Source organism: Cucumis melo, chromosome 2 (assembly GCF_025177605.1).
Source record: "Cucumis melo cultivar AY chromosome 2, USDA_Cmelo_AY_1.0, whole genome shotgun sequence".
NCBI classification, from domain to species: domain Eukaryota; kingdom Viridiplantae; phylum Streptophyta; class Magnoliopsida; order Cucurbitales; family Cucurbitaceae; genus Cucumis; species Cucumis melo.
The window spans coordinates 25,767,117-25,836,337 of record NC_066858.1 but is presented as its reverse complement, the minus strand read 5'-3'; the positions used below and the strand labels follow the sequence as shown (position 1 = coordinate 25,836,337).

The 69,221-nt window shown below is 32.6% G+C and overlaps 10 protein-coding genes and 2 non-coding genes across 22 annotated transcripts; 7 read left to right on the top strand and 5 right to left on the bottom strand.

Moving 5' to 3' along the window:
- The first annotated feature begins 1,282 nt into the window (after window positions 1-1,282).
- Window positions 1,283-3,510, top strand: LOC103502317 (acetolactate synthase 3, chloroplastic). The gene has a single exon (XM_008466204.3). It carries the CDS (start codon window positions 1,351-1,353, stop codon window positions 3,346-3,348), a length of 1,998 nt encoding a protein of 665 aa, XP_008464426.1. The 5' UTR covers window positions 1,283-1,350; the 3' UTR covers window positions 3,349-3,510.
- A 5,456-nt stretch (window positions 3,511-8,966) lies between these two features.
- On the bottom strand, window positions 8,967-9,701 carry LOC103502321 (protein indeterminate-domain 16). Its single transcript, XM_008466207.3, has one exon. It carries the CDS (start codon window positions 9,575-9,577, stop codon window positions 9,062-9,064), a length of 516 nt encoding a protein of 171 aa, XP_008464429.2. The 5' UTR covers window positions 9,578-9,701; the 3' UTR covers window positions 8,967-9,061.
- Window positions 9,702-11,664: 1,963 nt separating this feature from the next.
- On the bottom strand, window positions 11,665-11,745 carry TRNAL-AAG (transfer RNA leucine (anticodon AAG)). The gene has a single exon. It is a non-coding gene; the product is annotated as a tRNA-Leu (tRNA).
- Window positions 11,746-20,195: 8,450 nt separating this feature from the next.
- Window positions 20,196-21,826, top strand: LOC103502322 (F-box protein At1g67340-like). The gene is made up of 3 exons (XM_008466208.3): window positions 20,196-20,565; window positions 20,677-20,839; window positions 20,946-21,826. Exons 1-3 carry the CDS (start codon window positions 20,414-20,416, stop codon window positions 21,690-21,692), a joined length of 1,062 nt encoding a protein of 353 aa, XP_008464430.2. The 5' UTR covers window positions 20,196-20,413; the 3' UTR covers window positions 21,693-21,826.
- A 3,586-nt stretch (window positions 21,827-25,412) lies between these two features.
- LOC103502325 (nucleotide pyrophosphatase/phosphodiesterase-like) lies at window positions 25,413-32,961 on the top strand. Its single transcript, XM_008466217.3, has 12 exons — window positions 25,413-25,729; window positions 27,039-27,130; window positions 27,324-27,390; window positions 27,506-27,628; window positions 27,825-27,917; window positions 28,294-28,423; window positions 29,124-29,205; window positions 29,305-29,437; window positions 29,896-30,101; window positions 30,203-30,328; window positions 30,839-31,148; window positions 32,390-32,961. The coding sequence occupies exons 1-12, from the start codon at window positions 25,535-25,537 to the stop codon at window positions 32,693-32,695; spliced, it is 1,863 nt and encodes a 620-aa protein (XP_008464439.1). The 5' UTR covers window positions 25,413-25,534; the 3' UTR covers window positions 32,696-32,961.
- Window positions 32,250-39,722, bottom strand: LOC103502323 (uncharacterized). Of its 8 annotated transcripts, none has more exons than XR_007818892.1 (10): window positions 39,266-39,722; window positions 38,708-38,894; window positions 38,380-38,630; window positions 37,952-38,066; window positions 37,603-37,695; window positions 35,346-35,489; window positions 34,638-34,859; window positions 34,486-34,540; window positions 34,280-34,388; window positions 32,250-32,729 (listed from the first exon to the last, which is right to left on the bottom strand). XR_007818892.1 is itself a non-coding variant. In XM_051081160.1 (7 exons), exons 1-7 carry the CDS (start codon window positions 39,661-39,663, stop codon window positions 34,683-34,685), a joined length of 1,365 nt encoding a protein of 454 aa, XP_050937117.1. In that variant the 5' UTR covers window positions 39,664-39,721; the 3' UTR covers window positions 34,516-34,682. The 8 variants fall into 8 exon arrangements, 2 of the variants coding, with proteins under 2 accessions (XP_050937117.1, XP_016903207.1); XR_007818890.1 differs by having other exon boundaries at window positions 34,280-34,377; XR_007818891.1 differs by having other exon boundaries at window positions 34,486-34,534.
- A 429-nt stretch (window positions 39,723-40,151) lies between these two features.
- On the bottom strand, window positions 40,152-42,967 carry LOC103502326 (SNF1-related protein kinase regulatory subunit gamma-1). The gene is made up of 6 exons (XM_008466219.3): window positions 42,674-42,967; window positions 42,293-42,465; window positions 41,586-41,756; window positions 41,200-41,475; window positions 40,916-41,076; window positions 40,152-40,787 (listed from the first exon to the last, which is right to left on the bottom strand). The coding sequence occupies exons 1-6, from the start codon at window positions 42,837-42,839 to the stop codon at window positions 40,490-40,492; spliced, it is 1,245 nt and encodes a 414-aa protein (XP_008464441.1). The 5' UTR covers window positions 42,840-42,967; the 3' UTR covers window positions 40,152-40,489.
- Window positions 42,968-44,894: 1,927 nt separating this feature from the next.
- On the top strand, window positions 44,895-48,139 carry LOC103502327 (uncharacterized). The gene is made up of 6 exons (XM_008466220.3): window positions 44,895-45,162; window positions 45,849-45,894; window positions 46,385-46,499; window positions 46,748-46,809; window positions 47,618-47,721; window positions 47,875-48,139. The coding sequence occupies exons 1-6, from the start codon at window positions 45,061-45,063 to the stop codon at window positions 47,911-47,913; spliced, it is 468 nt and encodes a 155-aa protein (XP_008464442.1). The 5' UTR covers window positions 44,895-45,060; the 3' UTR covers window positions 47,914-48,139.
- Window positions 48,140-52,656: 4,517 nt separating this feature from the next.
- TRNAL-AAG (transfer RNA leucine (anticodon AAG)) lies at window positions 52,657-52,736 on the top strand. Its single transcript has one exon. It is a non-coding gene; the product is annotated as a tRNA-Leu (tRNA).
- A 445-nt stretch (window positions 52,737-53,181) lies between these two features.
- On the top strand, window positions 53,182-55,714 carry LOC103502328 (cytochrome P450 94B3). Its single transcript, XM_008466221.3, has 2 exons — window positions 53,182-53,796; window positions 54,486-55,714. Exons 1-2 carry the CDS (start codon window positions 53,215-53,217, stop codon window positions 55,443-55,445), a joined length of 1,542 nt encoding a protein of 513 aa, XP_008464443.1. The 5' UTR covers window positions 53,182-53,214; the 3' UTR covers window positions 55,446-55,714.
- Window positions 55,715-57,940: 2,226 nt separating this feature from the next.
- Window positions 57,941-63,949, top strand: LOC103502329 (M phase phosphoprotein 10). Of its 4 annotated transcripts, none has more exons than XM_051081159.1 (17): window positions 57,941-58,155; window positions 58,240-58,292; window positions 58,375-58,432; window positions 59,409-59,454; window positions 59,609-60,310; window positions 60,458-60,519; window positions 61,265-61,394; window positions 61,499-61,609; window positions 61,694-61,831; window positions 62,226-62,294; window positions 62,437-62,478; window positions 62,607-62,675; window positions 62,826-62,897; window positions 62,990-63,043; window positions 63,130-63,271; window positions 63,371-63,433; window positions 63,511-63,949. In XM_051081159.1, exons 5-17 carry the CDS (start codon window positions 59,615-59,617, stop codon window positions 63,516-63,518), a joined length of 1,656 nt encoding a protein of 551 aa, XP_050937116.1. In that variant the 5' UTR covers window positions 57,941-58,155; window positions 58,240-58,292; window positions 58,375-58,432; window positions 59,409-59,454; window positions 59,609-59,614; the 3' UTR covers window positions 63,519-63,949. The 4 variants fall into 4 exon arrangements, with proteins under 4 accessions (XP_050937116.1, XP_008464446.1, XP_008464445.1 ...); XM_008466224.3 differs by having other exon boundaries at window positions 58,375-58,435; XM_008466223.3 differs by lacking the exon at window positions 58,375-58,432.
- Window positions 63,950-65,081: 1,132 nt separating this feature from the next.
- Window positions 65,082-65,958, bottom strand: LOC103502330 (putative calcium-binding protein CML19). Its single transcript, XM_008466228.3, has one exon. It carries the CDS (start codon window positions 65,744-65,746, stop codon window positions 65,318-65,320), a length of 429 nt encoding a protein of 142 aa, XP_008464450.1. The 5' UTR covers window positions 65,747-65,958; the 3' UTR covers window positions 65,082-65,317.
- Window positions 65,959-69,221: the final 3,263 nt, after the last annotated feature.

Here is a 69,221-nt window from a genome sequence, read left to right as displayed (position 1 = left end):
TTGTTACTAAGTTTTGGGGTTGGTGTCTATTAGTATCTGAAATTTTGAAACATACATTTTTAGTCTATGAGATTTGAAGCAAAGTTTTAAATAGTCTTTTGAATGGATTAAACCGTTAGTTGTTGTACGGTAAGTGACTACTTTTCTAACTTGATATCGTGTATTGATTCTATATTAGGGATTGAATGTGAATGGACCAATGAATTCACGTTCTCTCAAACTCTTCTTCTCCGTTCATGGTGCAACACATGGGGAACTTGACATATTATATTGAATTTATACTCTTTTTGGTGATTTAGTAACTTTAAAATCTCCAACACACTTATTATCTAAATATTTGAAAATCACTTTGATACGAGATATAAATCTAACTGTTTATAAATAAATTGTATCTGGACTCTGGATATTTTTTTTTTCTAAAATCATTATTCCAATTATCACTTTCACATTTCCAATCATAAATAACAATTATAAAACCAATATAACATTTCAAGTCAATAAAGTAGTCGCTGTCACATATTTACTTTCGTTAGTCAACCAACGGTCAGAACTTTTCTTAAAACTTAGAGATTAATAATGTCTATTTTTAAATTTCACGTATCAATTAGATATTCACCTCAAATATCAACAATAAAAATGTATTTTACTCTAAATTTAATATATCTTATAGAGTAATTATAATATATATCAATTATAGGAATAATAATTAAATAGATAACAATATTTTAAAAAATTTAAAATATTTCAAATTTTATCTACAATAGATCAATATTTACAACATTATCTATCAATAATATAAATTATATTATTGATAGGATTTTTTACAACGTCGAAAATACTTAATTATAATAAATAATTATATTTGCGATTATTGAGGTGTATTATATGATCTAATAAAAAAACACAAAAGTTAAGAACTCCTTTGGTAACAATTGAGTTATTATTTTAACTTTTTGAAAATTAAGTGAATATTACTTACTTCCTAAAAAAATAAAATAAAATATTAAAATATAAAATAAGTAATTTTTTTGTTTTAAAATTTAGCTTAGAATAGAAATAAAAATGGAAAGAAAACAACAAACTGCCATTCTTAAATTATTTAATCAAGGGTAAAAAGAAAAGAGATTTGAAAGGAGACCTCAGGCGAAAACCATTTAATTATTATTTAAAATTAAATGGAAATGGTAACTTTTGTGGAATTGACTAATGGCGCTTCGAAGGGTAAGCAGCGGTAATTAATTGTGGTTAAATAATTTAACTATAAATCCTTTTATATCACTCAGAACCACTACTTTCCACACCATTTCCCTCCTGCTTTCTCATCTCCTTCTTCTTCTTCTTCCCTTCACCATGTCATCAATGGCGGCGGCTACTTCACCATGCGCCTCCAAATCCTTCTCCAAATCTTCCTCCTTCAACCTTACCAAACCCTTCTCAAGATTCGATCTTTCATTTTCCTCTCTTCCTCACAACCCCACCTTCCGCCGCCCTCTTCGCATCTGCTCAACCTCTCTCTCCAATCCTTCTCCTAAACCCTCTTCCACCGCCGCCTCCGCCGCTGCCGTCGAAACTTCCTCCATCGCCAGTTCTGATATTTTCGTCTCCCGATTCGCTGCTGATGAACCGAGAAAAGGCGCCGATATCCTCGTTGAAGCCCTCGAGCGCCAAGGCGTCACTAATGTCTTCGCTTACCCCGGCGGCGCGTCAATGGAGATCCATCAGGCCCTCACCCGCTCTTCAATTATCCGTAACGTTCTCCCCCGCCACGAGCAGGGTGGGGTATTTGCTGCCGAGGGTTACGCTCGCTCCTCTGGCCTCCCCGGCGTTTGCATTGCAACTTCCGGTCCCGGTGCTACTAATCTGGTCAGCGGCCTTGCAGATGCTCTTCTCGATAGCGTTCCATTGGTGGCCATTACAGGGCAAGTTCCTAGGAGAATGATTGGTACAGATGCTTTTCAGGAAACTCCAATTGTTGAGGTAACTCGCTCTATTACAAAGCACAATTATCTGGTTCTTGATGTAGATGACATTCCTAGGATTGTGAGCGAGGCATTTTTCCTCGCGATTTCTGGTCGACCTGGTCCTGTTCTTATTGATATTCCTAAGGACGTTCAGCAACAGCTCGCGGTTCCCAATTGGAATCAACCCATGAAATTACCCGGTTACTTGTCTAGGTTACCTAAACCTCCCATTGACTCCCATTTGGAGCAAATTTTGCGACTGATCTCTGAATCTAAGAAGCCTGTTCTTTATGTGGGTGGAGGGTGTTTGAATTCCTCGGAGGAGCTGCGGAGGTTTGTCAAGTTCACCGGGATTCCGGTGGCCAGTACTCTGATGGGTCTTGGGGCTTATCCTTGCGCCGATGATTTGTCTCTGCAAATGCTGGGCATGCATGGGACAGTTTATGCAAACTATGCTGTAGATAAATCTGACCTGTTGCTTGCATTTGGAGTGAGATTTGATGACCGTGTGACAGGGAAGCTTGAGGCTTTTGCGAGCCGTGCAAAAATCGTTCATATCGATATCGATTCAGCTGAGATTGGGAAAAACAAGCAGCCCCATGTTTCGGTCTGTGGCGATGTGAAGTTGGCCCTACAGGGAATGAATCGTTTACTTGAGAAAGCTCAGATGCTTCACTTTGATTTCTCTGCTTGGAGAGAGGAGCTGAATGAGCAGAAATCAAAGTATCCATTGACTTTCAAAACATTTGATGAGGCCATTCCTCCACAATATGCAATTCAACTCCTTGATGAGCTAACCAACGGCGAGGCGATCATAAGCACAGGGGTGGGGCAGCATCAGATGTGGGCAGCTCAGTTCTACAAGTACAAGAAGCCACGCCAGTGGTTAACCTCCGGTGGATTAGGTGCAATGGGTTTTGGACTGCCAGCGGCCATGGGGGCAGTAGTAGCAAATCCTGGTGCAGTGGTTGTGGACATCGACGGGGACGGGAGTTTCATCATGAATGTCCAAGAACTAGCAACAATCAGCGTCGAGAAACTTCCAGTGAAGATCCTGCTCCTGAACAACCAGCATCTGGGCATGGTTGTGCAGTGGGAGGATCGGTTCTACAAAGCCAACAGAGCTCACACTTACCTGGGAAATCCATCGAACGAATCTGAGATATTCCCCAACATGTTGAAGTTTGCAGAGGCGTGTGGGATCCCTGCTGCACGCGTGACAAAGAGGGCCGAGTTAAGAGCAGCAATGAAGAAGATGCTGGAGACAGAAGGACCATACTTGTTGGATGTGATTGTACCACATCAAGAACATGTGCTGCCTATGATTCCTAGTGGTGGTGCTTTCAAAGATGTGATCACAGAAGGAGATGGAAGATGCGTATACTAATATGAATAATATAATCCATTTTCACTTCACCATTTTAAGTTCTCCCTATGTACATTTTTTCCCTTCCATCTCCTTTAGTTTGTTTTGTTAGTTTCTGGCGCTTTATCATAAACAATGTTGTAAGAGTTCCGTCTCTACTTAAATTATGTTTTGTTGTCTCTACTTCCTGGTCATTTCATCTCTTTCAACACTCGGGCCATGCTTACAATTTCGAAATGGGAATGAGAAACTGAGAATCATTCCAAATTCAACGATTCTTGAAAGAATGGCTGATTTCTTTTAATTATTATATGTCTTGTTTCTTTAGGTAGATTCCCCGACCACCCTATTTAGTGGGTCTTCCCGCTTCTTTTCAGGTCTTTTACGAACTTGGGAGATCTTCATTTTGAACGCCAGGGAATCAATGACATCCAATTATGTATTACTTCCTCTGTTTGATGAGATTGATAAAAGTACTTCCATCAACAACTGAAAAACTAGTATTGGATTTTGATTCAAGTAATGAAATACATTTCAAAATAGTTGTCGAATGCAACAACGATAGAACACTGTTGTAAACAAGAAACCAAGTATTCTTACACACAGAGTGATTCTGTTTGAAGTTGCATTAAGAAACAGGGCATCCATCATAGGTTGAAGAACCTGAAACATATCAGAGAAAGATTACGGAGACTGCCTACAATTGATCATCGGTCGAGAAATCTACAGTTAGGATGTCATCTTCCTTGGGGTGAGATTCAGCAACAGAGAGGACAAGTCAGTCACAAGTGAGGTAAGAGTAGAATGAGAAAAGGAAAGTTGTTTGGAATTCCAATTATTCCAACCAAAAAGGGGAGGTAGATGATTAAGTGTTGGGATATTTTGGTATTTATGAGATTGGCCAAACAGGAAAGATGGAAAGAAAGGTTGGATCATGAAGTATCCCAATTTTGATATAAATTTTACCACAAATTGCATCTCATTTCCACATGCTAAAGTTTCCGACTTACGAAGGAGCTGAGTCCCACTATGCAATAACCATTATACCTGATTTTTTTCAACTTTTATAGCTTCAAATGAAAGCTACCTTTCCCTTCATTGGGCCTTGATATGACAAGACCATCAAATCTTTCATCACTTTCTCTCCCTAATTCTCTCTCTCTCTCTCTCTCTCTCTCTCTCTCTCTTACCTAGAAAGAGAATGGTAAAAGGTTGTCATATCTGGAAGTTTACCATCCTTGACCTCACCATCAAAAGCTCCACACACACCGCCATGGTCTATGAATAAACAAGGGGAGAAATGGTCAAAATTTAACTTTCAAATACTCAACTTTTTTTTTTTTTTTAGAAATTTAAATAGTTTTTCTCGGTTCTTCTCCGACATAAATAAATATTTAACTTCTTTTAGTTGTACGCATTCATATAGTATTTCTTATTCTCAATTTTTCTTGAGGTCGAAAATATAGAAAAAAAAAAGTTATTTTACTAAATTGATCTCCATAAGGTTGCTAGTTGGAAAAGGTGAAAATTGTTTTAGGTTACTAAAATTTTCCTAATCTTTGCACTACATCTTTCGAAAAGTTTGTAGGACTCGACTGAAAATTATTTAATTTGGTTTGACCTAAAATTATTTAATTTGGTTTGAAGTTACAAAATGAATGAAAAATGGTTCTCTATTTAGTCACACGTGAAAGTACTTATTTGACTCCAAGACGTCACACATGAAAGTACTCATTTGACTCCAAGACGTATGTGAGGGTCAAAGTTCTTGCCACCCATTCCTTCCTCTCAATTCTTCCTCTTATTGCAATTTTTTCCCTCCATCTTTTTGTTTCCTTCATTCATATTCTTCGATTCCTCTTGCTTCTTCTAACTCCTTGGTCTTGCTCTTGACTCTTTCTCTCCCTCCGTTGTCTTGCTTTGATTCACAACTCAACTTTCATTTTGAGAAAGGAAGAACAAGAAGAAACCAAAAAATGAAGAACACAGATTTAATTTTAGAAACATAGTTGTAGTTCTAAGAGGAACGAGAAATGGAAGAAGGAGGAGGAAGAAGGCGAGAATGGCGAGCATGCTTCAATTTTGGTCCCTTCAGTAATAATTTACATAAGCTAAGGGTTAAAAGAAAAAATTTGTTTCCAAAACTTCAAATTTCATTTGGAACTCCCATTTTAAGATGGTGTCATTGTCAAGGTTAATCTTGGTCAAGAAGAACCGAAAAAAAAAAACCCATTTCAAAGAAATCTTAAAAAAGAGTAAGAAAGAGGAAATTAAAACATTTTTTAAGATTAGTTTGACCATTTCCGAGAAAGAAAGCCCTCCACAAACATCCATCCCCTGACCACTTTAAAAACTTTGTATCAGCATTTCAGCTACCAATTTGTAAGACCCTTTAAAGAAAATTAAAAAAAAAATTATATACATACATACATATATATATATATATATATATATATATATATATATATATATATATATTTCTTTTCCCTGCCTTCTGACAGTTTGAATTATTTTGATGTTTAATTTTGGAAGCATCTCTTTAATCGAATCCATAATTGTTGTCCAACACAAACCCAGATTCATCACTGTTGATTGTACCCGTACGACCTTCTGCTTCTGATGGATGTTTCTTGAAAAAGCTGAAACTAAGGAAAAAAAAAAAAAGTTTATATCTCTTCTCATTTCAACAGTTAAATCGCCTGTGAATTTCATTTACATATCATACATCGATTCAGGATCGGGTTTAAAAACATTGTTACGTAGAAATAAGTCATTCCAAACATGTCTTTAATCATTGGAGAATCTGTTGGAATGCATAATACGGACAAGGTGAAAGGACAAAATGTTAAGGTTTAGTCATGATGGCATCAGCTGTGTAGATTGAAGGTTAGGACAAGGCATGTCCTACTTCCTTTTCTCTCCCACTCCTCTTTGAGAGACTTTACTCTCAAAATAATTGGCTGCTCCACTTCCCTTCTCTCTAGGTGCTACCATGGAGATCATGACTCTTAATGAAACCATATTTGATCTTTACATACACACACACACACACACACACACACACACATATATATATTCCTTTCATACATATGCGACAACACGCTCCCCCTAGCTATATATTCCAAACTCCACCTATTGCCCTTTGCATATTCAACTTCTTTGATGATCTTCTCACTATATTCCTAACTACACCTTTGTTTACTCACTCCCATGTACAATCAAACTAAAAACAAGCTTCATTGACCGTAATTAAATGGGCACTACACAAGAAGCAACTAGATTATAAACATGGTGACAAAAAGATGAGATAATTCCCTATGCTTCTCGCCAAAACGGCGATCTCATCAACTACATTTTTTTAGGAGACATCAAAGTTGGAGTATAATCTCATCAAACTAACTAGGTTAGTTTTGGGGAACATTGTTATGTACTCCCAAAGTCGGAGAAATATATATATATATTGAAAATATGTTTGGATTTTTAACCTTTGAAAATTTGTTTAAACACTCAAAAAGACAAATTAAACTGTCGTTAATTAGTTTCTGAAATGATAAAACTTTGACTTGATATGATGGTGTGTCTGACAAACTGAGTGCTTTTTTGAACATCAGAACCACCCCCAAATTACCATTTCTAGGTAAACCTTTTTTCTTGACACCCCATCACAATTCAAAACTAGACTTTTATTCAAGGAATAAAATAAAAAACTGAGAATCACTATTCATCATTCATGTTACCTTTCTGCACATGCCCATCAAAATTAAAAATGTCAAAATCTCATGAATATTGATGAGAAACCCTAAATTCCATTTGCCCCGACGGTAGGAGGTGGCAAGGGAAGAGAGGAAGAGGAAGAGGGAAGTAGTGGATTATCAAAGGGTAGGTTTTTGAAAAGAGAAATAGTTATATAATATGGTGTGGTTTTAGGGTTAGGGTTAGAAGGAATTGGAAATGAAAATGGTGGGAATTGGAGACAGTGATAGTGGGGATGTTTGGTGTTTGGTTAGGATGAGAGGTAAAGTTAAATAACTTGAAAACAAAATTTGTACAGCTATCTCTCTGTCTTCTTCTTCCCTATCCATTTCTCACTTTTTGTTCTGATTCATTTGCCTTTCTCTCCATCCACATCTCCCTTTCTTTCCTTACATATATTTTCTTTTCTCTTTTGACCTTTGACTCTTTCCTTCTTTTCCCCTATTCTCTCTCAATTTCAGTGCTCCTTCTCTCTCTTAATGAATATTCCCTCTCTCTCTCTCTCTGTATATATATATATATTTCTTGTTTTTAAGGATTATTCTTCTTTTTCGTCTCTAATTTTTATAAACCTTTTCTTAGTAACCAAATTGAGCTTACTTCATCATCCAAAAGTTCAATCTCTCACTCACAATTTCAGTCCTTTCCTATAAAGTTCAATGTTTTCAAACCCTAAAGTTAGGTTTAAGATGAAAAGTTGGAGAAAAAAAAAATAGTTATATATATATATATCATTTTATGTATGCAAGGGTCCATGATGATCAATTCAGGAGATGGGTGGATGGTATTTTTCACTAATGTTTATATATAGTTTTACATACAAGCAGTCACATAAAGCCATAGCATATAATGATCGATGAAGAAAATTAATGAGTCAAAATGGCATATAGTTTTTAACATTGCATGTATATTTTCATCCAAACAAGGTGTATGTGGTTGGAAAGTCTTGCTCATTCTTTACTCAAAATGGGATCCATACCAATCCCATTGATTGCCAATCAAAAATAATGTTATAATCTACTCAAACCTTTCAAATAATTAACAAATAATAATTATGTGAACATTACTCAATCTTCAATATCACATTTATGTACTCTAAACATTCTATATAGATGGTATTGATCTTTTGTTTGTTTTTCTTCATCTTTAAGATTGTGACTGATTAAACTAAAAAACCATCACAACATTCCTCTATTTGTGTAAATTTGAACCATAACACATACTATGTCAATTATTCAATCAAATAAATAAAGTTAACCAATCATATCAACCAATTTCTCATAAGAAAAATGTCATGCTAATTATAACTATTATGACTCAAAGATTGATGGCTTTTTTTATACATGCATAAACTAATAAATTAAATGTGTGTAACACAAAATAGAATGATTATACTCTTTAATTAAATGGAAAATTAAAATAACATAAAAAGAAGAGAGAGAGAAAAACAGTTCTTCAATTATTTGTAAACACATCAGTCAGAGTCGTGTGATTTGTGATAACAAAAACGAGATTTTCCAGAAAAGCAAAAAGAAAAAAGGGGGAAAAAGGCAATCTAATAAAATATATATACAAGATGATCTTCACACTATCACTGCTTGAAAAATAAAAATGTCATAAACAAATCATCCATATATAATATTCAATAATATATTAAAATATCATACAAACTTAATTCACTAAACAACCAAGAAATTAAATTACTAGGAGACCAAAACAAATTTCCAAAACAAAATTGAATTTGAACTCCAATTTTGAATTATTTAATGTGTAATTGTTGATGATCAAAGATGGTAATGATCCAACTAATTAAGAACCCCATATATTTTTTTGTTTCTTTAGTTTACTTAATTTAAATGATTAATTAAAAAGAAAAAAAGAAAACAGACCCAAGCAGAGATTTAATTAAAAGGAACTCTGGATAATTAAGGGAAATGGAAAGGGGTAATTAATGAGGTAAAATTATGATTAAAGATAATAATTAAGAAGGCCGAAACCTCTGCCTGCAAGACTGGCAAGTGATCTCCATGCACGTAGAATCCATTTGACGAGTTGCTCTTTCTTTCATTCTTTCAGCTTTTTCAACTTCTTCTCTTGCTCTTTCCCACATCTGCCTTGCCCTAGCAAATTCCGTTTGAGCCAGTTCTATTTCCCTCTTTGTCAGTTCTCTAACTCTCTCAGCATACGCCTTTTCTATCGCCGCCAGCCGAATTTGCTCCGCCGCTTGCCACTTCAGCGCCTCCACACAGCTCGCTGCCTCCGGCTTCATCACCTCCTCGTACTTGAACAAGCACTCCCCCCCTGCCGTTACTGGCCGGATTGGCCTTAGGCTTATTGATAGCTGTAGGTCCACCGATCCTCCTGATCCTGCTTCGAATGGATCGGAACGGAACCGTAACGAGGAGTCGGATGGACGGGATGACATGTGGGATGACGAAGATGCTATGGAGTGTGGTGTTGGAAGAAGCTGTAACTCTTTCTGATCTTCATCTTCCATTTCTGAAGATACAAATAAAAAGGGAGATTGGTTTTCCTTTTTTTTTTTTTTTTCTTTCTTTCTTTTTCTCTTCTCTTTTTTTTTTTTCTTTTTTCTTTTCTCTTTTTTCTTTGAGTACAATGGAAACAGACTCTGAATGAAATGGCAGAAACTTGCACCTATATATATAACAAATTGGCTCATGAAATTACCGTTTTACCCATCCCCTCTTTCTTTTCCATGATTATGGATGTGGGAGTTTACATTCTTATATACAACGACCATACAACATCACTCTCATATAATTATATTATATTTAATTTCTCTTAAACAAAAAAAAAGGTGAGGAAGTACATTAATTTTATATCTAATGCTTATAATTATTATGAGCCATGCATGTTTACGTTGTGTCAGTTTTATTGAATAATTTATTTTTAAAAACCCTAACCGACCTCTAATTACAATTTTTTTAAAAAAAACCAACTTTAGTTGGAATACATAATCTATACTCCAACCACTTTGTTATATTTTAGAATAGTTCAAAATGCAGACAAGAGTAGTGTATTTTTTTCATTATATTTGATTTCACCTAGGGAAGGAGTTAGAAGTGTTGGACCAAATTCATTGCAAAATATTAACAAAAGTCTCATAGAACAAAAACCTTCTATTAAAATATTAAAGTGACTATTTATAGTCTTGCAAGGAAATAAGATAATAAACTAATAAATTCTAATATTTATTAATCACTAATTAATTAATTTTAATTAATTAACGATTAAACAAAGTATTAACTAATATACTAATTATCTCATGATTATGTTACTTTTGAATTAGTTTAACATGAAGTAATCCGTAAATTATATGAAAGAGTGCATTGCATATCATTATATATATATATATATATATATATATATATAGGGATGTGTCTCAATGACTACACCAAACTCAAACCATGATTTGTATTACCTCTAAAGTTGACTCATGAATCTAAATCTTAAGATGATTATAAATTTGGGAGGAAAAATAGTGTATCAATAATTTTTTTTTGCTAAAAAAGGAAAACTAGGGTTTTGCATTCTAATGTTAATTATCAAAATTACAAAATGGCAATTGAGCAAAAAAAAAGAACATTTAAAAAAAATCATCAGTAGATCTTATTTCAATCATTTTAGAAACAAATTCAACATCAATCCATTATAACGAAAGATCAAAAGACACTAAAAGAAAAATTAGGTAGACGTCAAATAATTGATATCATAATTATTAATATGAAAGAAAGAAAGGAAAAAAAAAAACTGGGATTGATAGAAATTTTGTAATGTAGGGAGATTCCTGGAAATAAGGACAAGAATGAATGGCATGATGGTCACAGAGAAAAGAAAATGTCAGAGCAAAAATAAGGAGGAGTGGAATGAATTCCGTTATGAAAGAGGCGCCTCATCATGGGAGAAAAATAACGGATCACGTAATTGGATTATATTAATTAACCAACCCCCCCGCATAGTTCTTTTTTTTTTTTTTTTTTATTTTATTATTATTTATTATATTATTTTGTTTTGAGTATCTAATAATAAAATTTTAATCATTTGACTTTATTATTAATTTTAGTTAATGTAAGGGAGGGGGGAGGGGATAATAATTAGGGAGGCACGTGCGTTTTAATGAGTTAGGGAGAAATTAGATTAATTAAAGAAGGAAGGGGGGAGGAAAATTAGGAGAGGAGGGGGGTTGAATTAATATTAATAAGATTAAGAAAAAATAAGGGGGAGGGGGGGAGCTTTATTGGTAGGGCAAGAAGATGTCGGGGGGAGAGTACAAAAGAGAAGAAAAAGGGGCACTCACTCCACTTTTCTATCTCAAGAAAACCACGCAGCGGGAAGGTTGGCACGTGGGATGGGCGCCCCCAGTGAGGCTGACCACTGACCGTAATTGTGGGTTCACTGACCATGCCACTTGGGACGTTTATTCAGTGGGTCCCTCCCTTTTTTATTTTATTTTATTTTTTCTTCTTTGTGTTGGCTGGTGGCCTCACACGCTTGACACGTCAACCGTCGCACCACATGATCTGTGATCGCTGCCCTTAAAAATTACCTAAAATTCAAAAAAACTGTGGAGAGTGGGATTTGAACCCACGCCCTTTCGGACCAGAACCTTAATCTGGCGCCTTAGACCAACTCGGCCATCTCCACCTTATTGCTAAACCGATCAATGTCTAACTATTTTTCATAAGCCATAAACACACGTGGGATTAGACAAATGGATCAATTTCTTACCCTCTTCATTAGTTTGTGTTTAGAGTGACTAAAAACTCGTCGGAAATCGATTTTTGATCTAACAAATTCGAGACTACATTTATACATTTTAAATAAACTTCTGACTTCGAGTCCATTTTTAGTATTTTTTATATCACAAAAAATAAAGATAAATTATCATGATGATTTAAAAATGTTAATAAAAGAAACCGAATTAATTCAAATATTTGTCAAAGAAATCATAGTTTTACTGCAATTCAACTAAAAACCAAAGCAAAAATAAAAACAATTATCGTTTTATTATTATTATTATTTATTATTCAGTCAACTCTGATTTAATTCTCCTTATTTTACATTAAAAAAACGATGGTTTGGTTTGGTTTGATATTATAGGATGGTCCCAAAATAAAACCGATCGAGTTTGATGGAAGGAGTAATTTGGAGACATTTGTGGGGCCAGTAAAAGAAAAGAAGACAGGAGGACAAGGGGAGGAAGGGAAGTGAAAGCATAGGAAATTGTTGGTATGCCTTTGTCGCAAATGGCAAAGATGCTACTTGCTGAGGGCGGCCTTTAAGCTTCATATTTCAAACCCCTTTTATATGTATAGGAAATGAAGATCCATCCATCGTCAGATCCATTCAAAGTATAATAAGTATATGCAACTAAGTTGCGTTTTAGAAGTGGCTCAAAATTGAGGCAATGAGACAGACATATCACTGCCTAGGTATTGTCTCAACCCCCTTAACCATCGACATATTATTATTCAATTTCAAACCCCCCCATTTCCCCCATTTTTCTTTTTCTTTTTCTTTTTCTTTGTCAAATAATAATTAATATATATATATATATATATATATATATATATATATATATATATATATATATAGTTTTAATTTAATTTAATTCTTATATATTTCCCATATCCATTCATCCATATATGTATGGAAGCTACCTCCCCCTCTCTCTACTTTTCATTTTTAGGACAATCATTTATGTATCATGCCCTCCAACTAAGCTTTTTTCCCTTTCCTCTCCCCTTTCTCTCTTCTTCTTCCCCCCACTTTTCCTTCCAACTCCCCTTTTTTCATTCTACCCAAAAAGTTTTTCTTTTTTAAATGATTATATATATCTACTCCTTCTTTCTTCTTTTTAATGTCATCCACCATTCTTTACAACTTTGAATGATAATTGACAAAACTTTCCTCTTTAAGGTTGTTAGTTTGATCTATTATCTTGGAACATGAGTCGTAGTAAATTCATGTGCAACGAAATTGTATTTATGATTTATACATGAGAAACCATAGATTGCAAATTAGCTTCGGATGTAGATCAAGCAATGGATAGATAGACATGTTTTGACCTGTACTGTACCAAAAAAAAAAACTTCTTTAAATAGATTGACTTGCTATAACAACTAATTTTATGCTTAACGTATAGCTAATGATATGTTTGTTCTTTAATTAATTTAAGCATTTGATGTAGATGTATACAATAATGTTTTGTTGGTATTGTTAGATTACGTTTCTGTTTATATACATACGCTCTGATGTTCTCTGATCATTAACTTCTTTTGTAGTTTTTACGTTGATTACTGACTTTTGTTTTTTTGGCACATTTACTTTCTTTTATCAATATATCTCTTTATACACACTTTCTTTTGTTGCTTTTTTCTGTTTACGTACTTACTATTCTTCTTTTTTCTTTCTTTAAATATACATATATCTAAATAACTTTGTGAATTGTAAGCTATACTCATAGTCATATGAACAAATTTTTACTTTTAGGAAAATATATATTTTAAGTTTTATTATCTACTTTTTTTTTTACCGATACTTACAAAATTCCTGCTTTTCAAAACTAATAAGAAATAGTTTTTTAAAAAAGAGGAATTGTTATACGCGGCACAAAAATTGAAACTGTTTATAAAATATAGTAAAAAATTTAAATGAGCTATAGAGAATTCGATTACATACCTTGTAAATAGTTTCAATGTTTTGTTATTTTTGATAACTTCCCTTTTATTTATTTTTTATTTTTTTAGTTTTACTAAGAATTCAACTTATCGAAAATCACAACAATAAAATTGAGAAGTATGTTTATTAATTTTTAAAAATCAAATGGTTGAATTGTTGTGATTTTCTATGATTTGTTACATATATATACTATTGCATATATTTAATAATACATACACAGATTTTTTTCATGTTCTTAATATTTTGTTTAATTACAGCATGTTTCGATCATCTTATTCATATTTTTGTTTAGCAAAGTTTTCGTTCATTTATATACCACTGTTTAACCTATTTCTATTATGTGATTTATGAGATATATACATCTTATTCATATTTATGTCTTGTGATTTGTTACATATATTCAATAATACATAAATTGTAGTTGAATTTCATTATATATCACTGCATACACAAATGATGTTATTAGTATATACATATGTGTATACACAATAACACATATTTAGTGATACATATATATAATTCAATTTGTTTTTTTTTTTCATGTTTCGTATCGTTTTCTTTATTCTTTTTCAATCCGATTAGTATTTTTTTTAATTTCTTACATATATACTACTGCATAATACATTTATGTTATGTGATTTTGTTACAAATATACTACTACATATATTCAATAATACATAAATTGTAGTTGTCATCCTCCCACTGAATGTAAAACATTTCGTTAGTCGACCAAAGAATATTATAATATTACCATAATAGAATTAATCACTTACCATATTTACATAATATATCTAATAAATCACTTGTCATGTTTCACGTCTATAACCTCATGTACATTCTCTTTTTTATTTTTTTTTTTATTTCGCTTTTTTAATAAAAATAGATAATAAGACAAATTGAGCCAAACATTTATAAAATTCTATAGCCTATTTAGGACTTCTCTAACATTTGTTAGTGAAGAATGCTCATTATATACTAATTTAGGCTATAAGGTATTATAGTTGAAACAAGTTGTTGAGGCCCATATATTAGTTTGGGCCTTTGTCTCTTTTTTTTTTTCTTTTATTTAGATTTATGAAAAAAGTTGGAATGATTGTTGCGTGAGGATCAAAATCCGAAGTTTGATTCATTAAGAAATCTGCATTGTACGTTTTTATTGCTTAAAAAGATATTGGAATTTTTAAAAGTGTTTGTAGTGAAAGGCAAAGGCAAAAGGGCTGATGCATGCAAGTGAATGTAATCAGTGTTTTTGTAATCATATTTACATTTATTTATTTAACTCTCTCCCTCCATTGATTATGTGTCCTTTTTACTTTCATAATAATATCATCTCTCTTTATTCTTTATTATTAAACACTTCTTTTTTTGGGTTACGGAACCCAAACTTATTCTCCTTTACGTTGGAGGAGTACTTTGAGTTCCCACCTAATCTTCATTCATAATCATAACGTCAATCCAATCTTACTTTTCTTAATTAAATACAATATTGAATACCATCGATTATCATGACTTGGATCCATTAAACAAACCTTACGACATACCAAAATGAATTTAGCTCACCTTATCTAACTATAATGAAATGAATCAATGATAATTTTAGAAGTGAGCTCCATCCACGAACGAATTTATTAAGGAGCCAACGGAAGCATGTGTCGTCTCACATTATCAGTTTTTATTTTTTAATATTAATTTTGAAGTGTTAGATTATAATATATATTAAATAATGCTTTATTTTAAACAAAACATAGTTGTAGTATAGCGGTACTGCATCATTCTTACAAAATTTCTAGATCATATAAAATTTTTGGATTCGCACTACTTAAGATAGAAGGGTTTTTTTTATATATAGAATTATAAAGTCGGTAGTGTACCCACTATATAAAATTTCTGGATTTGCCATTGACTCCATGTGATTATGTTTGGTGTGTGTTTACCTATATTTTGTATTTGTACTGACACATGGGACTCACGTTCAAATACGTAAATAAAAACCACAATTCAATTGAGCGTAAGGTGATCAATCCGATTGCATCTGGAAATTACATCTCATCATTACTGTTATCATTTTCGTTTGGAGTTGTGTTATGGTTACCCTTTTAGAAAAGAAAAAAATCATTTTAACATTGTTGTCATTACAGTTATGATATGGTTTAACCCAATTCATAACGATAACCACCGTAAGTTTCAATTTATAACAGCGATCGCAAATTTGACAACAACATAGCTTTTGGAATAATATGCTTGATTTATTTAATTTATTTCCTTGAAAATACCTTTAATTAACCATTTGTACATTAAAAAAAAAAACTTAAATGAGCAATGGACTTTGAATTGATTTTATCGAGTTTGATGATGTAATCTTTTTTAAAAAATATATATGCTTTTGAGTTAAAAAAGGAATATTTTATTCACCAATGAAGGGAAGATAATAATGTATTGCACTGAAAGTAGAGATAGATTAGAGGTTGGTGATTAAGATAAGGATTGAGTGATTAGATTTTGTGATTAAGATAAAAGAGAAAATTGAGACAAAGAACTCCAAACTACAATCCCTTTTTTTTTTTTCTGTTTAATATATAGTCTCAAATTTCAACCCTATATTATTTTAAATAATCCCTATTACATGTTTAATATCGAATTAAATTATATGATAATTTTAACATTTTTGTTACACATTGAGAGAGAGAGAAAAAAAAAACCCTTTGAAGTTCATTAATGATTAAGCAAAGGCATGCATATTGCTTTCTTGTAATTAATTATTTGACTATAAGCTTATTATTGAGACTAAAAGATCTAATTGTCAATTTAAATATATATATATATATATATATATATATATATATATATATATATATATATATATATATATATATATATATATATATACAAACTTGGTAGCAACGAAAAATCTAATTCACTACTTTTGCAGTCTTTTATGAATTTTGTTTAATTAAAATTAAGAAAGAAAAACAAAAACCAATCAATTTATGACCATTTTTATTTTTATTTTTCTTAAAAAAGTTAAAATTTAGCCAAAATAATAATAACAAAGGAAGATTTAACTTTAAATTTCTACCACATAAATAATGTAATTTGAATTTCTTTCTCGTAATGTAAGAATGTTCGTACAACTAAAAAAATTATATATATTTCTTAGTTTAATAGCAGGTAAGATAGAATGTATGTCTCAACCAACTTAGTTGGTTCAGTTTAACTTTAATAATCATAGTATTAAATATGCATATATTTTTCCACCGATCGATAGGTTGGATTCATATTTCTATTATATCATAAAATCTCACAAAACACACTTGATTGTGTTTTCGGTCTTTTTTTTAATTTCTATTTATACAAAAAAAATATATATTTTGATTATACTTTTAGGGTTGTTTTAAAATTCAAATCAAATTTTGAAGGCTGAAAAAAGAAATTAAAACAAGATTTTGTTTTTTTTTTTTGGAATTTGCCTAAAGCTTCTATATGCTCTATTGCAAAAATATCTCTTTAAATTATTCTTAAAAAATCATCTTTTAATTTAAAAAAAAAACAAAAAAATTGACAAACTATTTATTCTTAACAAAATTATAAAATTTGTAAATATTTTACTAAATTTTATATTTTTAACAAATTCTCAATAAAATACATGTTTTAAGAAGACAATAACAATTTAACATACGATAAATTATGTTTAAATTATGTTTGTACAATAAATAAAACTATGTCAAACTTACGGTAAAAATCGAAATGAAATTGAAAAATAATAATAATAAAAACAAAGAGTAAGTATAATTTGAGAGATGAGTAGTAAATCATTTTAAAAAGGTTGAGATGTTTGGTAACTTTTCAAAATGTATTTTAAAAAATGAGATTGAAAAATAATCTATTTTAAAAAGATTTAAAATCAAAATTTAAGAAAATGATTATATAAGATTCCTAATAAAACGTAACCAAATATATAAGTATTTCGTAAATGTATTTTTTTTGTTTTTCCGAGAAAGGCAAAGAGGGAAAGGATGCAATGCCGCACACGTTTTCCACCAAACTAAAGGCTTCAATTCATTCATTCATCTCTTTTTGGTGAGAACGGATGGAAAGGATATTTCTTTTTGTGTTTAAATTAAAACAAGTGAAGAGGGAAGAGGATATGTGTTCCACCAACTCCACATCTTCAATTTTATCCTTTATCTAATCATATATATTCTATGTAGTTTCCATTTTAATAAATAAACTACTACTTGCTTTCTAATCATTTGATTTTTCGTGTTTTTTCTTCGATTTTTTTTTTATAAATCATGTATTTCTTAATATTTCTTTCTTTTAAATATATGTTCATACCTCAAACTTTGTCTTCTTTCTGTTGGCCTAGCTTGTCCTTTGTGATCTTCAATAGATTTAGTATAAGTTTAAGAGTTCAAGTCATATCAAACTTTATATTCTTATATCTATATAACTAAAATAATAACAAAGACAACAACCAACTTAATAGAACTATAATTTAATTGGGTCTAAACATAGGTTATAGCTTTCTGTTAACAAAAATTTTGGATATACCTTGCATTTTGAACACTAAACTCTTACTAAACAATTTATCTCTAAAAATATTTACCTTTTATCGAAGAAAAGCTATCAAAATTTAAAACTAACAATTTATTTTTAAAAACTTGATTCTTAGAAATATAATTAATACTTGAAGTATTTCTATGTATAAAAGAAATTAGCATAAAACTATGGTGGTAACTAAGAAGTCATGTGTTCCATCCACTGTGCCCACCTACCTAATAATTAATTTTTTACGGGTTTCATTGATATTCAAATGTTATAGGGTTAGACGGGTCGTCCAGTGAGATTAGTTGAGGTGTGTAAGCTGGCCCGGACACTAACAGATATAGAAAAAAACTATAATAGGAAAAATATAAGTTAGTAAAACAAACAAGTATAAATATATATTATTTTGAATAATAGATACACTTTAAATATGGCAAACACAAATATAGATTTATAGAGTGTGTTTGGATTAACTTTTAAAATGTTTAAATTAAAAAAAATATTATTTTAAAAAAATTTAAGATGTTTATTAAGTTTTCAAGATTTATTTTTAAAAAATGAAATTGAAAAATAATTTAAAGACACTCAAAACTAAATTTTGAGAAAAATTATCTCTGTATATAAGCTCTTAAAGAAAAATATAACAAAACATTTTAAACCCATCTTAAAGAAAATATTTAAGATAAAATATATGGTTTGACACATTTTTTCAAACAGTAAATAATAACTATATTTATTTTAGAATATAAATTAATAAACAAGTAAATAAATAAAAATGTAATATTAAAAAATAATGGTTTACTTAAAAAACGGGATTATGATGGTAATTACCATAATTAGGTAAGGTAGTTTTTCTAAATTTGTCACAAAATGGATTCGAATAAGTCGGTGTTAGGGTATTCCACTTCTCACCTCCACCAATTTTTCTATACTATACTTCATTTAAATATCACCTCATTCGTTTTTTTTTTTTTAATTATCGAAAGTTTTTTTCCACAAGATTATAACCTTTTTATTGACATTTCTTTTCTAAACATAAAATTTTCCAAAGTGATAGATTGTATATATCATAACATTTCTTTTCTAAACATAAAATTTTCCAAAGTGATAGATTGTATATATCATAATAAAATACAAACACAATCAATTTAATCTCTCTGATTCCAATTCAATTCGTATTATAAGAACTCTAATTTATAAGTATGTTTGTTGAGTGTTGATGATTTTTATTGGATTGAACTAGAGATAAAACTCAAAATATTAAAATTCTAAAGTGGATAACATTAATTGATTTTTCTTTCCACAAACTTAAATTAAAAAAAATTAAAATAAAACTTTTCTAAGAATATATGTATCATTTAACACCAAAAATTAAAAAACGCATATATATTATCAACAAGCAGCAATTGAAAAATGGTAAAGGTTAAATCTTATTTATTTATTTTCTTACCTAGATGAAATATAATAATAATAATAATTTGCTTATTTTATTTTAAATTTTTAAAATTGAAACTTGTAAACATTGTTTCCCCTAATAACACAATATTTGTAGTTGTAAAGTTAGATTAATGACTATATTTCAAAATAAAAAGAATATTGAAAAAAAGATTTAGAATTTAGATGATTTAAAAGATTTTTTTATAATTAAAATGGAATGGACTAAATTGTAAGTTTTTTTTGACTAAATTTAAAGAAAAAGATGTGTAACATTGAAAAAAGAGGAGCAAAAAATGTAAAGTAGGTTTGTAGGTTTCAAAATTGAGAATAGAAAGTGAAATGAATAAATATTTGTTTTGTGATAGAAAGTGGAGGCCCCACTCGCACGGCAATGAAGTGGTCGATCTTTGTGTGTATAAAAACCTCCCCAGTTGGAATTCGTCTTCACCGAACCCACAGATAATAAATAAATAAACAAATAACAAAAATATCAACAACAATAAAACAAAGAGAGAAAGAATTTCTAAAAAAGAGGAAACACAACGGTTACCATTTCCGATTTCCCACACCAAAGAGAGATACCAACACGCCGCCGTACCTCACTCAAAAATCTCTACTCTCAACGCATGTAATCCCCAAACTCTTCAACATGATTTCCGTCAAGAGGCCAAGAACACGCCGCAATTTCACCGCAGATTCCGATCTATTCGATGTCTTGCCGGACGATCTCCTTATACATCTCCTCTGTCGCCTTGCCGCCTCCGCCTCCTCCCCTTCTGACCTCCTCAACCTTCTCTTGACGTAATTACATATATCCTTCTTTTCGTTTTCTTTTTTACTCTGTTTTTTTTTTTTTTTTGTTGTTGTTGGTTTTGTAAATTTCTCTTCTTTTTTCGGATGATTTTTTTGCAGATGTAAGAGGTTGAATCGCTTGGTTCTTCATCCTTTGGTTTTGTCTAAAGCCGGACCGAAGGCGTTTGCAGTAAGAATGCAAAACTGGTGTGATTCATCTCACCGATTTCTGAAACGCTGCGTCGATGCCGGTAATTCGGAAGCGAGTTACACGCTTGGAATGGTTAGTTTTTTCTTTTTTCTTTTTTTGAAAAAAGATGAAGAAATTGTTACTCTGTATTGGAGTTTGAACGAGGATTGATGATATCTGTATTTTTTTTCCTTTGTAGATCCGATTTTATTGTTTGAGGAATCGAGGGAGTGGAGCGTCTTTAATGGCGAAAGCAGCGATTAAATCTCACGCCCCGGCGCTATACTCACTCGCCGTCATTCAATTCAACGGCAGCGGTGGCTCTAAAAGCGATAAGGATCTTCAGGCAGGCGTAGCGCTCTGTGCTCGAGCCGCTTTTCTAGGCCATGTGGACGCACTTCGCGAACTCGGCCACTGCCTTCAAGACGGTTACGGTGTGAGACAGAACTCCGACGAAGGCCGCCGCCTCCTCGTCCAAGCCAACGCCCGTGAGCTTGCTACGGTTCTACTCTCCTCCTCGAGTATATGGCAACAACAGCGCCACAACCAATCCGGCAACCTCCCTGATTTGACAGCGACTCGTTGTTCGTTGCTGAGTGATTTCGGTTGTAACGTTCCGGCACCAGAGCCACATCCGGTGAACCTGTTTTTGAGAGAGTGGTTCGAGTCGGAAGGTGAAGTGGCGGCGCGTGGGGGTCTGAGACTTTGTTCGCACAGTGGATGCGGTCGAGCGGAGACTCGGCCGCACGAGTTCCGACGGTGCTCAGTTTGTGGGACAGTAAATTACTGTTCAAGAGGATGCCAAGCGCAGGATTGGAAAGTCCGGCATAAAGAGGAGTGTACGACGGTTCAGCGGTGGCGGGATGAGGATGCTAACAATGCCGACGAGATGTTTGATATTGTAGAAGAGGTTGAGGACGCCAACAATATCGTGGGTATTGTATAAAATCCTAACGCCGCCGTAATTTTTGTCTATTTATGGATATGAATAGTTTTTCTGATCTTTTAATTTTAACGATTTCCCACTTTTTAACTTCGATTTACATTAATTTATTCAATTAACCTAATTACGACCTTAAATTCTTAATTTAATTTTCCAGCTAATCAATTATAATTCTTTTAAACTAATTAATACACATATTTGTTCTTTTCAGAAACCAAATTATAGATTTATTCTTATTACTTGAAATTCAAAACTTTTATATTCGTGGTATCCAAATTGAAAGAGGAAAAAAAAAAAAAAAAAAAAAGGAAAAAGGGACCCCATCTGATTGGAATATAGAGAATTTTAGGAATTTGAAATTGGAAGCATATGCGGTATTCATATGTGCAAGCTCCCCATTTTTCTCCCTTCATGGAAGCCACACTTTCTTCTTCCTCTTTCTTCTTTCTTCTTCCAATATTCTCTTTCACTTTTTCCACAATATTCCTAACTATATCATCACTTTTTATATGAATTTACAACCATCAAAATTTTCTTACAGTAACTACCCTATGCCACCTTTTTAATCAGTAAAATAATATTGTTTTTCTTTCAAAATAAAAAACAAATTCAATAACGTATATTTTTAAATACAGTCAAATAAACTAAAATATTTGCAAATTATATAGCTAAATTTTGGATTCTATTGATAAAATTTGGTAAACCGGTAAACTTTCTATTACTATTCATAGAATTTAAAATTTTACTATGTTTTGTCAAATTTATCATTTGACAAATAATTCGTTAGAAATTAAAATACATCCTAGCAAAACAATCCTTCAATATCTTAAATATAAACGAAAAGAAAACCAAGTAGGACTAATATTGCTATGGTATTTGTTACTTGTTATAATTTTTACTATTTTATATTTATCATCTTTTTATTATTTATTATATATCGTATTTATTATTTCATTCCCAGATTGAAATAATTTATACTTGAAACACGGTTATTATAATTCAAACCCAAATTCAACTTATTATAATCAAAATTAAGATATTTCACACTATAAACGTTATATATATAATAATTCACTTTCTAGATGTTTATGAGATGGAAACCCTATCAATAATCACAGTACGTTAAGATTGTTATTAATGTGAAGATTGGTGTAGAACATTCATGAACAATGACATAATAATATCTCATGGATATGTGAGTGTTTATTTCTTTATCTATTTCGTTTCACATCTTCGTTAAATCTTTTAATTTTATTTTCGTAGATAGATGTTTATTAATAAAATTTTAAAATTAATTTTAAGTATCAATAGAAAAAAAAATACTAAAACATAATTAGAATATAAATTTTTTAAATTAATTAAGAGCAAATACTAATGAAAAGGTGAGATTAAAAGTGAGACTCTAAAACTTTTGAATCAAATTGACGTAATATACCAACTTTGAAGTATAATTATAAAGTTTTGGATAGGTAATATATATTAAGTGTCGTTGTTGTTATTTTCTTCATATACATTGGTAGTCTCCGTATAATAATGGATTAGGTAGATTTTAAGAAAATAAATTAGGAAATATTTCAAAATGTTGAAAGCATGCAACCTGATGATCATAAACGTTGCCTAATTAATGCAATTTTCTCTTCTTCATGTATTTTTTTAAGCAACCTTTTCCAACCTCGAGGGTTCACTTCATGCAGTGGGGTGTCATATACATATATAGATCACGATGGAGAAAATTTGAAGGAACTAAAAGTTTCCAATAATTGATGTGAATTGTGATTAACGCTTTTATTTAATTGTGTTGAGTTTAAAAAGAAAAAAAAACAAAACAAAACAAAACGAAACATATCAATGGAAAATGGAATATTTGACAAATGAGACGAAATTGGAGAGGCTAACTTTGACGGTGGCATGCAGAAATTGCACATGGGGATACCCAAACCAAACCCACTTTCAAACAAAAACCTTCAAAAATAATTTTTTTTAGGTAATTATAATAGATAGCAACTTTTTAGAATAATTATTAAGTATGTAACGATATTTTAAAAAAATTGCAAATATAGCAAAATCTATCGGTGATAGAGTTCTATCGTTGATAGACTCTTATGGTTTATCAGTAATAAACCAACATTTGCTACATGGTCTATCAGTGATAGACTCCTATCATTGATAGATTTTGTTATATTTGTAACTTTTTTAAAATGTTGCTATATACTTAATTATTTTAAATATAATTGCTACATTTGCAACTATCTCTTTTTTTTTTTTTTTACTTTTTTAGTTCTTGATAATAATGCTTTGTCTGATTTGCATCGTTTTTATGTTAAAGGAAAATGTCTCAGAACTAAGTGGAATATTTGCTATATACAACTTTCTTTATTCAAAAAGATGCATTTTAGTGTAGGATTTCAACCTCCTATATAAAAAAAAAAGTTAGCTAGGCATCGATTCTAGTGGATGTTTGTTGTACTTAACAAATTTATATTTGTGTTTAACATGTCTGTGAATCCTTAGACGTGTCTAGAAAAGTCTTTGAAATTTTATGAACAAAGTGTTTAGAAGATAAGAACGAGTTTGCTCCATGTCGTAGTCCAAAGAATGTATTTATATAAACTAGCTAGGGGTTCCTTTGTTTATGTCTTGAATTAGGTTTGAAGGAGTTAAACAAAAGTAATCAATCCACTAAATTTTGAACCGAGAGCATGCATCATCGAAATCAATAATTAGGATAAGAGGATCCAAACCACATACTTCTACTTTAACGCGCGTCAGTTAGAGTTGAGCTTTTATCGATATAAATAAAGAACTAAAGAAGTCTTAATATTAAAACATTCGTCTCTTCTTTTTAGAACAAAAACATTCATATCTTAGTTATTATCTTGAAGTATAGAAAATGAATAATTGGTGAAACTATAGTATAGGTTTTTAAAAGTAGGGCAAATATTAATTTATACTCCTAAACTTTGGAAGCTCCGTCAATTTAAACCCTAAATTAATAATTGTATCAATTTAAAATGTAAACTATAGTTGTATCAATTTAAACCTTAAATTTTTATAAATGCATCAATTTAAATACTTCTTTTATTTATGTATCAATTTAAACATTCAGCTTTAATAAGTATATCCAAGTAAAACATAATTGAGACTAGATTGGTACATTTATATGAGTTTAAGGTCTAAATAGGTAGAGTCTAAATTGATCTAATTATAAGTTTGAAATTTAAATTGATACAATTATTAGTATAAGGTTTAAATTGACATAAACACCAAAATTTTAGAATATAAATTGATTTTTTTTCTATATATATATTCAGAATGAGTATAATCCTAGAATTTTTTTTAGAGATTCTTTGCTTCATAGTTCATTCAGAACATATTATCACATAACTACGTTCGACTCACAAAGTAAATGAAAATCTTCACTACAAAACATGGAGGAAACTTCCTCACTCCCTCACTCAATCAAAATGAACAAATAAAAATAAAATTTAATGATAATGTAGAAAAATTTGTAAGAATCAATCAACGACATATAAGTCATATTGTAAATATCCGTCTATCATATGAACTATATTTTATAGGATGAATTATTATTGATTTTAATTAACCATTAAAAAAATTGTCTAAGTATTGACGAAGATAGAATCAAACAAGAGAAAAGAAATATTATTTTGTTTTTATTTCGAGATATAGAAAGTAATTGGAGGGTATAAAAAGTAGGACGAATTTTACAAATCCAAACGGCATCACTCGCATCCTTCGATCCCGGCCTCCCGCCTTGTTAAATCCGATGCCTTCACTTTAATTCTATATTCTCTCAATCATCATCAACTACCAAAGTTCCTCCCATGGCCGACATCACTCCAATCCCAAACCTTTTGTTCATCACTCTCCTTCTCCTCTCTATCGTCTTCCCCGCTCATACTTACCAGGTTCGCCTCGATGAACACCAACCTCTCTCCAAAATTGATGTTTACAAGGCTACTCTTGCACTCCGAAGTACCGCTTCCATTAGAGCCTCGCCGCTTGTTCTTGGCCTCAATGTAAGTTTCGCTTCTCGGCAGCATTCTCATGGCGTTTTCTGTTCTTCATTATGCAATCGCTAACTCATGTATGATTTTGCTTAGTTACTTCGATACTTTGAATTTTCTTCTTACTTACCTCGTTGACGAATATTTACTTCATTCAGTTCGTTTACTTGTATGAATTTGGAAGATATGATTCTAGATTCTTAACCAGTGCTCCTCTACTATTTGATTTTTCATCTGCATCGATACGGAGTGATTACTGTGTACACAACTTGCTGAGTTGTGATTTTCGGAGATCTTGCAACATTCTGGATTAAAATGTTTGTTTATTTGTTGATTCTGTGTCTCATTCAATGTTTCCTGATTGATCGCTAACTCGTACGATTTTGCTTAGTTAGTTCGATAATTTTGAATTTTCTTCTTACTTACAGCGTTGACGAATATTTACTTAATTCAGTTCAACTTTACTTGAATGAATTTGGGAAATATGATTCTAGATTCTTAACTAGTACTCCTCTACTATTTGATTGATTACTGTGTAGACGACATGCTGGATTTTGATTTTCGGAGTTCTTGCAACTTTCTCGATTAAAATGCTTGTTTATTTGTTAATTCTGTATCTCATTTAATGTTTCCAGATCAATCGCTAACTCATGTATGATTTTGCTTAATTCGATAATTTTGAATATTCTTCTTACTTACAGCGTTGACGAATATTTACTTCATTCAGTTCAGTTTACTTGTATGAATTTGGAAAATATGATTCTAGATTCTTAACTAGTACTCCTCTACTATTTGATTTGTCATCCGCATTGATGCGGAGTACTCCTCTACTATTTGATTTTTCATCTGCACCGATGCGGAGTGATCACTGTCTACACGACTTGCTGGATTATGATTTTCAGAGATTTTGCAACTTTCTGGATTAAAATGTTTGCTTATTTGTTGATTCTTTATGAGATTCTTCTTAGTTTCTACTTTCCGTGCTGATTTCATATTATCTTGAAACGAATCTATTTATGTGTATGAGTTTAGATAATATCCTAGCACTTCTCTTCGCATCTGATTTTCCATCTGCATCATTACGAAATGGTTACCGCGCATCTGTATCCGGATTATGCTTTTCCGAGATTTTTTTGTTTATTCTGTTTCAATTTTATATTTCTATAGCGTGGACACGGAAATAGGAGTTGCTTAATTACTTGTTGATTCTTTATAAGTTGCTTCTAACTTCTTGCGTTGGCTTATATAAAACTTTCCTGCCGTCATTTTTTCTCTGAGTTATTGTTTATTTGTTGACTCTGTTCCAATTACATTTTATTAGGGCGAGGATACCGAGTGGGTGACTGTAAAGTTTATACATCCTGAACCCTCGGCAGATGATTGGATAGCAGTGTTTTCTCCTGCCAAGTTCAAGTGTGTGAAATCTCTTATTACATTATTTGGTATATAAAACTCTTGTAATGTGCATCGTTTTAAGTAAAAGTGAAAGTTTATAATATTCTTTTTTGGCCTATTTAGTTTTGATCCTGATAATGATCTCACTATGATGGTGAAAATTGTTACAAGTGCCAACAAAAACTGAAAGAACTCTGTTTATCTGTGGCAGCGCATCAGGCTGTCCTAGTTCAAATAAAAGGGTTCAAACTCCATCAATCTGCTCAAGCCCAATAAAGGTGCTCCAGATTTAACTTGTAATATTGACTTTGGCGTGAATGTCAGATATATGCTTTTTTAATGCTTGAAATGAAACGATGACACAAATTTATTCTCCAACAATCTGTGTTCCAGTTCAATTATGCAAACTACACAAATCGAAATTATGTGAAGACAGGAAAAGCTTCTTTGGCGTTCCAATTGATCAATCAGCGAGCAGATTTTTCATTTGCTTTGTTTTCAGGAGGTCTCTCCAATGTTCGTTCTCTCATCCACCTTCCCTTACTTCTCATTCCTTTCCCCACTTTAGTTATTCCAGTTTCCAACTCTGATAATGCAAAAAGAATTGTCTTTCATTAGTTTGACTTCATTTCTTGTCCAATGTAACTGTATGTATGCTACGATATTGATTTTATCTTCTAGTCTTAACTGTGTGGAGTGATTGAATATGCAGCCAAAACTTATTGCTGTTTCAAATCCCTTATCATTTAAGAATCCAAAAGCACCATTGTTTCCTCGCCTTGCACATGGCAAACTGTGGAATGAAGTAAGTCTATCAATATCCTCGTATTTCCTTTCATTTTATTTGGGGACACAAAATAGTCAATAATGGCCTGCAGTCTGAAAACTTTACGTCAAAATCTGATTTCCTTTCTATCAACATCACCGTGCTCAGGTAGCCTGCAGTATGAAAATTTCATGTCATAATCTGATTTCCTTTCCATCCAGATCACCGTGCTCCTATTTTTACTGTTGAAACTGTTGCAAAAACTTCAATCGGATTACTCATTGCTAACTGATGTTGAAAAAACGTCTTCAAAACTGACACTCCTACTTCATGCCAACATACGTGAGAAAGTTTCATATTCCACGGTTAGCAAGATTTAATTAGCGGCAGAACAATCGTCTTTTGATTTTTGCAGATGACAGTAACCTGGACAAGCGGGTATGATATAAGTGATGCTACTCCATTTGTCGAATGGGGTCTAGAAGGGGAGGCACAAACAAGATCACCAGCTGGCACACTGACATTTAGTAGGAACAGCATGTGTGGTATGATTAGTTCATGCAACTCATCAGCTAGACTCCATCTGAGCTTACAACTTAATATTATCTTGCAACAAAAAAAAAAAAAAAATACAAGCTGTCAGTCGAAACATCTAAGACATTTTTTTAAACCTTAATTAAAATACTGTTTCAAAAAGGTTTAACTACTAACCTTTTCGTGTGTTTGTGTGTCTGTTTGCATTTACTTTCACTTGCCATTTGGGTCTAGTTGATCTTTAATACCAAATAATTTATTGGAGAATTAGTTTTGGATCAGATAGATCACATTTCTATTGGCTATTCTAGGTATTTATGTCGCTGCCTTGCTGAAGTATTGCTGCCTCCATTTTGTAATTTACTTCAAACCAGAGGATATGCCTTATTAGTCAACTCATAAGTTTTTTATGTTTTCATCTTGATGTCCTTGAGCTAGCCATTAACCTGGAAATGAGTTGTCAATTCCATTCCATCCAAGTGGTTTCTTAGAACACTACCAATGTCTTTCTTTCATAGTTTCATCAGGACATGAATCTTAACAATTAATTTAGAAAGGTAGTTAAGACTTCTTTCAGAATGGATCGATGACTTTCTTCAATTCTAATCAGATAATTACTATGCAAATTGTATTGTTTTCACTCTTTTCTTCTTACTGAGCACTAGTTTCGAATTTTTACTTGTTGCATGATGGGATTTTCTTCAATAAAAGATGCACCTGCACGAACTGTTGGTTGGCGTGATCCTGGTTTCTTTCACACGAGTTTCCTACAGAACTTATGGCCAAACGCCGTGTATGTATCAAATATCAATGGTTGAAGCTATTGGTCTTAACCACTATTTTTAAATCTTGTTTTCATGTGCACTAAGGATTGCTGCGTTGGTTTCAACAGGTACACTTACAGAATGGGTCATCGCTTGCTTAGTGGATCATATATTTGGAGCAAGAGCTATTCATTCAAGTCATCACCGTATCCTGGTGAAGAATCATTACAGCGTGTCATTATATTTGGTGATATGGGGAAGGTACTTCCATAAAGTTTTTAATTTCATTGATTATAATCAAAATGACTCTTGAGATTTATAATTCATAAGGAAATATTGAAATTATAGAAAAAAGGGAACTTCTGAACGTCAGTATAGGCAACTCCTCGGGTCTATTTATGTTTCTTGTATTGACATCATAAATCTCTATCTTCTTGAGAGGATGTTCCTTGATGTCGACGACTAACATTTTGATTAATTCAAAGAAAATCGGTTGTCATATAAATGGATTTGAAAAGGAACAATCTAATCTCCTTCACTGCCATTTTAGTTACAGTAACAAATGATATAACAAAATTATCTTCCAAACTTGATAAGAAATTAGAATTCAAATACAGCCCTTTCCATATCCTATTTTTTGTGAGTTGCACATTTTCTATTTGTAACAAATAGTAGTCTCATGAAGATAAGATTTTTCGAACACTAACCATGACTTTCAGGGACAACGTGATGGCTCGAATGAATTTAGCAACTATCAGCCTGGAGCATTGAACACCACCGATCAGCTCGTCAAAGACTTGAACAATATTGACATTGTTTTCCATATCGGAGACCTGTCTTATGCAAATGGGTATCTCTCAGAGTGGGACCAATTTACTGCACAGGTGGAGCCCATTGCATCCAGGGTCCCCTACATGGTTGCAAGGTTTTCAATTAATATCAATAACTTGATTGTTTCTAAGCAAATAAATTCTCGGCCATTTACTTGTGTATAAATCTTGAGCCTCTCCAATTTCACTTCTGCAGTGGTAACCATGAGCGTGACTGGCCAAACACCGGATCCTTCTATTCAAACATGGATTCGGGTGGGGAGTGTGGAGTTCCGGCGGAGACCATGTTCTACTTTCCTGCTGAAAACAGAGCAAAGTTCTGGTAATTCAAGAATTCTTTCGATGAATCTATTGCAATGCTGAGTTTTATATGTTGCTTCACAAATTAACTAAGCAGTTGTTTTAAGTAACAATTCGGTTTTACGTAATTCATAAAAACTTATTTTTGTTTCTTGAATTTGGTTAACTCAACTCTTTCATCCAAGAAAATTGTAAACTAAACAAGGTCTAAAATATCATTTGTTGCCCGTCTTTCATAAAACCAATTGGGTAGTGCATGATCATTAATTATTCGATCGAGATTCTTAATTAATTTTGTTAGATTGTCTGTTCCAAAAGACAAACAGGATCTAACGATAATGCTACCCGACAATTTTCTTGGTACAAACGAAGGCTAAAATCAAAATAATAAATGAAATCTCTGTTGGAATAGACAATTCATTAAATTATCATGATCCTAAAAGAAATACTTCACTATATTTCAGAGAGAAATAAGCATGTGAGACAAATTGTGGAACTTTTGATAGTTGACGTAGTGTGGAATAATCATCAGGTATTCAACGGATTATGGATTGTTCCGGTTTTGTATAGCTGATACAGAACATGACTGGCGAGAGGGGTCAGAACAGTACAGATTCATAGAGCAATGCCTTGCATCAGCAGATAGACAAAAACAACCTTGGTTGATATTCGCTGCTCATCGTGTGCTCGGCTACTCTTCCAATGACTGGTATGCATCGCAGGGCTCATTTGAGGAGCCTATGGGAAGGGAAAGCCTTCAGAATCTCTGGCAGAAGTATCGGGTTGATATTGCCTTCTATGGCCATGTCCATAACTACGAAAGAACATGTCCAGTTTATCAGGTAAACCACTTTTCCTAATCTATTTTTACAAAGTGCTTTTCAATCCAATACAAACCTTTAGAACACACAGAAATTTTAGTTTAGGGTGTGTTCTTAAACACATTTTTAAGTATTTAGTTTCAAAAAATAAGTCATTTTATAAAAAAATCAAAAGTATTTGATGACTTAAAATAGCTAAAATAGTTTTTGTGGATTGCTTTAAACTTTTCTTTTTTTACAAACCCTTTGATTTTTTTTAAAAATGCATTTTTTTTTTATTTTAAGTCAATCCAAAAGAGCATCGATATGAACATATACACGCCAGTTTTTAATATCTTATCACATGAATGGTTTCTTTTTTTAGAATTTGAAAATATCATACATTTGAAATACAAGACCAAAAATTAAGTACGAGTTTCGTTGTAATTAATTTTGAACTTTTTTTTTTTTTTAATCAAAAAAGTTTAAGTAAAAATGAGTTTTTTAAAAAGCCAATTCAAAGGGATAGTGGTGTGTGTGTGTACATATATATGCAAGTTTTTATTTTCTAATATCTTATTATATGATGAATGGTTTATGTTTTAGAATTTAGAAATATTACACAATTTTCAAATACAAGTACAATAATTTGAGTACTGGTTTTAAAAGTATGATTCTGAAATTAATTCAGGAAACAAAGAGAAAAGTTTTCTTTTCCTTTGAAAGACAAAGTAAGAGGTTAGTAAAATAAATCGAATAATGTCTTTTCTTTCAAACTAAACAAAAATAAACATTGAAATCGAACACGACTTTGCCACCTACTTTTTATATATTTTTTAATTCTCTTTTTACAATAATTATTTAAATAGCATTATTAAAAAAGACATTCAAGTTGAATATAGTCCAAAAGTAAACATAACTTACCTCTAAAACCTGTGTGTTTGCTGTACATTTATAAGTTTTCTTTAGCTTTTAAATTAGGTATAGATACACTTTTTTTTTCCCATAAAATGAGATGAAAGAACTTCTAAAAACAATAAATAGAATTTATAGATTTCCTTAAAACTACTTTTATATATATATATATATATTAAAATACGCAGAATTTTGGATTCTAGAAGTAGAATATAAAAGACGAATTCATACCTTCCAAAAATATAAATCTATTTAGAGTTGTGTTAAGATTTTAGACAATTTATAGAATTTTGCCTCTCTATTTTAACCGCTTCAGATTTCATTTCTTTTATTCATTAACATTAAATTTTTTACGGCGGTGGTGATAGCATCAATGCGTGAACGCGGAAAAAACTCAGTATTCAGGCACAATGAACGGCACGATCCACGTAGTGGTTGGTGGAGCAGGGAGCCACCTATCCCCATTCACCGAAGAGATCCCAAAATGGAGCATTTATAGAGATTTCGATTATGGATTCGTAAAGATGACAGCATTCAACCGCTCCTCTTTGCTCTTCGAGTACAAGAGAAGCAGCGACGGTAAGGTTTATGATTCGTTTACCATTTCAAGGGACTACAGAGACGTCTTGGCCTGTGTTCCCGACAGTTGTCAACCCACAACTTTGGCTGCTTGAACTTCTCCCTATTTCTCCTCCTCTTTGCATATACCTGTTTTTGTCAGTTTAGGTTGTTTAGAAAATAGTTATGCTTTCTGCGTTGTCTCATAAGTAGTTAGTTTCTCGATCATTTTTAATCGTAATTTTGATGTCCAGCCTAAGTTCCTAATCTATTTTTCTCTACAAAAGAGCTCAGTATTGGAACAATAATGTATATTGCACATATACATACATAGGATTCTTCTAAGTAGTTATAAGTCTATCAAAACAGACATTGTGAGTGATTTAGCATGTTCCAGATTAAATTACCATGTTTGAAGTCTGTTAAACTAATTTAGAAAACTCATTTTTCTTTTCTAGATTTTGTTTTCAAATTTTAATTAAAAATCTTGGTAGTTGATTTGCTTTTTTATTTTTAAACAGGAAATTTTGCAAATGGAAATTGAAAAACAAGAAAAGAAGCTTTCAAAAAAAAAAATTACATTTTTAGTCTAAAAACGAAATGAAACATAATTGATTACCTAGGGCTTTTATTGTTAATAAACAAAAGGATTTAAGAACAACGAAAAAATTGAAATGTTTAACAAACAAAACAAATCCTTGAGGTTTAATTTTACATTTTTAAAAATACAATAACAAAATTCATACAAGTGATTTTCGTTTTTACAAAATCAATTTCAAATACACATTTGAAAATGAAATGTATACGTTTTTTGGCGCACTTAGAAATGTATACTACTGTATTATTAGCTTAAATTATAAATTAAATTCTCATGATTTACAAAAAAATCTCTCTAGTTTTATAAGTGACAAGAACTATGAATGAAACACGAACTATTTATGAATTTTTACCCAAAGACTAAATTCTAACCAAATTCTAACTTTTTTTTTAAATGGACCAAAATTGTAACTAAACTCAATTACTATTGTCTATTTAATTATCTACTCTCAAATTTGTTTTAAAATTATTGTTAAATTTTGAAAACTAAAACGGAAAGTAACCTTCTTATAGGAGCTGGTCTATTCATTATTTTCATATGCCTTGTCTTTTATTTATATTATGTACCCAATTCAGTTTTGTCGGTTATAAATGATTAAGATAATATTTTGGCCTTTTGTTTTCTGCCTTTCAAAACACACCTGTAATCTACGTTCAACGTTTCAAAATTATAATTAAATCTATAAAAATAAAAACAAAAAACAAAAAAACAAATTTGATGTTTTTGGAAAGCGGCTAAGATTTTAAAAAATGTGGACAAGATACTAAAAACTTAGCTTTCAAAACTGAGAATCGGAGAAAGTAAAACTGTTTTAAACCCGCTTGATATATTCTAAAAATATATTTTTGAATTACCCCATTAAACCCACCAAACACTTTCTTTTGAACACTGCAAATTAATAAACGAAAAATGTCATTTTTATAAATTAAAAAAATTGATCTTTTGGAACATTTTAAAAGTGAAATTTGAATGGTTTTTACCAAAATAGTTTAAATAAATTTAAAAAAAGGCTATTGATTAACATTTTTTACTCTCATTCCAAACATGCTCGAACAAGATGAGGGGATATGAGGAAAGACGAAAGGATACTTTGTTAGCATACCTATAGAATCTCCATAACCGATTGCCGTTACTTCCATTGATTGTTCCAGAGACATTTGGCTCGGTTGAGCCAACCTTCAGCTTGTCGATCCTGCTTAGCTGTGGATATACTTCAATCAAAATGTTTCCACGTGAAATTTTCACTTTCAGGGAGCAAATAGAACTCGAAAAATAAGAGGGATCCGTTAACACAATTGTCAAACTTACCAGTAAATTGTAAAACCAACTCAATAATCCTCGATGGAAAGGTCAGCACCTGAATCTTGTTTGTCCATTTGTTTTGAATAATTTGTCACAACTTACAATACAATAAATCCAATGAATTAGAGCTACAAATGTTCACCGTTAAGGATTATTACCTCTAAAAGGACTGAAGTTGTTTGCAGCAAAAGATTCACCAACGTTCAACTTGAACCACGTTGAATACCGAAATCTAACAGATTCAAACTTTCGAGTATCGAATTAAGATTAACAATACCACCCCCAGTAGTATTACTCAATTTGGTTGAACAGACAGCTGCCCTAGTTTCATGCAGGATCTCCTTGGCTATATAATGGACAACATACAGCATATTGGAACCCTGGTTGTATGGGAGTCGTAAAAAGTATTACGCGCCATGCCAATCTCTTACCAGAGAGCACAAGGATCCCCCAAAACCAATAAGATATACAGAAAGTTCAAAAATAAAATTAGTTTTGTCGCTCAGGAAAATTTCTAGCTCCCTCCCTATAGCTATCAACCACTATCCAACCATTTCAGTATCATGACCTCCTCCATCATTCGATGAATTGATGGATGCTAATAGATCATCTATTTTTAAAGGTGAGCGACGAGCTGCATATTGAAACATTACCTGCATATATAGTTTCCATAAATGGCTAGAAAGAAAACTAAACGAAAATTGAAGTACAGGTACTTTACCTAAAATTATGACCTGTTGGATATATCCATAAATTTTTAAATAAATAAATAAAACAGTTATAATTATCAATTCTAAACAACTTTCAATTAATTTGTTATGAATATGATTTGACTATACAAGTATGATATTAGCTAAATTTCTAACCTTGGAGTAACTATCTGCAAAGGCTCGAGCTCGATTGACCTTGCCATTGTATTGTAAATCAGCCCCCTGAATCTTCCCGTCCACAATTGTTAACCCTCCATCACCAATGGTGAATCGCAATAAATTGCCTGAAGACAAACCTAACTGAAATTCAAAATATTCAGTTATTTACTTGGTGATAAAAGAAGGAACCTCAAATGTTAAAATAAATAAAAACAGAAAATTTGCATATGTGAAACTCTAAATATTGACCTAAAAGAGGCTATTGGAGTCGAACTCAAATTTCCTCCTAGAACCCCTCCTATACTTGCGAAATCTTTCAGATATTTCCCAACAGATGCCCATGACAAGGCATACCAAATGAACAAGTAAACCATTAAAAGTTTTGTCAAAAAGGGAGGAAGCAAATATGCCACTACAAACATCCGTAAGAACATGAAAAAAAAGTACAAAAGAGAGTAGAGTGACCAAGGGATGCGATACAAATCCTTCGGTGATTGTTTCTTCTCTGGACAAAAGAAAGGTGCCATCAGCTAATGAATTTGATAGAAGACATTATCTCCCTTACTAGGGACAGTCGTCCACCATAATTAAAACGAAAGGGAACAAAACATCATTTTGACAGGAATTGTATTATGATAGAACTAGGAATGTTTTGAGGGTATTAGAAATATATTGGTAATTTTTAGAGAAGTTGTTCTGATCAGAGGGAGTAGGATGGAGGAAGGTAGTTAGTTATCAGTTGGATTAGGGTCCAAGTTACTATACCAAAGAAAATGGGAGATTAAAGTCCCTTAAATACTTGGGTTATCTTATCGTTCTTCTATCTTTTATATTTCAATATGTTTGGATTTCATCACACTCGCATGGTGACTCTAAGACAAAGATTCCCCTCATACCTACACAAATTTTTAGCTATGCTATAGAAATTAGCACCTAAGAAATTCACCAACCAAATTCCCTGCTCCCAATGCATCTTGTTAGCAAGATCTTCTCTCCAGAAAATCTGAGCCTACGGGATTATTGTACTAAAAAACCCTATTACCAAACAACACACACTTGATCTCCTCCAAAGTGAAATGCGTCTCCTATTATCCATCTACTTGTCACCATCAGACTGTAAATCTCACAATCGATGAAGTGTTCAGGATTTTGATGTAGCATGTAACTTGGTAAAAAAGTTCCTAAACTCTTTCTATTCACTATCCCTCCATCATGAGCAAAGTAAGATGGTTGTAAAAAAAATAACAATAATGTAAAACAGACTAGTTATTGCAATTCTCAACCAGCAAAATTTAGCAATCCTACATGGTGAGGCGGGGCAGGGAGAAAAAACAATTCCTTATAGGAAAGGTATTGTAATTGTAAGTTTGTACTCACATATGCTCATTCTTAAACAAGCCAAATCTCAACCTTAGCACACTAAAACCTAAAGAACTAGTAATAAAAGGAAGTTCCAGAAATCGAGGATTGAAAACGTGCCAAGCCCACCCTCTTTACCATTAAATTTTATCCTTTCTACTGCAACTTTCACTAGGCGAAGTAAAAAAGGGTGCAATTCTTGCTAGGCGGTGTGAAAAGCCTGCAATGCTTGCTAGATGGGGTATAAGGGTACAGTCATTGCTAAAACTATTTGAGAGTGTGATTGAATCCCGATTCCTTACAAAAATAGCCTTTTAGTGGCTCAATGTGATGCCTGTAAATTGAAGGTTGTCTTAATTAGCTTAGAATTTAGTGAAGTGAAAAGGACCGGTCAGTAAATAGTTTTTTGGTAGTGCATTTTTCCTGTTAACATGCTTTTTAATATTTCCCTCAATAATACGATCCAGGTTAATTTTTTAAAAAATTGACCTCATAGATACCACCTCACATCACAGTAGTTAACCGGACTAATTACTTTCCTTTTTTTTTTTTTTAGTTTAACAAGAAGTGGGAGTGAGAGATTGAAACTGTTGACCTCTAGGTTGATGGGTATATGCCTCAACCAGTCAACAATTTTCAATGGCCAATCCCTTTAGAAGGTGCAAATATCAACCAACAGTTTCTTCAATTAAGTCAAGCCCAAATAACAACATTAAAATTCAAAGTACCATATACAGATGTGGTACCATGCCAAACTACACACAATAGAAAGAGGACAGAAAAACCACAGACCACATTCCAAGAAAAATGCAGTCAAAGGAAGCAACATGTAATAAACAAAAGAATTTCGAAACTAATGAACCAAAAAAAATGGCTAAATTTAGAGCAACAGAACCTTTCCGAGAAAGTCACCATCTAAGCATCCAAAGTACACAGGAGGATCATCTGATGTAGCCACCTTCCCATCACTTTGTAGCTCCAAAACCAGCTGGCCATTCAAATAGAAAAAAAAAATTCATTATGAACTGCATGAGACAAGAGACCAGATCCATCTCATGGATCATCATTGATCACACAATTGACTAGAAAGTACGATAGCAGCAACATTGTTTATAAAGGAAGAGAGAAATAAAAAATACAATTGCAAACAGCCATATAGTTTTTTTATTTAAAAAAAAAAAAAAAAAAAAAAAAAAAAAAAAAAAAAAAAAAAAGAGGTACAAGGAAATGTAGATAGAAAGCACCTGCTGTTGGCTTGGAACTTGTCCATTACTATCTGTGTCAATAACATATTGACTGCAATTCTCATCCTTCCAGACCAAAGCAAGCGGTGTATTTCCTGGCTGGTAATGGGAGTGCCTAGAACAAAGACAGCTTAGTATGGGACCAACGAAGTCATACCTTATAAACACAGAAAGAAATTCCCGAAATGAAGCACAGAGCATATCGATTATCAAGAATAAATATCAAGGCATTATAACCTGAAAGTTGTTAAATATTTAATTCTACGATATGGAGTGTTTCACATGTTTCAAAATATTCCAAAAAGAGATCACAGATGTTTGCTAAATGAAAAATTATACATGAAACAAATTTAAATTAAATCCTCATTTAGAAGGAGAAGAAAGAGAACTCGCAAAGTTTTAAATCCTTTCTTGATGATAGATCTTACTTGTTGTAAAATAATAGACCATCCTTGACAAAAGGTGCTTCTCCTGCATAAGCTGCATGGAGACCATTTTGATCGCATGAGTATACAGGTACCAAACTGAATTTATACTTGTGATAGTATGAAGGCGGTTCACAAGCTCCACTTTCAGCGAGCTTGGAATTGAGCCAGAAGAACCGAAACTCGGCTGCGCAATCATAAAGAGAATATCCTCGCCAACAAATCATATCAATGACGTAGTACGTTTGATCTGGCTACAGGAGATTCGAACCTTTATCCATCAGTAAAAAACGTGGACTACGAAATGGCATAAGAGTTATGAGAAACTTACTTCATGAAATATACAATCTAGAATAGAATATGTTTGACCGGAACCAGAGGCATTCTTTGTCTTTGCTCCGTTAGGTAGAGCAGAAGGAAAACGATGCAGAATCGATCCATTTCGTAGCCTACTGATCGTTGTTCCATTGGATGAAACTACAAAGCACCGTTTACCGGAAGGCCTTGCAAACACGTACCTATATAACATCCAAAGAATAGTAGAAACATCACTCTCGGCTTCGATCATTCGACAGAGAGATTAAGATTTTCTTTCTTCTTTACTTATTCGTTTTATGAACACTTGTTGACGGCAGAAATGCAACCAGAAAGCATTAAGTACGACGAGGAAAATCAAGTACTCAAGCAGACAAACAAAAATGAGCAATCCAAATCTCGCTTGAGACGTTCAATTGACCTAGCACCGAATGTAAGTGAGAACGAAACAACCGGAGAAATTTGAATTTGAATGCAAACACGCAACTAGGAGAAAGAAACAACCGGAGAAATTAAGTTGAAGAAAAAATAAACGTAAATAGCTAGTAACGAAGAGATGAAAAAGAAATAAAACCAGTCATCGGTAAGTCGATCGGGAACGTCTATCATCCACTCAGGAAGTAGCAGTTGCTTCGAAAACCACTTACGAGCATCTGAACTTTTGAGCTTCGATGCCTGTCGAACATCGAGTTCCTTCAGAGCAGGCTCATTAAACTCACGTTCCGCTAAGATCTCCGTCGAACATTCCGTTTCTGATTCGAGTTCGTTTAGTTCAATTTCCAGCACCGGCTCGGAGGTACTAGGCTCGTTGAACGAGGATGAGAGGGAGAGAAGCGTGGAGGCTAAGGAACGAGCTTGTTGCTGAGCATCGCGGCGATTCTGCTGTTGCCGTTGCAAAGAAAGTTCCCGCCGCTTCTGCTGATCAGAGATCGCGGGGCGTTTGTGTGGACGGCGAATGTCATGCGGTGCCATCTTCGCGCAATTCGTGGTGGTTCGAAATGAAAGCCAGTCTTCCAATTCGCTACGGTGATACCGTATATTAACCGCCCAGGACAAAATTCCAAATTTGGGTTTATTCGATATTGGGCTCTTAACGTTGGGCTTTTGGGTAATTCCTGATCACCAACCCATTAATGAGTAACTATAATGGGAAGCGAATTTAGAATAATCATTAGAGATAATCGCGGGAAATATTGATATATTTATTTCTCCCAATTTCGTTATATTTAAGATTTTTTAAAATATTATTATATACTTAATTATTTTGAATCTTTTGTATCGTAAATTTTCATCCAATTTTGTTATATTTATAATATTTATAATTTTTTCATAATGTTGTTATATTCTCGCCTTTTTATGATTATAAAAATATTAAAATATGAGATTTTGGAGATAGATATTTTCTTTTGACGTAAGTTTGGAAAATTTTGAAATGAAGAAAGGAAATATGTTCAAAAATATACCGTGAAAAAAGAACTTACAAATTTAATTATATATCACATCGAACAAAGTCGGAGTTATTTTTCCTTTCCTCTTATTATGCCATGCCATGCCACCGAACTAAAGCCAACTAAAAATTTAGAGAAAATGTGGCAAATACAAAAGAACTATTTACAGGTTATCTGTCCATTGTCTATATTACACTCCGCACGTTCAATCCATCCGACAAACCGTCAAAGACCAAGGATAGTGAACACACCTGAACACAAGACTAAAATTAAGAGACCCAAAATGTTAATCCTAAGTAATTTGACAACAATATCAGGACTTGTTGTTGTTGCTGGCAAGTATTTCATTTTCAAACCCGACTATTTTGAGGCAATGGCAGAACACCATCGAAGAAATCGCCGAAGTAACCCCGCGGTTCGTGGACTAACCTCGAGATGATGTCTCTGAGGGTGATAACTCCTTCCAGATTGCCATCATTGTCGACGACATACACACGATGGATCTTCTTGGAGTCAAGCATCAAAATCAGATCCTTTATTGTCTTGTCCTTCTTGCACGTAATCATGTTGCTTAGCATTGGAGAGGACTCTTCGTGCTTCTCTAAGTAGTCTCTAACCGCAGTTAGGAAGTTCCTCGCTGTTATCGATCTGTCAGAAGTAAGACGAGAGCCCAGAGTAACTAAGTTATTACTGTTTCGTCTATTTTTAACCGAAAATGGAAAACTTCACCTACAAATCAACAAAGGGTAATACGTATCAAAATATTGATGACAAACCTGTAATCATGGTAGATTTCTGGTGCAGTGAGCAAGAAATGAATATCTCTTAAACTAATGTTGCCTACTGCCCTACCACCCTTTTCAATAACAGGTATACCTCCAACCCTCTTCTTCCTCATAAGTTTGAATGCTTGTAAAACGGGTTCGTCCTCGTACACCTGCAACAAAGCAACACGACATTGAAGAAAAAGATAAATGATAAATAGCAGATAATATGATTGCAAGTAATCATATCTCTAAATTGCTAAATGTGATGAAGAATGGATATCTGGAAAATGGACCTTGACAATAGAAGCTGGTGACATCATTGGAAGACCGAGCTCAGACACCGTCTTTGTTCCCCAACTTTCAAACCATTGAAGCCCTGCACATTCTGCTAACATGTGAATCACAGCTGATTGTGTGATGATGTTCTCAATCTTTCCCTCCCCTAAGTCCACAACTGGTATGCTCTTCATTTTGTACTTCGATAAAAGTAAGAGCATAGTCAAGAAGGAATTGGATGTCTGCAAAGCTAGAAATGGGGCCCAACGAAAAGATCCTGAGATGTCTCGCACCTGTACATTTAGAAGATTTGATGAATATGAAGCAAAGCCACATTCACCAGCTAGAAGCTGAGAAAAGAGCCGAGAAGAGATTGTTCTTTATCTTGCAAAGGAGATCAAACCTGTGTGCTCTTGTACAATTCAGAGGAAGTTAAGGATTCGAAAAAGCTTCCGGGGGTGGCTGCAGCAGATTCCGGACCTAGTACCTGCTGTTCTAAAGGAGATATCACCCCATTTGTTGCTGCAACCAGAGCATTTCCACCACTAGTACTTCTCGGAGATGGAGGTTCCGACTGCAAGACAAATCACCAGTCTAAGATCTCGCTGAGGTGACAAGAAAACTTAAGCCCCTTTTGATAACCATTTTATTTTGGGTTTTTGGTTTATGAAAACTAAACTCATAAACACTACTCCTACTTATAAGTTTCTTTACTTTGTTACCACTTCAACTAATAAATTCAAAAAACAGAATTGAAAACTAAAGAAAGTAGTATTCAAATACATTTTGTTTATAGATTTAACTAAGGATTGAATTGAAGTGTTTTTTTAAAAAAAACAGAAAACGAAACAGTCCATACACTTACAACAGTTTGAATTAAACACATAAAGTAACCCAAACAAAGAATCTCTTTTCACTGTATCCTCAAAACGGATGGACTTAATCCCAATGCTTCGCGAGAATTGACATGATGCAACAACAAACATGAAGAATGGAACATATAACATTCAAATTTATTAAAAAATAACTCATTTTCATTCATAAAGAGTGAACAAAATAAAATTGAACCCAGGAGTAAAAATAGGAAGCTTCTTTTGGCAAAATTCAAACCTGATGAAGAATCCAAACAGCAATTCCAGCAAACTCAACAATACCAATGTATCTATCAATCCAACTCGCATGATCAGGTGCATCAACATCCACCACAGGCGCACTGAGAATCTTATGCTCAGCCAAAATTTGAACCGCTTCAGCTAAACTACTGTCCGATCTTATCTCAATTCCTAAATAAACACAAACTTACTTCAAAGCCTTCCAAATCAATGATAAATTCTTCAAAGAAATAAAATAAAAACGCCCCTTTAGTCTAGATCATACCATACAAATTCTTAAACCAGCCACCGATTGACCAAAAGTTTAAACTAATGTGTGATCATTTAACAAAAATTTCTAGTTGGGAATCAGAAATCTTACATAATCAAGAAAAAATACCTTGGTGAAGAGGGGCAGGAGGAAAAGCAGAAACAGGGATGCTTTCAAAGCAAGCATTAAGCTTTTCAGTAGGACTGAGCTGCGGTTCTTGAATATCCCATAAATCTTCTACTTGCATCCCCACCTTCGCCTCTGGGCTTCTCGGACTCTCTTCTGCCATTACCATAATTTTCTCTTTCCCTTTCTCTCTCAAATGATCCTCTACAATTTCCTTCCTTTTCGCTTTTTCAGAACAATTTTTTAGGATATTTTGTTGGTTGAATCATTTAATCATGGAACTGGGAAGGCATAAATAAGAACTAATTCAATGAGAACTACTAGTCTACAATAGAGCGGGTTTAGTTTCATGTTGTTCGGTTTAATCTTAGCCGTTCAAAATGCAGACTTTAGCAAAGTGGAGATTTGACTTGAAAAGTGGAGGGTTGTGATGGTGGGGGTGTAATGGTCAACATAGATCTGCGTTCTTTTTTAACGTACAGCACTCTAATGCTTATCCGAGATTTGTCGAATTGCAAATAAAGAAACCACTTTTTCTTCTTTCTTCTTATCCTATGTTTACTGCTGGCAAGTGGCGGGCCATGCTAACGTGCGCCCCGGACCCTCATTTTGCTTACTGCTTTTGTCTTGACTTCCATTTGGTGTTGATGTGGCGCCATCTCACGGGCTCTTCACGTGCTGCCGTGGCGGCCACGAACTGAATTGCCTCGCCTCTCTTCTTTTTTGTGTATGTTCAATTTGATAGAGTGGGCCGTTAGGTGTATGCGTGCAGGCTCAGCCCATAGCTACAATTCACAAACACTTTTGAAGTATTTCATTTGAAAATTTTCCTAATAATATGCATCGTGACTTTTATTTTTTCTTAATTCAACCCTTAGGGAGGTAGATAGGACGTAGGAAGGAGATCCAGCCATTAATATCTGAGATATTAATCAATATCTCTTCTACACAAAAGTATGATTAGATTGACCATTCTTTTAATTTTTTGAGTTTGTTTTAATATATAAGTTACTCATCGACATGAATATAGTTCAACTGGTTAAGATATATGTTATCAGTTTAATATATTAGATCTTTAATGTCGCTTGGAGAAAAATACCGGTTATTATAGTCGTATATATTATTGTTATGTTGTAATAGTTTGTGTTTGAGGTGTAAATTGTTTTATTTTGAATTATAAAAATATGTATTTGAGGTATAAACTATTTTACTTTGAGTTATAATATTATATGCATTAAGTCTTCAAATGTAAAGTCGATAAAATCGTAAGCACGACAATAAATAATGAAGGTAAAATAGTAAAAAGGGCATGACAAAATAGGGTTTTGAAATAACGGTGACCATATATAATTCGTGACTTTTATACACTATTTTACTGTAATAATATGTGGTTATTATAGTCTCAGTATCATTGGTGTCCAAGCATCCTCTTATGGTTCTGTGATCGCCTACTCTCGAACTATAAGAAAACATTTTTTTTCCCTCAAAATGTATAGAGGTCTAATTTCGTTTTCTCGTGCGTTGTTCTTGAAAATAGTATTAAAAAACTAGAGGAGTTTGGTGATGTATTATTGACGCCATAGGTTGGTTTTAGATCGAGTACTTAATACTTGCTTTGCAGTACAATAATCGACGTGAATATCAAATATCTAACTTCAATGGACCAACAAGAGTTTAGTTTAAATGTTGCAAGTGTGCATGTTATATTCAACTTTAAGGATAGAAGTGCATATCAATTAACAAAACTCACTTTTTGTGAATGCCTCTCCGTCTCTCTCTTTTGTTTTTCTACAATACCTAAAGTAAGAGGTCGAACCACATACCTCGGAATTGACAATGAGCTATGAATTTTATACAGTGGGAACAAGCTAATGAAACACAACGACTACAATACAACAATGTTCTGATTAAAATAAAGCATTAGTTGACATATATTATAATATGACATTTTAAAATTAATATTAAAATACAAAAACTGATAATATGAGAGGGAGCACGAATCTTTGTTGATCCCTTAATAAATTCGCCTCCACTTCAGTTATCTTGGATTAAAGGTACTATTTGATATTCTAATACCATAATAAATTACACAAATATCTAAATTTCATGTTAATTATTGTAACAATTATATTTGAACCCTATAGTCGTAGAGTTAGCGATGATTGGAATTGGGGCATTAAAATTGGAATACGAAAAGCGTAAAATTTGAGATAAAATGTGGTAAGTGTGTTCGTCACCCAAACAGGCCGCAAAGATTTTACCGCGCTTGGAATGTTTCCACTCCGTGAATTTAGCGAAGTGGGCTTTTTCTCTATCATTCGGGTTTCTCCCGTTTAGCACAGATTTGACTGATCATCTTTCTTTCTTGTTCCTTGCGAGGGTTTCTCGCCATGGCGCCTTCCTCTTCTTCTTCCGGTCATGGCGCTTCCAAGTTCCTTGGCGACCTTCCTTCCCGTGGCTTCTTCTCTTCCACCGTTCCCTCCTCAAATCCGGTAATGTTTCTTCTACACTTCTTTGAAATATTGCTCTTTTCCATGATGTTGTGTTTCCATTTTGTGTATTTTCTCACATTTGGTACATTTACATCATTAAAATTCCATCTAGTGATCAACTATGGACAGTTTAATCAATCACTTTGATCCGAAGACATGGGAATTTTACATTTTTGTGTTTTGTAACAATAACACAATGCATTTGAATTTCAGCATTTAAGACTTAAGAGGGGTTCCATCTATCTTCGTTTTAAAATTATTGAAAAGAATGCTTTAAGGGATCCCGCCGCGTTCCCTAGTGTCATTTTTTAGGCTTCAATAATATTAGCAATCGAAGTCCGACCAGTTGTTTACAGGTATAAAAACTTGATAATTTGAGTTTTCCTATGGCTAGGTTTTGCAATGATGCATTTGGGTGATCTGAGTGTTTGAACTATCGAGTTCGTTATCACTTTAGTCTGAACCATTGAACTGTAGAGTGTGTGTGTGTCATGTTATTATTATGTTGGAAGATTTGTAACCACATTATAGTGTAAAGGTATTCTGTTGTATCATCTTTGGTGAGAAATCAGTGAAGTTTCTTTCTTTTTCTAGTTCTTTTTCTTTGGCATTTATAGTCATCTGTGTTTACTTATCGAGATTATTATCTATATTGAAACAATATGTTTTTCAATATGTGCATGCAGGGAAGTATGCGGGTCTACATCTGTCTTCATGACACCGCACCCCCAGGTGATCTTTTTATTTGTCTACATATTTTTGTACTAAACATAAAGCAATAGGTTTAGTTCATAAGACAGTGGACATGCCATGAAGCAGCACTGTAAGTTCACTAGATATTTGATTTACACAAGAACTGAGGAAGGACAATCATAGTGCTTGTGCAGAGCTCTACAAACTCAAAGTTTGGAACCAAAAGTTCATTTTGTATAGTTAAGGTTGCTGATTGGTTATTTTATATATTTTGTGAACTGTACACTGTGAAATCAAACGATATTTGTGGGATGTGTAATGTGCTACTGTCACATTATCAGGAATGAGATCTGAGATTCATCTTGAATCATGATTCTACTGAATAGTTATTGCTATTTTTTGGAAGAGCCAAATGCACCAACCACCTTGCCACTATATGTTTATTTTCCTCTCTTCTTCTTCTTATTTTAAGTTACCTATTATGAACACATGAAAGATTGATAAATGTTTATGCCCATCTTCCATCCAGAGGATCAAGAAATCAAGACAAACCAGCAGAATATACTAATTAGATCTTTAATGCTTAAAAATTCCAGCTCAAAGGATGGAAAAGGAGTAGCTACAGCTGAGTCATCTCGAAAGAGGTACCATCATGATGGATGATCTTTTTAGATTGCTAGTTGGTCAAGTTTTGTTTAAATTGTCAGATTCTGCTGCATTTCCTTGTGTATGTGGCACTGGATGCAACAATGAATTGCTGTTTCTTATCACATGATGCTTGTAGGCATATTTCCTTTTTTTTTTTTTTTTCTTTTCTTTGTTGGAATACATAATTTTGGTTTTGACTTATAGGTAATATTAAGTCTTAGTTATGCTACCCTGATATTTCCAGGGCTGGCGAAAAAATTTCAGATAGCAGAGCAAAGAAGGCCGCACAAGTATGTTCATCCAAAGGCAAGTTCTGGTCATCATGTATTCTGAGGATAAATTGGTTGACTGACCCATTACTCCTTGCAGATGTTCTTCACAAAGTTGAAATTCTTCTTTCTTTTCACCTTCAATGTCTGTGCAGAGGGTTATTAATGCAGTCTTAGGGCATTTATTTTCTCATATGGTCCCACTATTTTCTTAGGCTTCATATTTATATATTTGGTAAGAAACCTAACTAAGAATATGAGGTCGTTAAAAAAAAAAAAGCAATCCTCCAGAAAACAGGAGCTTCACACTAACAACAAAACAACTCCGGTCTAAAAGAACGAGAACGATGTCTTAAGATTACAGTACGGTCTAATGATTGATGCCCTAACAGAAATATTAGACCTTCTTCTTAGATTTCTCAACATCCCTGCATCTATTTTCTTAGGCATTATATAGATCAGGTGCTTTCCTGGGCTCTTAAATTAATTGTGGACAAGAAAAAAATGCCACCCAATATGTTGTTTCTACAAGAATGAAAGAACAGAAAGCAGTCTACAATGTTATAGATTGTGGTTGTAGACAACCTTTTACATGGTATAGATAATGGTTGTGTTCTGCATATTAACAAGAAAAATCTCACCCCTTTTAGAACCCAGTGCATCACTTTCTTTGGCGGTAAACGGCTAGAAATATGTCCAACAGTTTAATTAGTTATTAACTATATTTGCAAACTAAAACACAAGGGCCATTCAGGGGAGGATGCTTTTCAACTCTTCAATTTCTAATCGATTTATGGTTTCATGTTCCAAATCTGACTATTATATGGTTGCTATCATTCATCCAGGAGCATCAAACAATGAAACACCAAGTAAGGATCTACAGAATTTGACTGTAGAGAGGCTGCGTGCCCTTCTCAAGGCTAAAGGCCTCTCGCTCAGAGGAAAGAAGGCAAGTATATTCTATCGTAACCAATCTTGTTGAATAAGTAAATGTATGCAAGTCATTTTTAAATTGTTGAAATCGCTTTTGTTATATATTCAATATCACTTCCAACCATGCTCCAAACCGGTGTTTGAGGATTTTTTGACCAATCTGGTGCAGGATGAATTGATTGCCCGTTTGAGAAGTGCGGATGGTTAGACAACTGCTAAAGGAGTGAAACATCTGTCAGCTGCAAATCTTCATCAGTATAATTAGGCAAACCCAATGTGTAGTTAGGAGTAGTTGGGTGTACTTAGAAGTCGAACTAATGGTGGTTTTTGGAAAACCAAAGCGCTGTTCCATTGATATCTATATTCATTTTGATGATGGAACAAAGCGTTCATAGTTATAAATTATAGAGATGAAGTAAGGTGTGATTTTCTCACTTTTTTTGTTTAAATCTTCTCTATTTTTCTGCAGCACTTGTCATATTTGAAATTCTCCAATACATTCGAGATATTCTTTTAACTGAATACTACGTTTAAGTGACGTTTTAAGGTATTTTCTAAAACATTCAAGCGTTATTATTCTTGTTGTTATTTAGCTAAACTGAACTAAGTAAGCTTAACCTTCTGTAAAAAAAATTAATTGCAATATTATTTCTACAGCCTTTATAATATTGAGTTTTGAATGAGTGGTGGTGTTTAGGTTTCAATTTGTGCACAATCACATAGGTTTCTTGGCTTCGAGATTTGAATAAACGTTTTTATCTTTTTTTCTCGATATCCAAACTATTGAATTTTTAGAACTTGAAGAAATATTACTTTCAATCTGTCTTTGTCCTTGCCGAATGTAGATGTCGGCTGAAAATTATGAAGAAAAATTATAATTACAGATGCTCAAAATTTGTGTGAGAGATGAAATTTTTTATTACGACAATGCCCGTTATTTTTTTAATGAAACTTATAATTAGGAATATTCTTATAAACAATAAATTAAAATATTTATAACATTCGAAAATTTGCTATGTTTTGAAAATATTTTGCCAAATCTGTCTTATTTTTCTCGAAAGAGTTTCTTCTGTGCACTTTTAAAATGTGAAAAAAAATACCTTTTTTTATACCCATTTTTTAATGAATAAAGTATACAAGAAAATCAATAGTAACAAAAAAGTACAACATAATTACGTGGACCTAGTTGATATGAGTCGGTCAAGAACTTATCATATGATCAAATCTGTCAACATGGACTTTTTTCACCCAAACAAGACCCAAGTCGACGAGATATATATCAAAAAGAAAAAAGATTTATATATATATGTGTAATGAAAAAATAAATTAAACCGTTTAGTGGGCAGGTCGACAAGTGAGAGAGAGAGAGAGAGAGAGAGAGAGTAAAAAAATTGAACTCCAACATACCTCAAGTGGCTTCCAACGAACGACTAGTCGTTTTCAACCAAACAGCAATAGCATGATTGGAAACAATAATCGTGGACTTAATTGAGCACCGCCATCAGAGAAGTCTTCGTCGACATGTCGTCCAAAGTCCCCCACTGCTCACTATCACCATCCAAAAGAAAAAGAAAAAACCCATATAATATGAAGATAAAATAAAAAGGCTAACGAGAGTGTGGCTCCGGCCATACAAGTGGGGTCCAAGTGGCCTCCACCTTTGGCCGGTGATATTAATTTTTAAACTTTAAAAGTCAGTTATCATCGAAAGAAAACTATATACTATAACTTTTATTTTTGTCACGCCTATTATATCGTTCTCTCTCTTCCAAGACTACTGCGTTACACATGCATTATTTTATCTCAGTTTGATTCTCTTTTTTTATCTCTTGCGGCGCCGACTACTTGAAAATTGAAAGAAATACCAAATTTGTTTTTCAAGAAAGTAGAGGGAAAATAGTGTTTTGGTTCCTTAGGTACTTTTAATTTCAATCTCTTTTTATTAAATACTCATTTATTTTCTGAATGCATGCTTGTTGTTAATTACTATAGGTTATAATAATTTACGTGGATGCAGACTGTTTTAATAAAAATGATAAATAATCAATAGCAAACAAATTATTTGAAGTATTTGAGATTTTTTGGATGCTATGTTAGGTTATTACAATAATAAAATAGGAAAAGAGGGGACAGGTGATAAATGTAACAAAGATAGGATTTGAAGCAGTCATATTACATCAACTATTAATATTTGAAAACCCAAATATCAAATAAGTTAGGATAACTCTTGAAATTAAGTCCAAACACCCTAGAAAAATAGTGAAATGAAATTAATTGTAATTGTTTTAAATTTATTGATAGGTAGATGAAAAATTTTTCCCTTCAAATATCCTTTTTTTTTAATTAACGTTATTATTCAAGACAAAAATAGTATTTAGTAGAAAATTGAAATTAAAAACATGAATATTAATATTTAGGGAGTAGATTAGAAAGAAAAGAAGAAAAAAAAAAGTAAAATTCTCACCTTTTGGATTAAATTCAAATTAGGAATAAGAAGGTGTCAATTAAGACGGTGGGTGCCTTTTGCTTTGATAGAAAAGAAATAAAAAATCACAATTTTGGAAAATCCACATGATATCGTTCTCGGCGGTCTCATCATCAGCCTTTTGTCAACTTCACATTCTACACTCTGCTTTTATTTTTCCTCACACACTCTTTTCTTTTCTTTTCTTTTTTTTTATTTATTTTATTCTGCTCAAATTTCGGCCTAACTTATTTTCTTTCCTTTTCTTTTCTATTTTTAATTTAAGTCATGTGTCATTTGGCCTTGACCTTTTGCTCCATTGAAGTGCTGACTGGTGCCTAATTTCCCTTCGTGCTTAATTATAACACTCTCACAAGCTATCTAATTTCTTTCTTTAAAACAATTTGTTTGTTTCTTTTCTTTTTTTTTTTCCTATATGATTGTTAGTTGTTGTGTTTTTAGAAAATCACTAGGTCAGATATTAAATTAAAGAGATATTTTTATGCATAACAAAAAAAAAAAAAAAAAAAAAGGAAGAAGATAAAAAACTAGCAAAACAAAATATATTTTTTAAAAAATTGTTGTTATAATTGACTAAGTACTTAAAGTCATAAAAATATAACTTAAAAAGTAAACAAATTTAGTATTAATTTATCAACGGTAGTAATTAACTTTGGAGTTTTTTAAAAAATAAAATAAAGAAACAAACTACTTATTTTATATATATATATATAAACAAGAACATAAATTTATTACAATATTTTTTGTTTTTCGTCGTTCATTTTTAACAAATTTTCATTAATTTTCTTAATTTGAAATTAATTTTGACTAAATTAAAATTTGAGAATGGATTTTTAAAGTATGGTGGTAGTTGCAAACATGTTTTCATCTTTAGATCTCTTCAAATGTTAAAATATTAGACCCTCCAAACTTATAGCAATTAGAAATTATATTCCAATAAAAATTGAACTCTCAAACTTATATAATTATTTTAATAATCTCCGCAATTATATGAGTTTAAAAATTCAATTCCAACGCTTGTATACATCGCCGTTCAATTTTTATCATCGAAAATTTGTGGATAAAATTGTAACTTCTACTAGGGGTTAGTTTTGCCATTTGTCCAATTTTCTAATATGAAAATAAAATAACACGTGGTGAAATATATTAGCATGGAATGATTAATTTGAGATAAGGTAAAGGTAGCAATTTTATTTTCAAGAAATTAAAGCTAAATCAAATGGTTGTATATTTTTTTTAATTTTTTCACAATAATGAATAAACTAAATAAGTAATTAATGATTTTGGGTAAATCAATAAATAATTTAGTTTACCACAGCCAATGTTTTTTCTAATAATCAATTCGGATGCAAATGCAATTCCACAGAAGTCATAATATCGAAATAAATAAACAATGGTACTAAAAAGAGCAATAATATTTTATTAGGTTAATTATTTTTAGAAAAAAAAAAGGCTAAAAACAAAAACATTAAGAAAAAGATGGGGTATGAGTATAATTTCTGTTGGATGAAGTTAAGTCGGTAAAGATTTTAATTTATTTGATACGAAAATCCCATAAAGATGATGCTGTAAGTTTTGTAGACTTGCATCGACATGCATATATATTAATTTTGTCATAACCTCTTTTAAATAATACTTTTAGCACATTTCTCACGTGCCATTTAGCTTCTCTTTACTTCTTGTTTCAAAACCAACAATAATTACGTCCTGTCTATGTTTTGGAGCTCTTTTATATATAATTACTTATATTTTAAATTTTGAATACTTATTGGTCTAGGGGTAGTACATGTACTCGAAGATCTTAACTATAACGATACATTCATAGCTGGTATATCTTCATCACACATTTCGATCTAAAAATGATACATTACGAAAAAAAATATATAGAAAACGAAAAGCTTGAAATCACATTACAAATGTAACGCCTAAAGAGAAGTATTGTAATTAAGAGCGATATCTGTATTTATTAATATTTTTTTTAATCTTAATATGGTTTTATATTTTTAAACTTCAAAAGTAAATAACTCTAAAAATATAGCTTTTAGACTTTATTATATCTGAAGTCCTTTTCTTTAAAACCATCTCTCTAGTCTTTTTGGTCCATTTGCAATTACTAATATTTTCATTGACCATCTACTTAGGGCCACGGAAGAGAAATCCTTATTTAACGTAACATAAAGGTTCGTTTGGATTGACACAAGTAAAATATATTTAAAAAAAAAAACTCATTTTTCTAAAACTATTTTTCATAAAGTTTATTTAAATAAACTTAAAAATATGTCTCGAGTAGTTTTAAATACTTTAGTTTTCTTTTTAATAAATTATTTTTTAAAATAAACACTTAAAAATATAATCCACAAACATATTAGCAGTGATTTGGTGTCTGTTCCGTGTCATAATGTTGGTCTCAAAGTATATGAAACATAAAAAGTTGATATAGTAAGAAACGAAATTTTATGTCAGCAGGACAGTTTGGCCGAGTGGTCTAAGGCGCCAGATTAAGGCTCTGGTCCGAAAGGGCGTGGGTTCAAATCCCACAGCTGTCATACATTTGTTTTTAGCTTTGTTGCTTGATCATATGGACCATTAGTTGTTCAAATTCTTATTATATTAAAGAAAAACATTTGGTCAATCTCCTTAATTATTATATTAAGGATGATCAAATAAAATAATATATGGTTTCGATTTCTAAATGTATAATCATCACATATAAATAAAATAAACCAAAAAATAGGTGGAGAGGAAAAATAAAGTAGCCACGTTTTAATTCTTTTTTAAGATAATTTGGACAATAACGACTGTCTTATCACATTATCTAAAAAAACCCTAAAATTTTTGGAAGTAATTGTTTTAATTCTTTTCTCACAAGAAAAAAAAAAGAAGAAGGAAAAAAATAGGTGTAATTCCGCACGTGGTCTTATTTTTTTCCAGCTTTTCATTTCCCCAACCCTATAAATATTTAATTTATTCTCTCCTTTCCCCTTCAAACAAACAATAGAAGGACCAAAAAGCAAAATAATAATCATGATCTACTTCACCATGTCCCTCTTCCTACTTCTCTCAACTTCTTTATGGGCTTTTTTTCTTCTCTATCTTTGCATATTCAAATTCTACTGCTTCTCTAGAAAGCGCTTTTACTATTCTCCATCTTCATATCCTTTCGTAGGTTGCTTGATTTCCTTTTACAAAAACCGGCGTAGGCTTCTGGCTTGGTACACCGATCTGCTGTCGGACTCACCGACTCGGACCATCGTGTTGCATCGGCTCGGTTCGAGGCGGACCATTTTGACGGCTAACCCAGCCAATGTAGAACACATGTTGAAGACTAATTTTCTTAATTATCCTAAAGGGAAGCCGTTTACTGATATACTCGGTGATCTACTTGGGTGTGGCATTTTTAACGTCGACGGGGATTTATGGTCCACACAAAGGAAGCTTGCAAGTCATGCTTTTTCCGCTAAGTCGTTAAGGGAATTCGTGGTTAAAACGCTTGAAGATGAAGTTCATTTCCGTTTGATTCCTTTGCTCCATAACGCTGCGAGAACTAACGCTGTTGTTGATTTGCAAGATGTTTTAGGAAGACTCGCTTTTGACACGGTTTGTAAGGTTTGTGATCTCTCCATGATCATATTTCTTCTTTGCATGCATGACTTCAATTTTTTGTATATATTATATAATTTTATATTCAACTAAAACACACAGTCCTTCAACTTTTCTGTTTAATTTGTTCCCAAAATAACACAAAATACTCATATATTTAATAAAATTGCAATATTATTGTTTTTAACTCTAGTAAAAAAAAGCGTTTCAATATTACCCTTGGAATAAAAGTTCTTTAAAAGCTTGAGCATGAAACTGCGTTGCAATAACCTTAATGACCTAATTTTTTATTATTAGAACAATTTTTTAAACAGATTGTAAGGTTTGAAAACATTTTTACATAATTTAACCAATTTTTAAAAGTATGATAAATTTATCACATGGAACCATATGGTTTTGGGCCATGAGAAATGTGATTGCAGCTATGTATTGCCTATAATGAAAAGAAAAACACTTTAACAGTACATGTTGAGTTGCATTATTTCTCCTTGAAAAGCTGAAAAAGTTGTTGAATTAAAAACTCACATGATCACAAGTAATTTTTTCTAAAGAATTGAACTGTTACTTCCCTATTGGTTACTTGGAGAATATGTATGATCTAGATTTGCACCTAAAATTCTACCAAACGTACTAATCTAGTAGTTCACCAACTTGGATAGGTTGATTGATTTTGTTTGTTGTTTACATTTTCTCAGGTAACGTTAGGAACAGACGAGCAATGTTTGGACATGTCACGCCCAATCCCAGAAATTGTAAATGCATTCGACGTGGCAACGGCGATCAGCGCAAGGCGGGCAGTGGCGCCACTCTACCTCACGTGGAAGGCCAAGCGCATGCTCAACCTCGGCTCTGAAAAGAAGCTAAAAGAAGTGGTTCAAACGGTTCACGAATGGATCTCCAATATCATTCACAGCAAACTCCTCAATAACAACAACAATAATACAGTTCATAACCATAACCAAACACACAACAACGATCTTTTATCTCGTCTCTTATCGGCCGGCCTCGACGAGGAAGTCGTCAGAGACATGATCGTAAGCTTCATAATGGCTGGCCGCGACACCACCTCAGCTGCCATGACATGGCTCTTTTGGTTGCTCACAAACCACCGGAACATCGAACAAACCATAATCAACGAAGCCACTTCATTGTCGGACGATTCGAAAACCACATCGTTAGGTTATGGTTACGAAGAATTGAAAGATATGAAGTATTTGAAAGCGTGTTTATGCGAGTCAATGAGACTATACCCACCAGTAGCTTGGGATTCAAAGCATGCAGCAGCCGCGGACATTCTCCCGGACGGAACCCAAGTGAGAAAAGGGGATAGAGTGACGTATTTTCCTTACGGAATGGGGCGGATGGAGGAGCTATGGGGAAAAGACCGACTAGAGTTCAAACCGGAGAGGTGGTTCCAAAACGGGGAGTTGAAAACGGTGAGTCCGTTCAAGTTTCCGGTGTTTCAAGCGGGTCCAAGGATGTGTTTGGGAATGGAAATGGCGTTCATTCAGATGAAATACGTAATGGCCACGGTTTTGAAACGGTTTGAATTTAGACCGGTGAGTGAAAATAATGTGCCGGTCTTTGTCCCGTTGCTGACAGCGCATATGGCGGGTGGACTTCAGGTCTTTGTCAGGGAAAGGACGGAACAATAGCGAACCATATGGGTGACTTCAGTTGGTAGTAATTGATTGGTGGATGGCGCGCCGCAAAGGGCAACATTTCAAGTAATACTATAGAATTAATATTATATGTATAAATAGGAACTTAGTTAAATGTTACATATTGTTCCAAATTCCAATCCTAAGTGTCGGTTGGTTTTGTGTTTTTCTTTCGCCTATTCAACGGCGAAATGTAATTTCCCCGGTGGCCATTTTGACTGCTTATTGTTTGGTCAATAAAAACGTGACGCTTTTTTTTCCTCCTTTTATTGGAGATTATTTTTCTTTTAAAACATTAGAGAATTCCTTTTAAAGAGGGGATAAATTTGAGTCTCCCACTAGCTGTAAAATTTAGTACCTTTTAATTTGCTGCTTAGTTGTTTTTATTTTTAAAATCGATGAATTTTATTTTTATTGGAGTTTAGACATCTGTTCCAAAAGCTATTGATCTATACATATAAAATATACATATAGTTTATTTCTCTCTTAATTAATTAGTTGTTTTTTAAACGCGACTTTATTCATCGGAATGCAAAAAACTTTAATGGGTGTTCAATGCAAAATAATAAAATAGGACTGAAAAATGGTGAAACCAAGAAAGACGCTATGGTTGGAGAGACCTCAAAATGTTTAATTATAATACATGAATTAATCCATAAATTAGTTTTGAGACGAAATATTGTGTTTAACTGATATGTTATCAAAGCTAATGGAACTTAAATGGGTTGGAGATTGGTTTAAAGAAATAGGATTCAATCTAAAAATAGTGAAACCGAAGGGACACTATCTCATTTGATCCATCTTGAGATGGTAAGTTGAATATCTCATGTCGGAAAAAATAACTTTAGTAAGATACACATGTGTTACATTTCCAAATAATGGTTTCGAGAATGAAGCTTTGTTGTATAACAAAGACAAATTGAGATTTAACATTCTTTAGATCAAAATATCTATATGCCATTTGAAGATGACATAGGTTGAGGGAATCACATGTTGTACACATGAAAATTAGATCTCACCATGCATCAATATTGTATGAAACACATTTAAATTAGACTTTTCTTTTACCCAATTAATTTTGAGATTGAACTTCTTGCAACGCATGTGACAACAACAATTTTATTAATTTCACACACCAAAGTTAAATGTAAGAAACGATATAAAATCAAAATTCGGGTCAATTTTTATATACAAAACTCAAGCATATGTCTATTTTAAGTTATTAAAATCGAATCTCCACAGTACACCCTGCATACTTTTGAACTATAGGTTAAGAAAAACAAGTAAGTAGAAAGATAAGATTCAATGTTTTTAGTGATATATCTTAAATAAATACCAAACTAAGTTAGACTTTAACACAGTACAATTGAGGTGTATGAAGATTTGTATGAACTGTGTCTTTCAAACATTAGCTGTAGGCATACATCTTCTTTAATTTAAATTTAATGCATGGGATGGAACTATATATTTAGTTACACACTATAGAGTTGTTGAAAAAACATGTTTCTAATACCTATTCTATAAAATTGTCTTTACACAAACTTCCTTTTACTGGAATTCAATAAATGTCGGTGCAGTAATTAAATTAGAAGTTGAGTCTATAAATAATTAAAACTTATGATTTATTTGGTTTATGAATTATAAAAAGTGTCCTTCCAAAAAAAAGTCGATTTTCATTGCTCTAGAACTTGTCTTTACATGACTCGTTTTTTTAGTACTTTAATCCACCGTCAATGTATGTATACATATGACTCTTCGAGTTAGTGTCATAATTAGAATTTTTATGACACTAAATCTCAATCAACAATAAAAACTTATTGACACTTAATATTTAAGATGGTATTGTTTTTCATGATAAATTTACACTATATACATCAATAAATTCATGAATGTAAAAACTCAGAGATGTATTACATTTTTTAGGTTGGAAGAACGTAAAATTGAAAATCCATTAACTTATTTAACTTCTGACTTAAAATTTTTTAGCCATGCTAGAAAAAGTCAGTTAATTAAGTGTGGTTCTCGATTTAATCGGTTAAAATCCGACAAGAAAAACATAACCAAACCTAATTGAATTTAATAGCTATATTTAAAAAAAAGAAGAACCCTCCTCACAAGTTCCCGCCATCGGCGGAGCACCGCTTCTACGGCAAACGCACGGCAGCTTCAAACTTCTAATTTTTCATGATCGGTATGTATCCAACTTCAAAGTTAAATTCCAAAAACATTATATAGCAATGTGATGAAATATATTGCAATTTTAAAATTTGTGGAAATGAATTTTTATAATTGCATGGGTTTTCACTGCCATGATTTTGGGGAAGAAGTTTAACAGACCCGATCCGACCGGGGTGGTCCGGTTAATAGATTTTTTTAAAAAAGCGAGAATATTCGGTTTGGTCGGCTGAAGTTATTGAAAACCGTTCTGTTCGGTTCGGTCAGGGGCGGTTTTGCAAAATCTAAAAAGAAATTAAGTGCGAAAAAAGAAAAAAAATACTAAACTAAACCCTAAACCCCCAACAGCTTCTTCTCCTTCGCTTTCATTCCCACTCCTTACCTTCCTTCAGCTGCCCCCCAAACCTTCCCTCCGGTGAGTTCCAACAGTTCTTAATTTTCATTGTTTCCGACGTTTTTCGGCGGCCCCAACGTGAATCAAGCGTTTTCGTCAGCTAATTTTTGACGTCGTGTACGGCCTTCGGACGAGGTTTGCTACTAATTCATGCCCAATCAACCTAAGATTTTGTATACGTTACCCACGTCCTAAATTCTTCAAATATTCATATTTAAGCATATTGGAACGCCAACCAGCAAGCGTCGAGGCTGTTTGGCAGCTTTGAGTAGGTAATAACCCGCATTTATCGATTTTGAGCTGAATTTAAGTTGTTTTAGAACTTTCCCTAACACATGGAAGCTATTGCTGTAGTTTCGGGGTGGTTTCGACTCCTTTGGATGTTTTTCAGAAAAAACTCAAGCCATTTTAGGTGGTAAAGTACTGTTTAGACCCTTTTGAAACCTCTGCAAGTGCTGTAATTTAGTTGCTAAAAAACTTCAAACTCTTATGCTTGTAGTGTGGTATTGAGTTGTAGTGTTTGAATTAAGTTTAAGATCAACTTTGGCCAACAACGCCCCTTCTAATACTCGTTGGGACTGTTTAACTTTTCAAACTGAGTTTAGATATTAAACCTTATTTTTATTGTTTCAGATTTGTTTCAAATAATTTAGGAGCACTGATAGTAATTGGGATTCTATCTAGTGGTTTTGTTTGTTGTGCATGTCTTTGGTATGATGTTTTTTTTCTAATGGCCTCAAAATAGGGGGAGTTACCCACTAATCAAAATCGAATCATTGAGCAATTCAAAATTGATTTAATCAATATTTTACATTGGTTTCGTTGAACTGAATTTATCTATTGACTCTCAGTTCAAATAGAAATTAGAAAAAATGGACTGTGGAAACTCATATAAAAGCTAGTTAACCCATAATATCGATGGTTTTTTTTGCTGAACCGCAAATCCTTGAACTCCTCGCTAGGATTTTGATCTTGTTTTCATTATGCACCTGGGATTTGGAATGAGGAGCATATTGTTGAAAGATTAGTACTATTGGTTAATTTTAGTTCTTTTTCTCTTGTTAAATACACAATTTACTTTGTTTATGGATGGAGTGGAAGTGTGGAATTGAAAACAAGTTTTCCAAAGTTTGGGATCCTGTCTAATCTGTCCTAAAAGGATAAGATTTCAAATTCCTTGCCTTTTTTCTTTAAACAGAGGTAGGTCTTTACTAAAGTTTGGGATCCTGTCTATTCTCCATGAAGGACACTGCACTATATTTGATAAATCTGAAGCATCTTTTTCTTACCTTCTATTTCTATTGAGCTTTCTAGCTACCATTGGAAGACTTGTTTATTATTTATCATTAAGTTGTATTTCTGTTGACGCGTTCTGTAATATATAACAGCGTGCAAGGCCAGGGGATCTAATCTAATCACTGTGTTCACTTTCGGGTATGGCTTCTGTTCATTTTATTAGTTTTGATTGTTTATATCTCTAATTTCAAGAACTGTAAAGTAGTCTAAAATTTATTTATTGCAGTTAAATGACTTATTTGAAATTTCAAATTATTATGAGATGTTGAATGACGGAATTTTCTCTTTACAGAGCTCAATGGAGGCAGAGAAAGTGGTTCTTCCTAACACTGAAGCTGGTCTTAAACCACTTCACTCTCTCAAATCTACAGATCCGCCACTCTGGCTTGCTCCAAGCCCTTCCCTATCTCAAGTTGCTCGCCTTGCTTCACAGAGCTTATTTTCTATGCTGAAACCATTCAATCCTAAATCCCCATTTGATCATCTCCTGGTTGATGGATTTGATGCTGAGCAGATATGGCAACAAATTGACCTCCAATCACAACCTCTTTTGGCGAGTGTTCGCCGGGATTTGAAGCGGTTTGAGAAGAATCCAGAAGCAATTTCAAACCTGAAGGTTTCTTTGGAGGATAAGAAGAAGGTTATCCAAGAGATGGCTATAGAGTCGGGAGAAGAAAGTGATGATTTTGAGGAGGATATGAAGGAGCTTGATGAAGAAGAAGACGATGAGGAAGAGGAGGAGGAAGAGGAGGACTGTGATGACAAAGAAGATGGAGACACTGAGGAAGGAGAGAAGGAAAAGAGTGATGATGAAGTTGAGGGAGAAGAAGGTAATGGTGGGATTGAGGATGGATTTTTGAAGCTAAAAGAGCTGGAGGAATTTATGGAGGAGGATGAGGTAAGAGAATATGGTTTACAGAACAAGAAAGATGGTAAGAAGGAAAAGAAACAGAGGAAGACAGAAGAAGAATCTGAGGACGATGAAGATGATGAGGTGAAGGCACATTGTTTAGTCAAACTGATCCTAACATTTTGCTACTAATGAGGGTTTATTGCTAATATTGTTTCTTGTTGCAGAATTTGTTTATTGAAGATATTTGCTGTTTTGGTAATTTAAAGTTGGTTATTTCTTCCTTTGTAGCTTGGGGAGTTCGACCTCCATGGTGAGGAGGATGAAGATTCTAGCAAACTGGACAAGGCGAGGTATTTGGGGTCGTCTGTTCTTCTGCATGCTTGTAAATGACAAATTCCTTAAAGTGATAGAAGTACTCGATTGCATTGTCCATAGTTTCACTGTTATTTTACTAGTCCAGTAGTCTTCATTTTTAAAATAGTCGATTTATGGTTACTATCAAATGCAATAGACGACTCTGATACTTGTAGAAGTTTGTGTGCATTAACTTAAACTGACAGTAATTAGTAACTGATTTTAGTACAACTTATATATATGGTTTTGAAAAAGAAAAATTGAAGTTGTCGAGAAGGATCAAGTTGTTTTGATTCCTTAGTTACATTATTTTGCATGCCAATAGGATCCACTTACTTTTCACTTTTCAGAATACCCATTTTTGTTTAGTTTTCTTATTGCAGCAGGCTGACCATCGACTCTTCACTCTACTAATGTAATTTTCCATTGCATCAATTTTGTTATCGTTAGTGTTTGATATCTCATGATCTCTTTGCCTATTTAATTAAATGGTCTAAAAGTTTGTCATCCAATGACACCTCATTAAAGGCCTCTGTTAGAAAACTTTCAGAATGTTGAATCTTCACTCTACTTTTTTCCTTTAAACTTATGAATTGAGCAATTCATTAGATACTGTGTCATGATAATTTTTTTGTTAATTGTTTTTTAATCAGTTTCAATAAAATTATGGATATTCTATTTTTTTTTTCCTCTAAATTTCTAGCTTTCAATAGATGCCAAACAACACCTTTTTTTTGGCAGATACGAAGACTTTTTTGGTGCTAAAAAGAAGAATCATTTGAGAAGAAAATCTAAATTGACAAATGGATCAGAATCTGAACTCTCAGATTCAGGTGATGAAGAGGAAGAAAATGAAACACGTACAGAACCGGTACATATCTTCCTCCACGACTTCAGCTTCTAATTCTAAATTGATAGGCGCTCTTCTTCTTGTGAATACTCATTTTAGTTTTTGATTTTGAGTTGCATACATAGAAGTCAGAAAATCTCTCAACTCATCAAAAGAGACTTAAGAAGCTTCAGTCTGAAATAGAGATGATGGAGAAAGCCAACTTGGAGCCAAAAACGTGGACCATGCAGGGAGAGGTAAAGTCACCATTTAATTGATTTTCTTACCTTCTATGAGATACGATCATATCAAGGAATTTTAAGCTACATTTTTTATAACAGGTAACCGCCATGAAAAGGCCTAAGAATAGTGCCCTAGAAGTTGATTTAGATTTTGAGCACAATGTGAGACCACCACCTGTAATCACGGAAGAGGTCACAGCAACATTGGAAGAGATGATTCAGAAAAGAATCCTTGAGGTATATTTTTCTTTAAAGAAAAAAAAACTTAAAATAGATTGTTTCTATTCTCTAAACGAGCAATTTTTAATGTTTTTGATGTTATTGTTTGTTCATATGTTCTTAAAGTTTTGTTTGGTTAATACGATAGGTTTTTCTTCTTACTTAATCGTAGTTTATCTATTGAATAAAGAACGGGCGTCTTGATAAGTGGCAATATCCTACTCAAACCATTTTCTTTTAAAAAAGAAACAATTTATGTTGATATTCGAAAATGAATGCATCCTCAAAAAGAAAAAAATTGAATGCCTGCATTTGGAGCTGGCGGATCAAGAGGTGGAAGAGCTTGATTTAAAGTGGCCGTATGCATCTGATAAAAATATTTGACTGGTGTTGTCTTATGCTTTGTTTTCAGGGTCGTTTTGATGAAGTTCAGAAAGCACCTAAACGACCTACTAAAGCACCCAGAGAAATCAAAGAGTTGGTCAGTGTTCTTTTATGGAACTCTTTTCGCTGTGTTTCATCTACATAATTCGGAACTATATACAACGTGTGTGTGTTATGTGAATTCATTTGTAGCGTTTTTCTTGCTCGAGGATTGATGTTTTTTTGTCTTCTCGTAACAGGATGAGAATAAAAGCAAGAAAGGTCTTGGTGAACTATACGAGGTTTGTGTTCCTTCTAAAAAAAGATGCATCATTAACTTAATCCTCTTTGCTGCCATGCCATATTTTCCTACCGGATGTCTTTCAGTCATGGAATTAATTAATTTCTTAATCTCATCTTTTTCTTCCAGGAAGAGTATGTTGAAAAGACTAATTTGGCTACAGCCCCATCATCATTCACCGATGAAGCAAAGACAGAGGTACAGTGCATCAAATGTTTTTACCTATCTAATTTACGATTCTTATTGGTTTTTCCAACTATTTAAATTTGGATAGTCTGGAACAATTACTCTAGAACCTTTCCCGTTGACGATGATATCCTTGCCTTGTCTTTATCTCTCTCTAATCAGGCGAGCATTCTTTTCAAGAAACTTTGCTCCAAGTTGGATGCTCTCTCTCATTACCACTATGCTCCAAAACCTGTATGCTTCTCATAAAGTTTTTGGATTTTGTACTATATTGACCATTTTTCTGGCCATTTGCTCATCTAAATGTTAATTCTTTGCTCATAAAGGTTATAGAGGATATGTCTATATCAACGAATGTCCCTGCTCTAGCAATGGAAGAGGTAACTGTTCTTCTAGTTTATTTCCCGTGTATAAATTATGTAGCTGACTACACAAGCTAATGTTTTAATTATGTTTCTGTGGCTAGGTTGCTCCCGTTGCTGTCTCCGATGCGGCAATGCTTGCTCCAGAGGAAGTTTTTGCAGGAAAAGGTGAAATCAAAGAAGCAGCAGAACTTACACAGTCTGACAGGAAGAGGAGGAGGGCCAGCAAGAAAAGGAAATATAAAGGTAAAAATAAAACGAAAATAGATAGGCTCACGAATCAAACGACTTTCCTACTTCCGCAAAGGAATTGTTCACTTGTTTCTAATAGTCTGAGTCTTACAGCTATGGTTGCCAAAAGAGACGCAAAGAAATCAGGAAACACTACAGTTCCAAATGCTAATGAAGGTAATGCTTGTTTAAGTTTTCAATGTTTTCGTGGAACCCCATTGCAACCTCATCTCTAACTATTATCAATATTTTAGGCCAATGAAGATTCAATTTGTTATTCAACAATTCTTGAAAAAATTTTCCATCAACGCTTCAAGATCCCAAGAACAGGAAATGGAATTGGCTAAGTTGATGAGCCGAGGATCGAATAGCTCGAGAACAGCTTGGGTGTTCAATTTCCCCATTTTTTCACTTGTGGCATCCAAGAAAAGTATGTTGGTAGGTTGAAAGATCGTATCGTTACTATATTTTTTTGCAACCATTTCCATCATAAGAGTTACTAAGGATTAATTACAAGATGAATGTAAAAAAAAAAAAAATCCGAATTTTGTGATTTTGCTTCCCCCTCCTTTTATTACATTTTTTCCATTTAAAATATGTACTTATATATTTACCAATTTACGTTGATATTCATGGATGTATCCAGTCACAATAATTCTATTAAGGATTATTTAGTACTAATTCTTAACTAAAGGTTAACGACTTCCCTCCATTCACTTTCTTGCTTGAGAAAGTTTTTGTTTTTAAATTAATTACGTATATGGTTTTTGTTTGTAATAAATAAAAATAAAAATAAAAAATAAAAACAAGAATGGAGTTTAACATTTTTCTTTTTTAACCATTTCTCCCAATTTCTTTCTCTTTCTCTTTCTCTTTCTCTTTCCTTTCCTTCCGTCTCCTTTCTTTTCCTCTTGTTTTTCTTTCTCTTCTTGAGTTGAAAATAGAAGACCAACCAGAATAAACTAATGGTGGTCAATCCATGTGTTTCGCCACGTCAAGCCGACGCCAATTAATTGAACATCGTAGTATTTGATACATCAAAGCTTTATGGAAGGTCAATAAAATATCAATAACTTTGTTAAAGAACAAAGCAATTTGGGTACATGGCAAAATACGTTTTTGTTACTTAGCCAGTAATCCAGATTAAAAGAAATCTGAAAAGAAGTAATGAATTCAAAATCCACCTTATTGTTAAAGCTAGGAAGTGGCTTGGGAGAAAAGAAATGACAAAGTGAGGAGATAGGATGATGATGGCCTTTTTCTCCAAAACCCTATCTTCTTCCTCGTTCCTTCATTTAAAATCTCTACCCCTTCGCCACCCCACTAGGTTCATGCACTATTCTTTTGAATCGTGTCGCAAATTTTAACTTTTATCAAATATATCAATTAGATAATATAAGATTTTATTAGTGTTGTAAGAAATAAAATAAAAGTACCATTTTATTATTAGACAAAAATATCAACAATATAGATACTAAGATGCTACTAAGATTAGATATTCTGTATATAATAACATGATATAAATTTCAACGTAGGCAAATCAATAGGTAGAAAAATTCATAAATATTTCATTGATTGTTTTTGTCATAACATCTCATTAAACATCAATTTTGGTATAAGATCTCTCTAACCCCTAAGCTCTTTCATGGAAGAAACAATATTCTTTGGTAGGAAGGAAAAAGTTTATTTGTTTAGAAAAGTCAATTGTTGGATGCTAAAAGTTATAATTTCTAAACACGTGCAACCATGGATTATAACAATTCAAAATCAACGTAAAATACTCTCTTTAGAACAGTCAATTCATCAAGAATAATGAAATTACAAATTACACAACAAATCATCATGAATTTCATATAACTCTCCCATGAAAATATTTATATATAATATTTATTATCCATACAATCTCAAAAGTATTGATATAGAAATGTGTGTATCTTTTTTATACAAATGGGAAATGCCCCAATTCAACAACTAATAAAATCAATTTAAAAAAAAAAAAAAGAATCAAAAATGAATGAATTAATTAAATGAAAAATTTAAGATATATATGTACAGAGTTGGCTAAGCCATCATGATCTGAAACTCCTCAAAGCTAATCAAACCGTCACCGTTCAAATCGAAGCGACGAATCATCATTTTACACTCCTCCGTCGATTTCCTTTCCCCTAATTTCCTTAGCATTTTCTTCAAATTCTTCGGAGTTATGAACCCGCAACCTTCACTATCGTACAAAGCAAACGCCTCCTTCAAATCCTTCAACTTCTCTTCCTCCCCAACCTCCAGTAACCGTTCGATATCCCCCGCACACAGCAACCCATCCCCGTCCGAGTCCAGCGATTCCACCGCCGCCTCCGCCTCCGCCTGCAGCAGCTCTCCACCTATCAATCCCAGCCGATTCCTCAGCTCCGACGGCGATATCTTCCCGTCTCCATCTTCGTCGAAGTAACTCAATACACGATCGTACTGTGCACCACTCTTATTGATCTCCATTTCAATCACAGATTGCAATAGAAAAAAAAATACTCAAGAAAAGGAATTTTAATTTGTGGATTTCTCTCTGAGTTTGGATTGTTTTTGGTCAATTCAGGAGATGGGGGTTTATATTTATAGGCTTCGGCAAAATTTTGGAAGCTGCGGCGAAGGGAGGAGGGAAAAAGGTATGGAAAAGTATAAAATTCAAAAGAGAGAAGAAAAGAGGGATTAGAAAAAGAAGAACGTGTTTCCTTTTAGGGTCAAAAATACAAATTGGTAAAGGAATTAATAAGGGAGAAATCTAGAGATATCTAACTTTAATTGTTAAATTAAAAAAATAACGGTCAACTGCCACGTACTTCACACTTGTTATTATTATTATTATTATTATTATTATTATTGTTTTCGGCGATATTAAATATCTCATTAAAACGACGGCTGAAAACCGCGTTTAGTTTTGTTGTGGATTAGCCTTATCAGTTATTCTCCCAGACTCGTCCAGATGATTCCCATAAATATATATATAATATTTTTCTTGTTTGGAAAATACGAAGAAATTTTATTTTTGGCCGACGCCATTTTTACGTTGCATTTATCCGCAGCTGACGTTTTATTCATTAAGAGAAAATTAATTTAAATCCTAAACTTGTTAAAAAATTACTGACCTATAATTTTTTTTTTTTTTTACAAAATATTAAAAGAGTTGTTGGTCAATATAAATTAAGATTTAAAAAGATTATGAAAATATCTTATATTCAAAATGTGAGAAACCCACTCATTTTTCTTAGATTAAATTTTTTTTTACAGTCATCAGATGTAAAAATGTTTATTTATTGGTTTTTAATTGTATCAGTTATAAATACTTTTAATTTTAATGTGTTAATCTTAATTAAATTCGTTTTTAATTCAATTGTTGAATAGTAGAAAAAAAGGTCGTTGAGCACAAGATATGGAAGAGAGTACTTTTGTAATTAGAATTGGAAGGTAAAAATATTATTGTGTTTGACGAATTTTTTCTTTTTTACGATTTTTCTTTGAATTTAAAAATTTTCACGCAAATTTTTATTATTATTATTTTATTTTAATTTCTCTATTACTTTTATCTTCAATAGTAACATTTGGAAAAATAAAGTAAGAAACTTTATAAACTCATAAACTCAAATAAAATAAAGTTTTGCAAAGCATATAAGTATGAAATGGATGTGTTCATAAGCTTGAAGTCACATATTGATTTTTCGCCATTTTGATATAAAATACTAATTTTTAATTGTGTTTTTAATGAAAGTCGTTCTCCGTTGCTTTTATTTATTAGTATTGTTTTTTCCCTCTTTTGTTTTTTAATTTTTAAAAGAAAATAACATACAATTTCCAGATTTATTTTGAAACCATTTTTTCTAACCATAAATTTTGAAACTTTGGTTGGAAATTGGGAATGAAATTTTGTATATTCCGTCAATGGTGTGTTGAAAAAAGATAGAAAGAAAGAAAGAAATAACGGGTCATTGTATAGTATTTTCCCCTCAGGTCAAAATTTTGGGGTGTTCTAAAGTGCCTATATATATATATATATATATATATATATATATATATATATATATATATATATATATAACAATTTCTTTTTTAATAAATAAATTTATGTCAAACTACCCAATAGAGTTTAGAAATTTGGGTGTTTTAATTTAATAATTACAACTAATTAATTGAATCCCAAAAATCATTCTTGTGGTTAGAACTTTTAGTTTTGTAACTTACTGTATGATCTCTCAAATTTCATAACAACACAGTTGGTATTTAATTTGTTCTAACCTTTTATAAAATTTACAAATTAGAAAAGATATATTAAACAAAAAAAATAATTTTATATTTAATAGGTGAAGTTCTTAACAAATAAAAATAAAGAGATATTTTTAAAAATAGAAAAATATTAAAACTATTTACAAAATATAGCTACTTTTTTTTCTTCTATATTTTGGAAATGGATCGATGATAATTTTTTTTAGATATAAAGCTAAAATTTAGAAACATAAATTTTAAGAGTTAATGGATAATAAAATAAATGTTAGTAAATAGAATAGTTGAATGTCATTCCATACATCACACTTAAATCAGTGTTTAAAACGTTTTGTACCTTTTAGTCAAATTCAACACACGTAAACCACGTGTCCTCTTTCTGACGCAATAGAATATGTTTGTCGGGAGGGCTAGGCCCAATAACGGCCCAAGTGCGGAGGCTTGGTAAAGAAATGGGCCTAGATTTCGCAAAGTAGCCCAACTACGTTTCATAAGTCCAAAAGACCATATTAATAATATATTAAAAGTTTTAAAAAATAAAATAAAGAAAGTGACCAAGAATTTTATTTATGATTATGTAATTAATTCTATTGTGTGTATTATAATCAAAATTACCTCATAATTATTATTTTTTTTATTTTGTTCGAAAATAATTTCTCTCTATCCATTATTTTTTATTCTGTTCATCCCTTCAAATTTTTCCAGTAAGCGAGGGTTTGTAGTTACATACAAAATTTGTTAGAGTATATGAAAAATATATAGTATATTACGTAGTTCATGCTTTGAAATTTTTTTAAGGTATATAAAAAATATATAATATATTATGTAATTCATCATTTGAAAATATTTTAGGGTATATGAAAAATATATAGTATATTATGTAGTTTACGGTCAACAAATTAGAATATATGAAAAAATATATAGCATATTATAAAAAATATACAGTATATTATGTAGGTATATTAAAAATATAAAACGTGGGAACGGTGAAAAAATTAGATGAAATTTTGAGATATTTTTTTAAAATTATATCTAAAGTTGGTGATTTTTTTTTAAAAAAATATTTCTTATTATTTTTATTATTCCATCGTAATTAATTTTAAAACACAGAATAATTCTTCTTATTAATATTCCAACACAACCTCCATTCTCACCGTTTGATATTCATTCCCGACCACGATCCCAAACATCTCATCTCCCAGAGCGATGATGGAATCTCACTCATTGATTTTGGCTTATGTGATGTCTCCCACAATTACATATTCTTCTATCCCCTCGATGTCGATGATGGTGATGACATTGAACTTGCCGATTCTTCTTTACTTCTTCTTCCGACACCAGATGAAAATTGACGATATTTTACATAGTAATGAAAATAATATTGATGATAATTGCAAATCTAACCTAACATAATATTGAATATTATTAAAATTGTATTTCCCTCGTTAGCATAAGTATTTGTTTATATGGCCCATTGTATCATCTAGCCCATGTTAGTGATTTCAAGCCCAATTATTTGTTTATATGGCCCGTTGTATAATCTAGTCCATGTTATTGGATATGTTTGATCGAGGTATTATTCTTGTGTGGGGTGTGTAATTTTGCAAGAGCTTTTTCATCCTCATTTTCTATATATGATCATCGTATGCAATATCAAATATAATAAGAAAATCAAGATTTTATCTTGTAACTTGCTTTC

Excerpts from the sequence above, each read along its gene's own strand:
- LOC103502322 (XM_008466208.3), top strand. The coding sequence starts at position 20,414 with ATGATTTCCGTCAAGAGGCCAAGAACACGCCGCAATTTCACCGCAGAT. Across the intron at positions 20,566-20,676 it reads CTCCTCAACCTTCTCTTGAC|ATGTAAGAGGTTGAATCGCT; the intron begins GTAATTACATAT and ends ATTTTTTTGCAG. Across the intron at positions 20,840-20,945 it reads CGAGTTACACGCTTGGAATG|ATCCGATTTTATTGTTTGAG; the intron begins GTTAGTTTTTTC and ends TTTCCTTTGTAG.
- LOC103502317 (XM_008466204.3), top strand. The coding sequence starts at position 1,351 with ATGTCATCAATGGCGGCGGCTACTTCACCATGCGCCTCCAAATCCTTC.
- LOC103502330 (XM_008466228.3), bottom strand. The coding sequence starts at position 65,746 with ATGGAGATCAATAAGAGTGGTGCACAGTACGATCGTGTATTGAGTTAC.
- LOC103502328 (XM_008466221.3), top strand. The coding sequence starts at position 53,215 with ATGATCTACTTCACCATGTCCCTCTTCCTACTTCTCTCAACTTCTTTA. Across the intron at positions 53,797-54,485 it reads CTTTTGACACGGTTTGTAAG|GTAACGTTAGGAACAGACGA; the intron begins GTTTGTGATCTC and ends ACATTTTCTCAG.
- LOC103502325 (XM_008466217.3), top strand. The coding sequence starts at position 25,535 with ATGGCCGACATCACTCCAATCCCAAACCTTTTGTTCATCACTCTCCTT. Across the intron at positions 30,102-30,202 it reads GTCCCCTACATGGTTGCAAG|TGGTAACCATGAGCGTGACT; the intron begins GTTTTCAATTAA and ends TCACTTCTGCAG. Across the intron at positions 30,329-30,838 it reads GAAAACAGAGCAAAGTTCTG|GTATTCAACGGATTATGGAT; the intron begins GTAATTCAAGAA and ends AATAATCATCAG.
- LOC103502327 (XM_008466220.3), top strand. The coding sequence starts at position 45,061 with ATGGCGCCTTCCTCTTCTTCTTCCGGTCATGGCGCTTCCAAGTTCCTT. Across the intron at positions 45,163-45,848 it reads CCGTTCCCTCCTCAAATCCG|GGAAGTATGCGGGTCTACAT; the intron begins GTAATGTTTCTT and ends ATGTGCATGCAG. Across the intron at positions 47,722-47,874 it reads TCTCGCTCAGAGGAAAGAAG|GATGAATTGATTGCCCGTTT; the intron begins GCAAGTATATTC and ends AATCTGGTGCAG.
- LOC103502323 (XM_051081160.1), bottom strand. The coding sequence starts at position 39,663 with ATGGCACCGCATGACATTCGCCGTCCACACAAACGCCCCGCGATCTCT. Across the intron at positions 38,895-39,265 it reads GATCGACTTACCGATGACTG|GTACGTGTTTGCAAGGCCTT; the intron begins GTTTTATTTCTT and ends GATGTTATATAG. Across the intron at positions 35,490-37,602 it reads ATGGTGACTTTCTCGGAAAG|TTAGGTTTGTCTTCAGGCAA; the intron begins GTTCTGTTGCTC and ends TTTGAATTTCAG.
- LOC103502321 (XM_008466207.3), bottom strand. The coding sequence starts at position 9,577 with ATGGAAGATGAAGATCAGAAAGAGTTACAGCTTCTTCCAACACCACAC.
- LOC103502326 (XM_008466219.3), bottom strand. The coding sequence starts at position 42,839 with ATGGTAATGGCAGAAGAGAGTCCGAGAAGCCCAGAGGCGAAGGTGGGG. Across the intron at positions 42,466-42,673 it reads TCCTGCCCCTCTTCACCAAG|GAATTGAGATAAGATCGGAC; the intron begins GTATTTTTTCTT and ends GTGTTTATTTAG. Across the intron at positions 41,077-41,199 it reads CACCAGCTTCTATTGTCAAG|GTGTACGAGGACGAACCCGT; the intron begins GTCCATTTTCCA and ends GCTTTGTTGCAG.
- LOC103502329 (XM_008466225.3), top strand. The coding sequence starts at position 59,615 with ATGGAGGCAGAGAAAGTGGTTCTTCCTAACACTGAAGCTGGTCTTAAA. Across the intron at positions 60,520-61,264 it reads AGCAAACTGGACAAGGCGAG|ATACGAAGACTTTTTTGGTG; the intron begins GTATTTGGGGTC and ends TTTTTTTGGCAG. Across the intron at positions 61,610-61,693 it reads CGTGGACCATGCAGGGAGAG|GTAACCGCCATGAAAAGGCC; the intron begins GTAAAGTCACCA and ends TTTTTATAACAG.